Source organism: Mesoplodon bidens (assembly GCF_964165515.1).
Source record: "Mesoplodon bidens genome assembly, chromosome: 11".
In the NCBI taxonomy this organism is placed as follows: domain Eukaryota; kingdom Metazoa; phylum Chordata; class Mammalia; order Artiodactyla; family Ziphiidae; genus Mesoplodon; species Mesoplodon bidens.
The window spans coordinates 44,552,605-44,612,957 of NC_138167.1; the positions used below are offsets into that span (position 1 = coordinate 44,552,605).

Sequence of the window (60,353 nt, forward strand, 5' to 3'; positions counted from 1 at the left end):
GTCTTCCGATCCTGACGGGTTGGGTGGTGGAGAAAGGTCAGTTAATTTGGCAGGCACCCACTCAACCATGCTGCTTGGGGTGGGGTGGGGGAGAGCTCTGTGTGCTTTAGGCCCAGGGCATTGCAATGTCTGAGAATCCCTAGAAGTTTACCCTAAATCTCTCCTGTTGCAGCACCAGCCACTTCATCATGTTCTGATCAGGGCCTTTGGGAGAAACAGCTTCCCAAGACTTGAGGATCACTAAAACCATTCATTCATTCATCCATTCATTCAAATTCCTTGAGTTGTTCTTTTGTAGAGCAGTGCTTCCCCAGCTCAGCCCCAGGCAGGTGGGGCTGAGGCCAGCAGTGGAGCTAAATCTGTACACAGTGCTTGGGGCTCCCTCTACACAGGTTAAGAGAATAATAATCACTCACAGATAAAATCTCACGGAGGAGGGAGTTCTGTGTAACTTCAGTGGGCAGAGCTGTGTCTAGAAAGTTGGAAGGAGGTAGATTTCAGCCCAGTATAAGTAGAAATGATGTTCTAGTAATCAGAGTGCACCATGGGGGCACTATCTTAACGTCACTTACAGGCTATCTTTAAAAAATTTTTTTTTATTTCAAGTATAGTTGATTTACAATATTGTGTTAGTTTCAGGTATACAGCAAAGTGATTCAGTTATATATATATATATTTTTTTTCAGATACTTATAGGCTATCTTAAAGTCTTCATTCACACTGAAGCCAGATGTCAGGAGGGCTACAAAGAAGATTCCTACCCTGAGAGGCCAAATTTGAACATTCATTCATTCAAACATTTATTGGCCACCTATTATGTGCACTGTGCTAGGTGCTGGGGTTATTTCTGAGGACAAAGCAGATCAAAATCCCTAATCTCCTGGAGCTGACATGGCTGAGAGGTGGGAGGAGTAGGAAGTCAGGCACTGTGTGACCTGGCAGGCCTCCTATAATTCCAGGACTGTAGAATGTGTGGAACTGTATGGAACTCCATGACTCACTTCCACCTGTATCATTTCAGGTAATCCTCACAACAACCCTTAAAGTTGTTAGGGCAGGCCAGACCAGTGTCTACACCTAATAAATGTGTACTCAAAAAAGCAATATCGGGCTTCCCTGGTGGCGCAGTGGTTGAGAGTCCGCCTGCTGATGCAGGGGACATGGGTTCGTGCCCCCATCCGGGAAGATCCCACATGCCTCAGAGCGGCTGAGCCCGTGAGCCATGGCCGCTAAGCCTGTGCTCCGCAACGGGAGAGGCCACAACAGTGAGAGGCCCGTGTACCGCAAAAAAAAAAAAAAAAAAAAAAGCAATATCTTTATTCCACTCAGGAAAAAAAATCAGGCCCAGAGGGTGGCTGACTCAAGGTCATGGAGGTAATTTGGTTGGGACAAGGATTCAGATTTTAGAGCTTCCCAGCTTTTCACAGTCTGGTCCGTGATCCAGCCCAGGTGGGGCCCGAAAATCTCCCTCCTTACTCCCCTTCCCCAAGGAGAGCTGAGGCTTTCCCTAGGGTGGGGAGAGGGGAGAGGGACCTGGGCCAGGGTGAGGGGACTGACTGTGGGGATGTGTGTGTGTGAGGGCATCTGTGCACCACCCTTCTCATTCCTGGTGACAGCAGGCATAAGCAGATTGTGACAGGCCTTCCAGACAGGGAAAGGGCAGGGGCAATTATGGAACCTGAGGAGAGGACATGGGAATTCTGGTGCTCAACTACCTGTAATAATATCAAGCCTTACATAACGCTTACTGTGGGCTGGGCAGGGTCCTACAAGCTTTATACCTGTTGATTCATTTATTCCCACCACAACCCCAAGAAGCATGCACTATCCTTAGCCCTATTTTAGGAACAAGGAAACTAAGGCACTGACATAAGGAACCTGCCCAGGGTCACCCAGCGAGTGAGTGGTTCTCCTGGGGTTTGTAGCTGGGCAGCCTAACTGGAGGGCTAACCTGGGTCCGGAGCTGTCTTTCCTCCTGATCTCCGTCAGTGGGCACCTGGCCAACCCGCTGCCCTGGCACCCGCTGGCCCTGCTCAAATCAGACCACATCCAAGGCCTCCTCCAAGGTCGTAGTCCTCGTGGGCGGGGCTGAGGGGCAAAGAGGAACTGGGAGAACAAAAAGAAGCTTTGTGTCTGGGGTGAGGGATTCCCCTTAAAGCCACAGGCCTGGTGGGAACGGATGGGGATGCTGGGAGAGATGGAGAGGTGGCGCCAGAGCCCGGGACCGCGGGGAGCGCGGGGCGTGCGGACGGGCGGCGAGGGGTGGGAAGCGGGACCCTAACTCTCAAATTTCGCCCTAAAGGACTCTCTGGAGCTGGGAGAGCTGCTTCCCGGCTCTGCGCCGCCCGCTGTCTCTGGTCGTGTCCCGAGCAAACCGCGTGGGGAAGCCGCATTCCGGCCCGCGCCCTCCTTTCTCTCGCTCAGTCCCCACACCCTCGGGTCTGCCTCTCCCGCCCCCCTCGCGTCCCCCGTCCCCCGTCCCCAGTGGAGTCAGCGGGGGGCGCCTGGGTGTCTGCAGCCCCGAGAGCTCAGGGCAGTGCCGCCTGTCTCGTGGCCCTCGTGGGCTCTAGAATACAGGCTCAGTAGTTGTGACACACGGGCTTAGTTGCTCCGTGGCATGTGGGATCTTCCCGGACCAGAGCTCGAACCCGTGTCCCCTGCATTGGCAGGTGGATTCTCAACCACTGCGCCACCAGGAAAGCCCTTAAGTTCATTCTTTGTTGTTGGTTTTCCTGTACAGGTTCTTGTGTGAAGATAAAGTTTTTATTTCTCTAGAATAAATGCCCAAGAGTGCAAATGCTGGGTTGTGTGTTTAGATTTTTTTTTAAATTAATTTTATTTATTTATTTATTTTTGGCTGCTGGGTCTTCATTGCTGCGTGCGGGCTTTCTCTAGTTGTGGCGAGTGGAAGCTACTCTTTGTTGCGGTGCAGGCTTCTCATTGTGGTGGCTTGTCTTGTTGCAGAGCACGGACTCTAGGCGCATGGGCTTCAGTAGTTGTGGCATGCAGGCTCAGTAGTTGTGGCTCACGGGCTCTAGAGCACAGGCTCAGTAGTTGTGGCCCACGGGCTTAGATGCTCCGCGGCATGTGGGATCTTCCCGGACCAGGGCTCGAACCCGTGTCCCCTGCATTGGCAGGCGGATTCTTAACCACTGCTTCACCAGGGAAGCCCCCGTGTGTTTAGATTTTTAAGGAACTGCCAAACTGTATTTCAGAGCAGCTGTGCCATTTTACATTCCCACCAGCAATGTATGAGTGTTCCAGTTTCTCCACATCTGCTCCAGCTTTTGGTGTTGTCCATTTTTAAATTTTAGTCATTCTAATAGGTGTGTCGTGATATCTTGTTGTGATTTTAATTTGCATTTCCCTAATAGTGACATTGAACATCTTTTCATGAGCTTATTTGCCATCTGTATATCCTCTTCAAGGAACTGTTTCTTCTGGTCTTTAACCCGTTTTCTAAGTGGATTGTTTATTTTTCACTGTTGAGTTTTGAGAATTCTTTGTATGTTCTAGACACTGGTACCTGTAGGATGTATGGTTTGCAAATATTTTCTCCTAGTCTGTTTTTTCATCCTCTGAACAGCTTCTTTCACAGAGCAAACACTTTTAATTTTGATGAAGTCCAACTTAGCAATTTTTTCCTTTTATGGAGCATGCTGTTGATGTCAAGTCTATGAGCTCTGCCTAGCTCTGGATCTCAAATATTTTCTCGTATGTTTTTTTCCTTAGAGTTTTATAGTTTTATGTTTTACACTTAAGTTTTTGATCAACTTTGAGTTAATTTTTGTATAAGGTGTAAGACATGGGTCAAGACGGTTGTTGTTGTTTTTTGTTTGTAATTGTCCAGTTGCTCCAGTACTGCTTGTTGAAAAGGCTATTTTTTTCTCTATTGATTTATTTTTATGCTTTTGTCAAAAATTTGGGCATATTTGTGTGGATCTATTTCTGGGTTCTCTATGGTGTTCCATTGATCTATGTGTCTGTCCCTCCACCGATACCACACAATCGTGATTACTATAGTGATAATAATGTCTTCAAATCATGTAGACTGATTTTTCCCACTTTTATGTAATTGTTTTAGCTATTCTTGTTTCTTTGCCTTTCCATATAAATTTTAGAATAATCTTTTCTCTGTCTACAAAAAAAAATCCCATTTCATTGTTGATGCTGGCAATTTTGTTTCTTCTTTCTCTTTTAATTTGTCTGTCTTGCTAGAAGTTTGTAATTTTATTCATCTTTTCAAAGAAATAGTTCTTTGTTTCACTGATTTCTCCATTGCTTTTTTGTTTTCTGTGTCACTGTTTTCAAAATTTCTGCTCTCCTTATTATGTCCTTCTTTCTGCTTGCTAAGGGTTTATTTTGCTGTTCTTTTTCTAGGTTCTCGAAATGGAAGCTGAACATAAATTTCTCTCTCAACACTGGTTCATCTGTATCCTACCACTTTTAATTTAATTTTAATTTTTCGTCTGTATCCTACCATTTTTAAATTTTCATTCACTTCAATGTGTTTTTAGGTTTCCTTTGAGACTTCTTTGACCCATGGATTACTTAGAAGTGTGTTGTTTAGTTTCCAAGTGTTTGGAGATTTTCCTGTTATCTTTCTGCTGTTGATTTCTAGTTTGATTCCATTGTGGTCAGAGAAAACATTCTCTATTATTTAAATTCTTTTCAAATTTTTGAGGTTTGTTTTGTGGCCCAGGATATGGCCTGTCTCGGTATATGTCCAGTGGGCACTTAAAAAGAATGTGTATTCTGCTGTTGTTGGTGGAGTGTTTTATAAATGACAATGAGGTCTTGGTTGATGCTGTTTTTGAGCTCCTCTATAGCTTTGCTGATTTTCTGTCTAGTTGTTCTATTAGTTAATAAGAGAGGGGAGTTGAAGTGTCCAACTATAATTATGGATTTGTCTATTTCTCCTTTCAGTTCAATCAGTTTTTTTACTTCACATATTTTACAGCTCTGTTGTTTGGTGCATACACATTAGGATTGCTATATCTTCTTGGTGAATTGACTTTTCATCATTATGTAATGTCTGTTTCTATCTCTGGCAATTTTTCTTTGCTCTGAAGTCTAGTTTATCCGACATTTATATTGCCACTTCTGCTTTCTCTTGATTGATATTTCATGATATATCTTCTTTTTTCATTCTTTTACTTTTATATCCTTGATTTGAAGTGAATTTCTTATAGACACATTTATAAGAGAAAAACAAAAGATGACTTTAATAGACTGCCTACTTATTTTAGAACTAGAATCCTATGAGCAGGTAATTACTGTCAAAGATTCCCGTGGGTCAGACCATTCTGATTATTACGCTGACCCGGTTGCCTTTTAAGGTAACCAAACCTACCTTGCCTCTGGTGGTCAACTGCTGCCCCTGGCTGTTCCATGCTGGGATCCATCATTGCTATCGAAATCAGGAAGCCCATTTCCATAGCAGCCCATCCATCTCCATTCCTGAGTGCAGAGAAAATTCAGCACAGCCCTTTTTTTTTTTTTTTTTTTTCTTTTTGCGTTACACGGGCCTCTCACTGTTGTGGCCTCTCCCGTTGCAGAGCACAGGCTGTAGACGCGCAGGCTCGGCGGCCATGTCTCACCGGCCCAGCTGCTCCGCGGCATGTGGGATCTTCCCAGACCGGGGCACGAACCCGTGTCCCCTGCATCGGCAGGCGGACTCTCAACAACTGCGCCACCAGGGAAGCCCAGCACAGCCTTTTTTAAGAATGCTGGGCTTCTCTTACCAGTATATTTCTCAATGCCTCAGTGAAGGACTTTTCCCCTAGGCCCTCTTGGGGGAATTATTTAGGGGTGAGTGAGTGGATTGATAAATCAGCTTCAACATTCCTCTCTAAGTCTTTGGATTCCTTTCTCTGCATTATGCAATAGGATTTCTAACATTGCAGCTTCATTTGTTGTACACCACTCCTGAATCCAGATTTTAACAAATTAACTAAGGAAAGAGATAAAATCATTCCTAACTGCTGGAGTTAGCACACCGAGTTTGGAATCTCTGAACCCATATTAAAAAATTCAGCCCAGGGCCTCCCTGGTGGCGCAGTGGTTGAGAGTCCGCCTGCCGATGCAGGGGATACGGGTTCGTGCCCCGGTCTGGGAGGATCCCATATGCCGCGGAGCGGCTGGGCCCGTGAGCCGTGGCCGCTGGGCCTGCGCGTCCGGAGCCTGTGCTCCGCAACGGGAGAGGCCACGGCAGTGAGAGGCCCGCATACCACAAAAAAAAGAAAAAAAAAAAAAAAAAAAAAAAATTCAGCCCAGGGAATTCCCTGGTGGCCCAGTGGTTAGGACTCAGTGCTTTCACTGCCAAGGGCCCGGGTTCAATCCCTGGTCAGGGAACTAAGATCCCACAAACTGCGAGGCGAGGGCCCCCCTGCAAAAAAAAAAAAAAAATCAGCCCAATTCTAAAACTGTGTTCCTTCCTCTCTGGTTTAGCATCTTTAGAATCCCACCCCACCCATATTCCCCAAGTTTATGTTTAATAATATAGCAAAATCTTTGTTAATCTTGTGAGTCTTTTCCTCTAGGGTCAGATTTTGTACTTGTCCCCCTAGTTACATGTCTGAGGCACCCATTTCACATTTACCACCTCAGGTGAGGCTTTTACAGAGTCTTCAAGCAAGACAGGAGCAGCCTCGTTAGACAGAGAAGGAAGGGCTGCCTCTGCCAGACAGTGAGATTTAGTGGGGCCTGGGCATTCAGCATCCTCACATAGATCCCAAAGTCCCTTTGCCCATTCTTAGGATTCCTCCTTAATCTCTCGGCTTTTCCCATGAGACCTGGTAAGGTTTCAGCGGCATCAGCCCTGTGGCTATAGGAGTTAAGAGATTCATTTGAGAAGTCTTTCTTAGGAGCAGCCCGGTCCTATTCAGCCAAGAATTTAAAATTTAAAATTAAAAATTTAAAAAGAATTTAAAATGTCAAGCTTGCCACTTCCTTTTCTTAGGCTCATTAGTACAGCCAAAGCAGCCAGACCACACCAGAGTCCTTGATCTCCTTTTTCCTTTCTGGGAGGAAAGGAGGGAAGGCCATGGTGCTGACCCTCGGTACAACTTGGGTCTGACTCTCAACATTGCTTGCACATTGGAATCACCTAGGGGCTCTTTTAGCATTTGCTTGGAGGCCTGCACCCCAACCTCAGAACAACTGAGTCAGGATCTCTGGAGATGGGACCTGGCCTTGGTATAGTTTATAAATCTCGCCAGGTGATTCAAACGTACGTCCAGGGCTGAGAACCCCTGGGTTAAGTTGTAATCCACACAGGAAAGAGTTTGGGACTGGGAATCTGGAGATGTGTTTTCCTGTGTTAAGCTTCTCGCTCTGTAGCTTCGGACAAGTCACATGATCTCTGTGAACCTCTACACCCACCTCTCTGGGCCAGAGCCAGTAATAACCACTGCCTTGCATACCTCACAGGATTGTGATGAGGGTCAAATGCATAAGGGCCCTGGGAACTGTGAGACATTGTCCGATGGGAGGGCTAGTCATACCCAACGCATCATCTCGGGTTACTTTGATCAACTTAGTTGCCAACACTGCTCAGCCTCTGCCAGGGACTTTCTGCTTCATCCTCGGGCAGGTACACATCCCATAATGTTGGCTGGGGTCAGTCTAGTCTCAGGCCTGTCTGCTCACCGTACCACATCAGTCTCTCCTTTTTAGGGGCCCGAGGAAAGATAGATTCCTCCTGGCTAAATTCCAGTGATGACCAGCCAGGGCAGCGCAACCCTTTGTAGGGGCTCATCAGACTTCCGGGGCACCTATGTGGTCAGAGGGAGCACATACCATGTCATACTTACACATTTGGAAAATGGTAGGGCAGATGGGGCATGAATACTACCTCGATGGCTTTCCTAAAACAAATATCAGAAAGTAAAGCTCAACCATCTTGCCCCAAGGATTCATATCCTGTAGACTCCTGCAAAGATTGAGGTCGGGCGACAAAGTAGGGGTTGAAGAGAGATTGGGAAGGAGGAAGCAGGATAGGTGATTCTTATGTTTATTCAGGGAAGGTAGGTTTAAGAAGGGTGAGACGCACCTCACTAGGGTGCCTTGCTTTCAGGTAGGATGTTTTCCTCCAGGTAGTAGAACCCAGGCACCCAGAGGCAGTGGGGTTCCCTGCCTGCAGAAGCTCCCGGGTGACCTCTCGTGGGGCTCAGGAAGAGCGGCCCTTGCTCTGCTCACTTCGCAGCCTCTCTGACTCGTCTTCTCTTGGGGCCTGACAGTGATAAATACGCCCACCTCCTCCCTCTGGGGGCTTCCCTGCACCCTTAGGGGCTGCCTGTCCTGGCCTCATCCTCCTCTGGGCCTCTCAAGAACAAAGGGGCTTGAACAGTGCTGTCTTTAGCTTTTCTCCAAGGACCCTCATGTTTTTAGAGACTGCAGAATTAGACACACTGTATTTTTAAAGTAAAAACTCAGTTTTCCATTAGTTGAAGATTCATTATCCTGGGATCATCACCTTTTCACTTTCCTGACTACAATTCTCCCTGCCTCTCTATCTAGCTTATAACACTTGTCACCTGCTAACATGCTATATCACATTTATTATCTGTCTCCTGTCACCAAAATATAAACTCCATGAGGATAGGGATTTTGACTGTTTTGTTCACTGAAAATCCCTAGTGCCTAGAAGAGTGGCTGGTGCATAATAAGTAAGTTTTTGTGTGAGGAATGAATAAAAACGCAAATACTTTTGACCATTAGGCTGTGAGCTTCATGAGGTAGGGGCAATACCAATTTTCTTTACCACGTATATAATCACAGGGCCTGGCACAAAGTAGGCACTTCATAAATATTTGTTAATATGGCAGTCCAGCATACCATTTTAGGAATTTATAGATAAATTCCTAGATATGCTCACAGAGGGCATATTAATTAACATTAATTGCAGCATTTTTGCGAAAGCAAAACTACTAGAGACCAAGACGTGCATTACTAGAAGACCTTGGTTAAGTGAATTTGTACTCTACACACTAGAGTACCAGGCAGCTATTAAAAAGAATGAGGTATATGTGAAATTAAATATAATAGCTCCCTTCCCACCAAACAACGGTTTTCTTTTTGGTTATTGTTGCCGAGACCTGAGAGAAAATTATTGAAGTTCCTTCTAAAATAATGATCCTAGGGAATTCCTTGGCGGTCCAGTGGTTAGAATTCCATGCTCCCATTGCAGGGGGCCTGGGTTTGATCCCTGGTCTGGGACCTAAGATCCCGCATGCCACATGGCGCGGCCAAAAAAAAAAAATAATAACAACAAAAAAAATAAAATAGGGACTTCCCTGGTGGCGTAGTGGTTAAGAATCCTCCTGCCAATTCAGGGGACACAGGTTCGAGCCCTGGTCGGGGAAGATCCCACATGCGGCAGAGCAACTAAGCCCGTGCACCACAACTACTGAGCCTGTGCTCTAGAGCCCGCGTGCCACAACTACTGAAGCCTGCACACCTAGAGCCCGTGCTCCACAACAAGAGGAACCACCGCAGTGAGAAACCCGTGCACTGCAACGAAGAGTAGCCCCTGCTCGCCACGACTAGAGAAAGCCTGTGTGCAGCAACGAAGACCCAACACGGCCAAAACTAAACAAATAAGATAAATAAATTTTTAAAAAGTAATTATTAAAAATAAATAAATAAATAAATAAATAATGATCCCAACATCATTCCTATACAGATGCAGTAGAAATTTTATGTAAAATGATATCATATATATTTTAAAAATAAATTTATTTATTTACGTTTATTTTTGGCTGCATTGGGTCTTCCTTGCTGTGTGTGGGCTTTCTCTAGTTGCGGCGAGCGGGGGCTACTCTTCGTTGTGGTGCACGGGCTTCTCATTGCAGTGGCTTCTCTTGTTGTGGAGCAAGGGCCCTAGAGTGCATGGGTTTCAGTAATTGTGGCACGCGGTGTCAGTAGTTGTGGCTCGCGGGTTCTAGAACGCAGGCTCAGTAGTTGTGGCACACAGGCTTAGTTGCTCCGCGGCATGTGGGATCTTCCTGGACCAGGGCTCAAACCCATGTCTCCTGAGTTGGCAGGCGGATTCTTAACTGCTACGCCACCAGGGAAGCCGATATATTTTGTATGATGTTTCTCAAACTAGATGGATGACAAATTACTAAGGCGAGGGTCAGTAAAGACCTAGATATCATTTCTCAAATTGGTCTGTGGAGCATGATTGGACATTACACAGATCAAGGTTCTGATGTTTAGAAAGAATTTGTAGAGTGTAGTAGTTATTCTTTATTGCAGATTAAGAGCAGATTTATGTGGTATAAACATTCAACTGGACAATGGGTAGGAAAAAATTAATTGAAATTGGCATCAAAACGGGGGAGGTGACAGAATGCATAATCACTACAATTCTGCATTTTCCCCCCTCAATATTGGGCTAATAATTTCCTTATAGTAAATGGAATATGCATATGGATTCCAAATGAAGGTAGAAGAAATTCTAAATTCACTCATCTGGGTAAAAAAAAAAAAAGTCTACATATTTTGATTCAGAAAGGTGTCCAAATTATACTGTGAAATGAAGAAAGCAAAGTTTAAGAAATCAAGGTGAAGAACAGTGTGAGCCTACATACCTAAAATAAAATGTGTTTGTATGTCTAGTTTAGGAAATTATTTTACAGTGGTTACCTCTGGGGAGTGGAATGGGACATAGTTAATTTTCTTTCCTTCTTTCCTTTTGGATTTTGTGCTTGTTTTTTATACTTTTTAATTTAAAAAGATAAATGATCATTCCAATCAAAGCATATTAGTTTTAGACGTCCTTTGTTTTCACTACTAGATGACATACTTCCAATCAAAAGCACAGAACTGTGCAACTAGAGATTATCATACTAAGTGAAGTAAGTCAGAAAGAGAAAGGCAAATACCATATGATATCACTTATATGTGGAATCTAAAATATGACACAGATGAATCTATCTACAAAACAGAAACAGACTCACAGACATAGAGAACAGACTGTGGTTGCCAAGGCGGGGGTTGGGGGGTGGCGGGTGAGAGATGGATTGGGAGTGTGGGATTAGCAGATGTAAACTATTATATACAGGATGGATAAACAAGGTCTTACTGTATAGCACAGGGAACTATATTCAATATCCTGTGATAAACCATAATGTAAAAGAATATAAAAAGATGTCTATATGATGTAAAAAAAAAAAAAGGGATAATACCTACTCCATTGGGATGATCATGAGCATTACATGAAATAACCTGGCAAAGGACCAGCAAGAAGCAAACTTTCAATGCATAGTAGCAATTAACAGGATAATAATTATTATTGCAATTATTTACAAGAAAACCACTTACACACACACACACACACAAAAGCACAGAACTGGAAGTATTCATTATTACCCAAGTGGATGGTTACTTAAGGGCACCACTTACTTAGATGGGAACCACTGGTGTACACTAGTCCTTCACCTGCCATGATTGCATTTACTCCCAATTCTAGCCAGACCTCTAGTACTATAAAAATCATATCCCATTCTCACTTCAGTGAATGAGCAGAGCATAGGGGACCACTGATTTGGGGCTGAGTGTGGGAAGGGTGTGTGGGGAGAAGCACTGGGCCGTGGGTCATGGATGCAGGGTGGCAGGGATGGGGGGGCCAGTTGTGCTCTGGTCTCACCTCTTCCCCTTTCCTTTGCCCTCTGTCGTCGGCTCCACTTCCTTCTCAGGCTCAGATTTCTACTAAGGAGCACCTGTCAGGTGGGGGCTTTATGATCAGTTTTCTTTAAGGTTAAGATTCACAGTTCTATTGTAATTTTCCCCACTGCCGTTGGCCCATCCATCTACTAGCTCCCTTCTTTTTCTCTGAGAAGGTGTTTCCAAGAACCCAGACCCTTCCTCTGCCCACTCCCTAATCCATATGAAACCTCTGGGCTCAGAGGCGATTTCTGCCTGATCAGAGAGATAGGACTATGGAGTCAGGGCATTCGTACACTCGCAGTATGAAATCAGCCGCTCGCAGTATGAAATCAGCCACGGAAGACACAAAGTGATATGCAGTAACGTCTCAACTTTTATTGGCCTCCTGCTCCCCAGGGCACCCTGCTTCTGCTGACTCAATGCCTCAGAACTTTGGTGTCTGAGGTCTCAGACACCACTTTGCCGTCCATGAGCCTGAGGGTGGTGGTCTTCTGGATGGTTTGCATGGAGTTGCTGCTGTCCACAGCATCACCAAGACTGTAACAGAAGACAAAGCCCCAGTTATAAACAGCACCGCAAAGAAAAGAGAAACAAGGAAAGTGGAGAAAAGAAGCCTCCCGATCCCTGCCTGCATGTCCAAGTTCCCCTTTGCTGCTTCCTCCATAAGAGGAAAACTGAAGGCCAAATTCCACCTGTGCTCCAAGAACGGCTAGGAGCAATATTTAGTCTATTCTCTTCTCGGGGCACGCACAGAGCACCAGCCCAGTGCTCAGTGGGTACCAATGAACAGGCATATGGGGGGCTCACAAAAGCTCAGGCTTTGGGGAGAAGTGGTAGCTTGACCCCAGCTTATACAGGTAGGAGGAGAGCCCCACTCACTTGAAGTCCTCCCCATCTTCCAGGAGGCGGCGGTAGGTGTTGATCTCAGCCTCCAGCTTGATCTTGACATTCAGCAGGGCATCGTACTCCTGGGTCTGGCGTTGCCCCTCTGCCCGAGTCTGGGCCAGCTCTGACTCCAGGTGCAGGAGGACCCCATTGAGCTGCTCCATCTGCATGGCATAGCGGGCCTCCACTTCCCTCAGGCTGTTCTCCAGGCTGGCCTTCTGCAGGGGCATAGGGAGAGGGTCGGGTGAGACAGGGTGGAGGGAGAGTCTCTGCAGCTTTCAGCCCTCTTTGAAACTTTGAGCGCCTACTGTTTGCCAGGTACTAGGGTAGTGAGTAGTAGTAGTGGGAAATACAGCGAGAAACAACTCTTTCTGAGCGAAAGGCACGCACTGAGGGCTCTCACCAGATTTCTCATGGAGTCCAGGTCGATCTCCAGGGACTGGACGGTGCGTCTCAGCTCCGTGAGCGTCATCTCAGCAGCTCCTATCTCAGCGGTCTGCGAGGTGACCACTGTGGTGCTCTCCTCAATCTGCGGGGGGAATAGGGTCCTCAGGTCCCTCCTTCTCTGTCGGCTTCCCTCCTGCACCCTCGTGCCTCTTGTGCTTAGCCTGGCATCCATCCCTCTCCCTCGTGTACCTGCTGGGACCAGTACTTGTCCAGCTCCTCTCGGTTCTTCTGAGCCAGTTCGTCATACTGGGCCCGGATGTCCGCCATGATCTTGCTGAGGTCCTGAGCTTTGGGGGCATCCAACTCCACGGTCAACCCAGAGTTGGCAATCTGGTTTTGTAGACCCTTTACTTCCTAAAGGAGAAAGGGACAAAAGTGAAGAGGTGCTCAGGGTCAGAGCTCCAGGAAGCCTCTTCATCTGTGACTGCCTCTTCCAGAAGGCCTACAGGATCAGTTGGAGAACAGAACAGGGCAATCTCTTGACTTTGCTCTCTGGGCATTGCCAGTTCTGGGCCTTCTACTCCAGATGGGTGAAATGCCAGCTGTCAACATCATGCTTGTCACTCACAGGTGGTGGTTTCTCTCTCCTCCCTTCACCCTGTCCCTCCATCTACAAACCTGCTCCTTGTACCTTCCTCCCTCACCTCCTCCATCAGGTCTCACTTCTACTGCTAGCTGTTTCCACTGTGGTCCTCATCTCATCCTCTCACCCATGGCCTTTTGACCTCACCACGCTCTAATTCAGGTGACCCACCGAGCGTGGCAACAGTCTGATTAAGAAGCACTCAGGCTGGTAGTTCTAAACTCCCCTGCGAGGTGGCTTGCAGGTGGCCTGCTCTGTCTAGTCCCCGGCCCAGACTCATCTTGGTCCCTTGGTTCCTGGCTTGGCCAGGGTCCCCTGCTTGCCTCCTCGTGGTTCTTCTTCATGAACAGCAGCTCCTCCTTGAGAGCCTCGATCTCAGTCTCCAGCTGCAGCCGGGTGACATTGGTGTCGTCAATGACCTTGCGGAGCCCGTGGATGTCACTCTCCACAGACTGGCGCATGGCCAGCTCTGTCTCATACCTGTGGGAGTGGAGGTGATTGGAAGGGCCCCGTCTCTGATCCTGAACCTTCTCAACCCACGCCACCTACTAAGAGCAGCCCTATGCCCACTGCAAACCAGCCACCTGATTCAGGAATCAGGCAGTAATCCTCTGAGCACCGTTCCTGGCACTTGGGGAACAGTGTTCTTACACTGGGTTACGTGAAGAATAAATTGATGGAGCCTTACTCTCATCCACCCAGCTCTACCCACAGCTGAACAAGATCCCCCTAACGGACCCCAGCTTCCTAGCCCCCAGCCTTACTTGACTCTGAAGTCATCAGCAGCAAGACGGGCATTATCAATCTGCAGAACGATGTGGGCATTGTCCACAGAACTTGCAAAAATCTGGGGGGATTGTAGAGAGAGGTTGCTCCATGAATGGGAAATCAGTGATGGGGTGGGCCGAGTGTGTGGAGGGTGTTATGTGTCTCAGTGAAAAAACCTTCCTAGTCCCTGGAATAACCAGAGGCTTTCCTTGTATACCTATCCCCTTCTACCTGTGCCCCCTCATACTGTTCCCTCCTTTCCTGGAGTCTCAAATCCCAGCGTTCCCAGTCTCCTGCTGCCCTTCCTTCCAGGCCTCTGCTGGCTGGCCAGCCCGGAAGTGAGCAGTTACTAAAACGCCTCTCCCTGGCCCTCTCCCAGCAGTTTTCCTAGCGCACCTGCTCAGCATCCCCCCGCCCCACCGGTAGGCCTCCTGTTTACTCCCGGATGGCTCAGCCTTAGCCACATCCGCTTAACCCCTCCAGTGGTCCCCTCTCCACCAGAAGCCAGGGTCTGGACCCTCTTTATGAGCCTTGTTTCACCTCCCTCTATGCTGTCCACTCCTCTGCGAAGCTCCCCCGTCCTCTTCGCACTCTGTCCTGGGGAAGGGCCCTCCTGTGCCCATGCACCACCCTTGGGGTCCCTGTGACTAGGGGCGATGTCTATGGAAATTAGGGGCATTCTTAACCCTCTGCCGGTGGAGTTGGGGGCGGGGCGGGAGATAGACAAGGGGAAGGAGTGCATGCACCCCACCCTACTAAAATTCCTATCCTTGGGGGAGGGAGAGGAAGAGGGGAGTGGATAACTGGAGGGTCAGACGTGGCTGGGAGTTGGGGCTGCTCCCTCCATGCCCCCTTACCTGAGCCCTCAGGTCCTCGATGGTCTCCAAGTAGTGCCCCCAGTCTCTGACCTGGGGTCCCTTCTTCTCTAGGTGTTCCCGGATTTTGCTCTCCAGTCTCCTATTATCGGCCTCCAGGCTCCTCACCCTCTCCAGGTAGGAGGCCAGGCGGTCATTCAGGTCTTGCATGGTCTCCTTCTCGCCCTGGATGCCCCCTACACTCACCAGACCCCCGGCCATCCCGGCGCCCAGGTTCCCGGACCCCCAGCCGCCCCGGACGCTGGTGGAGCGGGACACGGAGATCCGGGAGCCCGAGCCCCCGGCGCCTGCATAGACGCTGGCAGCGCTGCTGACCGGTTGGACCCGGTGGCTAGGTGACTGCGCAGAGCCCAGGGACCGGTAGCTGGAGAAGGTGGACTGGGCGGTGAAGCTCATGTTTGTTCCGAGAAGAAAGAGCGAGACCAGGACTTAGGTGCTGGGCCGTGGAGTGTGTGAGGTCCGCAACTCTCAAGTTATAGCTCTCAGGGAGGGGGGTGGGTGGGGGTGGGTGGGGACCCGCCCCCCGACAGGCCCCGCCTCCGCCACCAGAGTCGCCGCGGAAGCGCGGAAGCCTGCGCCACAGGTGGACGGCCGGGTCTCCGCGCCTCCGGTTCCTGACCCTCCCCAGCCTTTCCCCGCCCCCTCAGCACCGCCCTGCCAAGGTCACCCTCCAGCACCCAGGGTGGCGGTGAGTGAATGGGGCCGGGACAGCCGTGGGCAGCAGGTAAAGTTGGCTCTGGCAGCTGGGACTTCAGGGCAGGAAATGACGTCATGGTACCCCCCTCCCCCAGGTAGGGGAGGTACAGGCTTGGTTGAGAATTTGGGGGATGAGTGTCGAGGTCGGGTGTGAGTCTCCGTCGTTGTCCTCAGCTGCAGCCCAAGTTCCCACCTGCAGGGGACATCTTGGGGAATCCCGGAGCCCTAGGAGTCCTGGGGAAGAAAAGTTGGGGGCTGCAGAAGAGGAAGGGAAACGCGATTCTGAGCCTCAAGTCTGCTGGTTTACACTCGACCTCCCCACACACTTGGTTCCCAATCATGCCCTGCTGCACTTGTTCCCTAGCACACACTTAGCCCCTATCCTATGCACGTGTATTGTCAATTACCCACAGACATGCTTACTCACCAATTATGTTCACTCTGAACCTTCCGGTCACCCCTCCCCATCCCTCAGCCCACTGCCACGGAGGCCTGGCCTTCCCGGAGCACTCTGTGGTTTGAACAGGACTCCTCACCTCTACACACCTGCGTATCAGCCTTACCCACACCCTTGGGTAAACAAATATTTCTGAGCACTTACAGTTCGACAAATATTTGTTGGGCACCTACTGTGCATCAGGCCCTGTTCTAGTTGCTGGGAGAGCAGCAGTGGAAAGAGACCAATAATCCCTCATGGAGACTGTCATGTGTCCCATTTGTTACGGGGCTTGAGAGGACAGACACGCACACCTCCAAACATTCTGGCTGAGACTCAGAAAGGGACCCTTTCTCCCTCCTTACTAGGACTGTTCTGCAGGCCCCCTCCTTCCCCTGCCTCTCCTCTAAAGACTCTCTGGATCCCAAGCCTGTCCCCAGGGGGCTGCCCCCTCCAGGAAGCTTATGTCAGGATATGGGTGAGAAGGATGGATGTAGGGAAGTTCCCCCTGCTCCCTTCACCCCTGAAGCTGGATGGTGACCCTCTGCTGAATGAGCTGGAGGGATCCTGAGGTACTGGGCCTTCAAGTCTGTTGCCACCAGCAGCTCATTTGTCTGGCAGGGCCTGGCATTACACACCTGTCTGCGCTCTTTGCTCTGGGGAGGACCTATCGATTCTTATCGAGCTGCTAGCTGAACTGAAGAGGCGAAGGCAGATGGGAGAGGAGGAATGGGAAGAGGAGGGGCCCCAGGAGTAGCTAGGTCAATGGACCAGAGGGGAGGCACTTGTGGACTTTGCCAGCTGCGTGACCTTGGGAAAGTCACTTAACTCTGCACTTCAGTTTCTTCCCTGGTAAAAGGAGAAGAAAGCCAGTCCAGTCTATCTCCTTGGGTGGCAATTGATATGAATGTTAATTATTACTCACTTATTCACTGAACAAATGCTAATTACTTACTGGGGAGTAAATCTCCAAGAGGGCAGCTGTGAGGGGGTCAGTGTAATTGTAAAGATGTCTCCATGATATAAGGACTCTTTCTAAGTCACTTAACACCCCTGGGGGACTTTGAATTCCAACAGGGATTAGGCCCAGATCTAAGGATTCTTATCTAAACTCCTTTCCAGGTCTTTCTCTGACTCCTGCCCCACTCCAACTGCTTGGGACATTTTGGGGCCTGGGGATGGAGGCACTGTCTGGGGCTGGAGGAGGAGAGCTGCCAGCCAGGTCTTATCTCCCATAGCTGGTTGTTAGTGGCCACATTCCTGACCTCTTGCAGCATCGGGGCAAATACCGACCTCAGGTTTCCAGCACCAGCCTGCCCTTTTCCACCACATCCAGATTCCTTTGTGGTTCAGGGCCTTTTCGCTCTTCTGAGAGCCTCTGGGAGAGCTGGGGAAGGGGGTGTGAGGGGGGAGTTTCGGGCCCCCAGGTTCCCAGCACTGGGGCTCTGGGGTGGTGGTGGGATGGGCGATGGTGAGGCCGGTCCCTGGAGTAGGAGGAACAGGAAGGGTCCCGGTGAGAGGCCGGAACAAAGGCAGATGAGTAAAGGAGCTCAGCAGAGGGGGGTCCTGAAGGAGGGGAAATGGTCCCCCACCCCCATCCTGCCCTGTGTTCCGGTGTCCTGCTGGGGGGGAGCTGGGAACCTGAGAGACAGGTTTAACTACTGAGTAAACTCCGAGATGACCCTGATAAGCGGGGGCGGGTCAGCTCTTTCCTCCCCCTTCCCTACACTCTCCCTTGGAGAGCTGGAGCCAAAGACCTGGAAGAACTAGATAGTGGGGAGATTAAGGGATTGGGGGATCATGGGGGCCTGGAGCCCTTTAGGCTTTGCTTTATCATTTAGTCTGTAAATTTTGTACCCAACCCTGAGGAGGGGGTTGTTTAGAATAGCAACTGAAGTGTGATGGTTGGGGTCTATAGACCAGACAGCAGGGGGCGGGGGAGCGGCGGGGGCGGGAGTTGGATTCTCATCACCGTCTCCAAGGACTGAAGGATTGAGAACGACTCCAGAAAGGACCTTCCAAACGTGTGAGTGTCTTGGGGGCAGTGATAGGTCTTTTTGGTGGGGACAGTAGGGGGCAGCAAGGCGGATGAGAGGTTGGCCTGGGAGGCTCCCCTCAGCTCCCCTCAGTGCAGGGCCCAGCGTGCCAGCGGGCCTCCCACAGGAGGACCCCAAGGGCTACTGAATTAGGGGCAGAGCCTCTGAGGACGAGAACACACAGAGGGAGGAACGGGGCGAGACCCGAGGAAAAGGAGTCTGGGGGCTGAGTGGGAATTCCTCTTGCTCAGCCCTGAGTCTGGCATGTAGCGGGAGCTCCATAAATGATTTTGATTTAAACAATTAATGAAAAAGGGGGCCGAGGAGTGTGGTTAGGTAAGCTGTGGAGGCAGGTGGGATGATGGGGGTGGCAGCTGGGTTGGGAGCAAGGCCCAGTCTGAATCCCTCAAGACTTTTGGGAATGTCTCTGGAAGTGTCCCTGCCCCATTTGGAGACCCTGGACCTGCCTGTCTAGCGTAGACCGGGGGAGGGGTTCTGAGGGTTCGGGCCAGGCCCTTTCCCCCAGCGTTGGGAAGGTCAAAGAATGCTCTGGTACTTTTATATCATTGCTTCAGCTGGGTTTGTATCCTGGGTTATTTTCCAGGGATAAAGGAAGGAAAGATCATGAAGAACATGTAGCTGCCCAGGAATCTCCAGCGATAAAGCTCAGAGAGGATTCCAGGAAATCTGGCCCTTCCAGAGTCCCCTCAGCTCCCTGGGTTCCCCTGCAGTCTCCTCTGGCAAAGCCAGCTCTCACCCACCAGGCGTGGCCTCTCCTATTCTTTTTTTTTTTTTATTTGCGGTACGCGGGCCTCTCACTGTTGTGGCCTCTCCCACTGCGGAGCACAGGCTCCGGACGCGCAGGCTCAGCGGCCATGGCTCACGGGCCCAGACACTCTGCGGCATGTGGGATCTTCCTGGACCGGGGCATGAACCCGCGTCCCCTGCATTGGCAGGCGGACTCTCAACCACTGCGCCACCAGGGAAGCCCTATTCTTATGACCCCTGCCCCTTCCCCCTTCTGACCCTGGTACTCCTGGTCCCTCCTCTGGTACAACCCCATTACCTCAATGCCATCCCCCAGCCCATCACCTCTTTCCAATCTGCCAAGAGGTGTGTGGCGCACAGGGATGAGTGTGGCATTTGGTGTCAAAAGACCTGGGTTCAAGGTCCCACTGCTGGCTGGGTGATCTTAGGCAACTTTACTTGCCTTGGTCTCCTCAGCTGTAGAATAAGGATAATAGTTACATATACTCCGAGAGCTTTCATGAGAATCAAATGAGACAATCTGCCTGGAAGGGCTTTGACAGCTGAAGAAGTCAGTTCATTTCCTCTCGTCTGGTTTGACCCCATCTCTTCTTCTTCCCAGATCCCTTGTTTTGCTCTCACTACCCTCTAGCCTTCTGCTCCCTCCTCATCACTATTTCTTTACTTTCAATTTGGGCACAGGGCAGGGGCAGCTAAAACTGAGTCTATGGAAAAGGGGGTGAAATGGAAAAGTAGAGTAGTTGAAAACCCATCTCAAAATCATCCCATTGGGCTTCCCTGGTGGCGCAGTGGTTGAGAGTCCGCCTGCTGATGCAGGGGACACGGGTTCGTGCCCTGGTCCGGGAAGATCCCACATGCCGTGGAGCGGCTGGGCCCGTGAGCCATGGCCGCTGAGCCTGCGTGTCCGAAGCCTGTGCTCCGCAACGGGAGAGGCCACAGCAGTGAGAGGCCCGCGTACCGCAAAAAAAAAAAAACAAAAAAAACCCATCCCATCAATGGTCACGTCTCTACCAGTCTCTCTCCTTTTGGCTTTGAACTAGGCAGATCTACTAGCAATGTCTGGGGAAACTGTCCTGTGAGCAGCTAGACAAGCAAGGCTACAGCTTGATAGAGGCACGGGGTATGGAATGCAGCTTGTGGAGCCAAGACTAGCCCTCAGGGCCTTTGCAAAAACTGGACAAAGTCAGCCTCCTCCTTGTCTCCTTGGCCTGTGCACTGACCGACCTGCACAGGCAGATGTGGTAGCCCTGTCTGGAGCCATCCCCCTAGAGGATCTGGGGGAAACCCTGGTGTGGATGAGATGGCCTAAGGAAAAAGATCAGACAAAAAAAGTGCGCAGAATCTGCATAGAGGGGCCCAAGGCAAGAAGAGGAGGAAGAGACTAAGGGAAAAGAGAGGAGAAAGGAGAGGAGGTCCAGACTCCTGCCAGCTCCCAAAAGAGACCAGGAGAGAGGGCTGTCATGAAAGCCAAGGAGAAAAAGTTTCAAGGAGGGGCAGATGCACACAGAGATCAAGGGGGCTGAGGACAAGCAGAACACTTCCAGTAAAGTGATGGAGACCAAAGCCAGACGCTGAAAGGCCAAGGAGTAAGTGGTTACTGCTAAGTGGAAACAGAATGTAAACTTTTCTTCTACGAAGTTTGGGGGAATGCCCTCGCAGTCCAGTGGTTAGGACTCTGCTCTCATGGCTGAGGGTTCAGGTTCAGTCCTTGCTAAGATCCCACAAGCCGTGTGTTGTGGCCAAAAAAAAAAAAAAAATTAAAAATTAAAAAAAAAGGTTTGTCAGGGAAGGAAAGGAGAAAATGGGGTGATACCCTGTTGTAGGTAGCAAGGTTGATGGAAGTTGTCCTCAGGATGGTACTGTTTAGCCAGGCTGATCAGTGATTAAACAAGCAATGACAATGGAGTGAGGTTGGTGCTGGGCCAGGGCAAGTCCAGGGCCCGATGGAAGCCTATAGCAGCAACTCCTAACCCAGCCTAAGAGCCTAGGGGAAGTGACATTTCAGTGGAAACCTGAAGAGTGCTAGTACTAGTAGGTGGCAGACCTGGGATTTGTCATACGTAACCTCTACATGCTTCTGCCTCTCTACCAATGGGAAGAGCAGGACAGGCAGAAGGAGCCTGCAGCACGTGTGATGAGGTAACATGGTCTCATAGTGCATGAGGCTATGTGAAGGGTTCTGAGGTCCCAGTGAAGGTCACACAGCATGGCTCCATGATGAGACCAACCACATGAGAATCTGTATCCTGGGGGAATCTCTTGCTGAGAGATGAGCGGGAGGGAGTGGTGGAAATTCAGAGGCAAAGGAATCTAGATTTACAACATTGTTGAAATAGACTCTTGGGGTGGGTTGAGTGGGAAAGCAAAGACAACCAGAAGACCTCAGAGGAAAAGGAGTCCAGGGCTTGGGAGCTGACATGATGGATGGCAACTGCAGTCTAGAAAACAAGGGAGCACGAGATGTGGCATGTCAGAGAGGGGATTGTCGGAGTTTGGGGTCAGAGCAGATGATATCATTTAAGGGTGGCTGAAAATCATGGAGTTAAGGATCTTAAGGAAAAGAAAGGATAGGAAAAGAGCATAGATTTTGGAGTCAGGCAGATCTGAGTTTGTGTTCTAGCTCTGTTGTTTGCCTGCTGAGTGACCTCGTTCAAGTTGGGTGCCCAAGTTAGTTAGTAAGCTTCTCTGAGCTACAGTTTCCTCATCTGTTGCTGCAGGAATTAAATGTGCATGATAGGGCCTGGAGCATAGCAGGTGCTCCCCTGCCTTCTTCTGCTGCAATAATCATCAGCACGGAAGTTCAAGTCTCTCAGTTTGGTTCAGTTCTACAGTGAGCTGGGTATACAGAGATAAATAAAAATAAATACTAATAATCAAGGAGATGATTATTAGAGGGGACAGATAACCGGACCAAAAAAATACAGTGTGATAGGTGCTATGAAAAGTTCTAAAGTAGTATCAGAGGAGGGAATAATTCATCCATTCATTAACAATTTGTAAGGCAGCTGCTATGTGCCAGCCATGTTCTAGGCTCTGGGGATACAGCAAAGAAAAGCCAGATAAGGTTGTTGTTCTTGCGGAGCTCACATTTTAGGTGGAAGGGTTGGGATCGTGGAGAACCTCAAGAAGGAGGGAATGCTCTGGCAGAGCTTCAAAAAAATGAACAAGAACTTGTTAGAGAGACAAGGGGGTCAAGGAGAAGTCTTTACAGATAGAACGGTATTGTGATCTGTTACAGTATCCAACAGAGTCCCCTTCTCTGAGTTTCAGATATGTATCTCCTGCCCGTCACTGGATATTGTCCCCAGTTGGAGCTTTCAAAGAAATGTTTTTTTATTTAAAAAATTATTTTGGCTGTGCCTTGCGGCTTGCGGGATCTTAGTTCCTAGACCAGGGGTTGAACCTGTACCCTTGGTGGTGAAAGAGTGGTCTCCTAACCACTGGACTGCTGGGGAATTCCCAAAGAAATCAAGCTTATTAGATGTAAGGCTGGATCTTCCTGCATCTTTTTTTTTTCTTTAAAAAAATTCAGCTTTATTGAGGTACAATTTGCATAGAGAAATATTCACTCTTTTCAGGGATACGGTTGAATGGGTTTGGACAGATGGATACAATTGTAGACCTGCCACCATAAATCAAGGTAGAAAACATTTAATCACCTCAGAAAGTCCTATTGCATTCCTTCCTAGTCAATCTCCCTCACCCACCCCCAGCTCTGGCAACCATCAATCTGCCCCAATGATTTTTCCTTTTTCAGAATGCCACATAGGTTGAATCATAGAGTATGTTACCTTTTGTCTCTGACTTCTTTCACTTAGCATAATGCTTTTGTGTTTCACCCATGTTATTGCATGTATCAGCAGTTTGTTCCTCTTTATTGCTGTATAGCAGTATCACAATTAGTTTATTCATTCACCAGTACGTGGATATTTGAGTTGTTTCCAGTTTTTAGTAATTATGAATAAAGGTGTTATAAATATTTGTGCACAGTTCTTTGTGTGGATATAAGTTTTCATTTTTCTTGGATAAAATAGCTAGGAATGGGATGGTGTGTTGTATGATAAGTATATGTTTAACTTTATAAGAAACTGCCAAACTTTTTTTCAATTGAAGTTTAGTTAATTTATAATATTGTGTTCAAACTATTTTCTAAAGTGACTGTATCATTTTGCATTCCCACCAGTAATGTATGAGGGTTCCAATTGCTCTTCACCCTACCAGCACTTTCTATTGTTTTTCTTTTTTTAAAATTATAGCTTTACTGGTGGGTGCATAGTAATATCTCATTGTGGTTTTAATTTGTATTTTCATAATGACTAATGATGTTGAGCATCTTTTTTATGTGCTTTTGTTGCCATCTGTATCTCTTCTTTGATGAAGTGTCAGTGCAAATCTTTTGCCCATTAAAAAAACATTGGGTTGTCCATAAAAAAATGAAAAGACAACCTACGGAATGGGAGAAAACATTTGCAAATGATAAGACAGAAAAGGGCTTAATCTCCAAAATATACAAACAGCTCATACAACTCAACAAAAAAACAAATAACCCAATCAAAAAATGGACAGAAGACCTTAATAGACGTTTCTCCAAAGAAGACATACAGATAGCCAGTAGGCACATGAAAAGATGCTCAACATCACTAATTATTAGAGAAATGCGAATCAAAACTACAATGAGGTACCACCTCACACTGGTCAGAATGGCCATCATTAAAAAGTCTACAAATAACAAATGCTGGAGAGGGTGTGGAGAAAAGGGAACCCTCCTGCACTGTTGGTGGGAATGTAAGTTGGTGCAGCCACAACGGAAAACAGTGTGGAGGTTCCTCAGAAAACTAAAAATAGAACTACCATATGATCCAGCAATCCCACTCCTGGGCATATAACCAGACAAAATTATAAGTCAAAAAGACATGCACCCCTATGTTCATAGCAGCACTGTTCACAATAGCCAAAACATGGAAACAACCTAAACGTCCATTAACAGATGAATGGATAAAGATGTGGTACATATGCACAAGGGAATATTACTCAGCCATAAAAAAGAATGAAATAATTGCCATTTGCAGCAACATGGATGAAACTAGAGATTATCATACTGAGTGAAGTAAGTCAGAAAGAGAAAGACAAATACTGTATGATATCACTTATATGTGGAATCTAAAATATGGCAAAATGAACCTATTTACAAAACAGAAACAGTTCACAGACATAGAGAACAGACTTGTGATTGCCAAGGGGGTAGGAGCTGGGGGAGGGAAGGACTGGGAATGTCGGATTAGCAGATATAAACTATTACATATAGGATGGATAAACAAGGTTCTAATGTATTACACAGGGAACTATTTTCAATCTCCTGTGATAAACCATGATGGAAAAGAATATATAAAAAAAGAATGTCTCTATGTATATAACTGAGTCACTTTGCTGTATAGCAGAGACTGGCACAACATTGTAAATATACTATACTTCAATAAAAAAATAAAATTAATTTAAAATATATTGGGTTGTCTTTTTTATTATTTATTTTTGAGAGTTTTAAAAAATATATCTAGATTTAAGTTTTTCATCATATATGTGATTTACAACTATTTTCTTCCAGTCTGTAGTTGTCTTTCCATTTTCTTAATGGTGTCTCTTGTGGAGAAGCTATTGATTTTGAAGAAGTCTATTTTATCAAGTTTTTACTTTAAGGATCATGCCCTGGTGCTGTATTTGAAAAATCTTTGCTTATGTGAAAGTCACAAAGATTTTTTTCTGTTTTCTTGCAGAAGATTTATGGTTTTAGATTTTTCTTTTGTTTTTTTGTTAATAGTTTATTTATCATGAGAAACTATTCCTTAGCCCAGATATTAGTAGTTCATAGTTCAGGAACATAGGTAAGTGACAAACCTCCATGGAACTCAACCCAAAGAAATTCTTTATATTCCAAAATCACTTTGCACTCTGAAAGATACCAGCCTTCTTCATCTCCTCAAAATCTTTTATGGAATCATAAGTTCTGTAGAAGTCTGCATATGCCTTCTTTCTTGGTTCAGCCACAGCAAACTTATAGAAAGCTGCAACTCCCAAGGAGACAACGAATGCTCCAACAATATGAAATCGCAGTCGCTTGGCCAGAAGGCCACGCATCTGAAGTTTTGTCAAAGAACTGGAAGCCATGGTAGTTTTTCTCCTTGACAGCGGACTATTTCAAGGTCACGCAATCAAGAACTAACACTCAGGAGGGACCCCAGCAGGTCCCACAGGGCCCACTTTGTAACTCAGGCCTGAAGGCCGTGGTGCACGGGCCGGCCTCCTGACCTTCGGCGAGCGCGGCCCGGGCAGGGGCCTATGGTTCTAGATTTTACATTTTGGCCTAAGAGTTAATGTGAGTTAACTCACATTTGAGTTAATGTGTTTGACAAATATTTTCTCCAAATCTGTGGCTTACTTTTGTATTTTCTTTTTTTTTTTTTAAATAAATTTATTTTTTGGCTGCGTTGGGTTTTCGTTGCTGGGTGTGGGCTTTCTCTAGTTGTGGCGAGTGGGTGCTACTCTTCGTTGTGGTATGTGGGCTTCTCATTGCGGTGGCTGCTCTTGTTGCGGAGCATGGGCTCTAGGCGCGCGGGCTTCAGTAGTTGTGGGTCTCGGGCTCTAGAGCGCAGGCTCAGTAGTTGTGGCGCACGGGCTTAGGTGCTCCATGGCATGTGGGATCTTCGTGGACAAGGGCTTGAACCTGTGTCCCCTGCATTGGCAGGTGGATTCTTAACCACTGTGCCACCAAGGAAGTCCCTACTTCTGTATTTTCTTAACAGTGTCATTAGAATAGATGACATTTTTAATTTTGGTAAAATTCCATTGTCAAATTTTTCTTTAATAGTTTATTTTTGTGTGTGTGTGTTCTAAGAAATCTTTACCTAACCTAAGATCACTAAGGTTTTTTTCTTATGTTTTCTTCTAGAAGTTGTATATTTTTAGGTTTTTTGTTTTGAGCTGATTCTTGTCAATAACTTGAAGTATGGGTTGAGGTTAATTTTTATTTTTATTTTTTTTGCATGCGGATGTCCAATTGTTCCAGCACTATTTGTTGAAAAGACTATCTTTTCTGCAATGATTTACCTTGGTACCACTGTGTGAGTCTATTTCTGGGCTCTTATGTTCCACTGATGTATATATCTATCCTTATGTTAATACCCCACTGTCTTGATTACTATAGCTTTATGGTAACTCTTGAAACCAGGGAGTGTGAGTTCTCCAACTTTCTTCCTCTTTTTCAAAATTGTTTTGGCTAGTCTAGGCCCTTTGTTTTTTTATATAAATTTTTAGAATCAGTTTGTCAATCTCTAAATAAAAGCTTACTGGAATTTTGATTGGGACTGCATTAAATCCATGAACTTTGTATATCTCACCATTCTAGATCTTTAATTTCTTTCATTAATGTTTTGTGGTTTTCAGCACACAAATCTTGCACATGTTTTGTTTGATTGGAAGGTATTTTATGTTTTAAATCTGATTGTTAATGATATTCTGTTTTCAATTTCCAATTGTTCATTACTAGTATATAGAAATATGATTGATTTTGTATATCGATCATTTAGCCTGCAGCTCTGCTAAACTCTCTTATACCAGTAGCTTTTTTGTAGATGGAAATTTTTTACATAGAATATCATTTCATTTGTGAATAAAGGCAGCTTTATTTCTTCTTTTCCAATCTGTATGCCTTATTTTCTTTTTCTTGACTTACTGTACTAGCTAACACCTCCATTACAATGTGAAATAGAAGTGGTGAGACAGTAAATACCTTTGCTTTGTTCCTGATCTTGTGGGGAGAACATTCATTCTTTCACTGTTAAAAATTATGTTAGCCATAAGTTTTTTGTAAATGTTCTTCATCAGGTCAAAGAAATTCCCTTCTATTCATAGTTTGCTGAGAGTTTTCCTTTTTTTTTTTTAGATTTTTTTAATGTGGACCATTTTTAAAGTCTTTATTGAGTTTGCTGCAATATTGTTTCTGTTTTATGTTTTTGTTTTTTTTGCCCCGAGGCATGTGGGATCTTAGCTTCCCAACCAGGGATTGAACCCACACGCCCTGCACAGGTGAAGTCTTAACCACTGGACCACCAGCGAAGTCCCAAGAGAGCTCTTAATCATAAATGGATGTTGAACTTTGTTAAATGTTTTATCTGCATCAGTTGAGATGGACATATGATTTTTCTTATTTAGTCTATGAATAAAATGAATTACATTAATTGATTTTAAATATTCAACCAATCTGCCATACCAGGGAGAAATCTTATTTGGTTATGATGTATTGTTCCTCTTATCGGTTGTTGGATTTGATTTGTTAATATTTTGGTAAGGGTTTTGAATGAATGTTCATGGAGGATATTGATCTATATTTTTCTTGTATTGTGTTTTTTTTTTTTTTTTTTTTTTTGCAGTACGCGGGCCTCTCACTGTTGTGGCCTCTCCCGTTGCGGAGAACAGGCTCCGGACGCGCAGGCTCAGTGGCCATGGCTCACAGGCCCAGCTGCTCCGCGGCATGTGGGATCCTCCCAGACCGGGGCACGAACCCATGTCCCCTGCATCGGCAGGCGGACTCTCAACCACTGCGCCACCAGGGAAGCCCTCCTTGTGAGTTCTTTTAACCATGGGTTATTTATAAGTATGTGGTTTAACTCCCAAATATTTGGAGATTTTCCAGATATCATTCTGTTATTAATTTCTATTTTAAGCCTCTTATGGTAAGAGAACATAGATTGTACGATTTCATTTCTTTTAAATTTGTTGAGATTTGTTTTTTTTGAGCCAGCATATGGCCTATCCTGATAAATGTTCCATGCACACTTGAAAACAATGTGTATTCTGCTGTAGTTGGGTGAAATTTTTTATGTATAATTAGATCACATTGGTTGATGGTGTTTTTCAGGTCTTTTATATCTTTACTGATTTTCTATTTGTCTTATTAATTATTGAGAAAGGAATATTGAGGCCTCCAAGCATAATTTTGGATTAATCTACTTCTCCTTTCAGTTCTTTTAATTTCTATTTTATGTTTTTTTTAAATTAATTAATTTATTTATTTGGCTGCGCCAGGTCTTAGCTGTGGTACGCGGGATTTTTGTTGCTGAGTGTGAGCTCTTAGTTGCGGCATGTAGGCTCTTAGTTGTGGCATGCGGGCTCTTAGTTGCAGCATGTGAGATCTAGTTCCCTGACTAGAGATCGAACCCAGGCACCCTGCACTAGGAGCTTGGAGTCTTAGCCACTGGACAACCAGGGAAGTCCCTCTATTTTATGTTTTTAAAAACTCTGTTGAGCTTCCCTGGTGGCGCAGTTGTGAGAGTCCACCTGCAAATGCAGGGGACACGGGTTCGTGCCCTGGTCTGGGAAGATCCCACATGCCGCAGAGCGGCTGGGCCCGTGAGCCATGGCCGCTGGGCCTGTGCGTCCAGAGCCTGTGCTCCGCAACGGGAGAGGCCACAACAGTGAGAGGCCCGCGTACCGCAAAAAAAAAAAACCCAAAAACCCCAAACAAACTCTGTTGTTGGGTGCATACACATTTAGGATTCTTACAGCTTCCTGATGAATTGGCCCCTTTGTCATTCTGCAATGTCCCTCCATATCCCAGATATATTCTTTGTTTTGAAGTCCATTTTGTCTGATATTCGTGTGACCTTCTTCTAATTTTCCCCTCCTCACGGAATGGCATCACCATCCAAAGAGGTGTCTAGGGCAAAAACTGAGTTGTCATCCTTGACACTTCCCACCCTCCACCACCATATCAGCCCATTATCAAATCTTGCTCATTTTACCTCCTAAATGACTCTTGAATCTTTCAGCTCCTCTCTAGCTCTATAATCATCACCCTAGTCTAAGTTATCATTGTATTATCTCTTGCTTAAACTACTCTCTTAGTTTTCTGATGTCCTTGAATCCACTTTGATCTAATGTGCTCTCCACATGGCAAGCAGGCACGATTAAAAAAACCACACACACAAATGAAGTCACCCCTCTAAATCTAATTAGATCTAACTAGGTCCAATTATTCTTAGGGTAAAGACCCCAAATCTTCAAGTGGCTGATGAAGCCCTGCATGGTCTGGCCCTCTCAACCTCTGCTGTCTCCCTCTGTACCTTTTCTACCTCTTAATATGGCTACACTGACCTTCTTTCTGTTTGTGGAACATGTACTCCTGCTTACCCGGGGCCTTTGCACGTGCAATTCTCTATAACTAGATCACTCTTCTCCTTATTCAGCCTTTTCTATTAATTTACTCATCTCTCATATCTCAGTTCAAGTATTGCTTCCTCAGGGAAGTTTCCCTAACTCCTTCAAATTTAGGTCAGGTTGCTCTACAATATACTCTCTTATGGTTGTGTTCCTCTCGTTAAAATAATGTATAGCAGTTTATATTTACATTTTCATTAGTGTGATTATTAGGTTACTATCATTCTTTCCAACTAGATTATAAGCTCCAGGGACCATGTCTATTTTGCTCACCCTTGTGTCCTTAGTGCCTGCACTTATTGGGTGCTCAATAAATACTTGTCAAATATGTAAAGAGTCAATGGGTAGCAGAGAAAAGGAAGAAGCAGAAGATGAAATGGGAAAGGTTGTTGAGGGCTGGGTCAAGGAGGACCTTGCAGGCCTTGTAGAGTTTTTCCTTCCTTGCTTCTCAATTTTATTTTGCACAAGATACATTAGGAAATGTGCTATGAACACATGTGCCAAGGTACCACCCACGTCTGCAGGGAGCTGGAGTCTGAGCCTCTATTTATAACAAGTTCCCTAGGGATGCACCAGCGGCTGTGGGCTACTGGGAAGACATTGAAGCTTGAAGTAGGGAAGTGTCATGGTCAGAATTGCATTTTGGCAAGACCATTCTAGCTGTATGTCTTGGAAAGACAGAAAGGGACAAGACTGGAGATTACTGTCATCATCTAGGCAAGTGACACGAATGCCTGGACTAGGGAGAATCAGTGGAAAAACAGGGAAGAAAATAGACTCAAGGGAAATTTAGAAGTTAGAAGTTAGGTCTTGGTGTCTAATTGGATATAAGGGGAAAGAACAAGGAAGAATAGCAACCACAATAATTAACAATTACTGAGTACCTATGATGTGCCAGGCACGATCCTATGTGCTTTACACATATCACGTTATTTAGGCTCATAACAACCACGTGAGGCAGGTTATAGTACCATCCCCGGGACTTCAGGTGACTCCTAGTTTTCTTGCTTTGGAGGCAGTGAGGCTGTCCACCAGATAATGATTATGAGAGGAAGGAAGGCCAGGAGGGTGGTGTTAGACAATGACTTCTGTTTGGAACCTACTGACTTTGTGACTTGGGTGAGACATCCAGGTGGCAATTGGAAACATGGGTCTGAAACTCTCCTGAGAGTTGGGAGATGTGGGTCCAGGAGCCATCATCCCTGGGAGTGGATGGGATTGTTCAGAAGAGGTTGAGGCACCGTCCCAGGGATACTAACTTTCAAGGCCGAGGCTCTTAATCTGGCCTCTGTGATGGTTTCCTGAGTACATGAATCCCTTGAGGTATATGAGAGATGCTGGCAATCTGTGATTGTGCCTTAGAGTCTCAAAAGTGTGCTTGGGGGCTTCCCTGGTGGCGCAGTGGTTGAGAGTCCGCCTGCCGATGCAGGGGACATGGGTTCGTGCCCCGGTCTGGGAAGATCCCACATGCCGCGGAGCAGCTGGGCCCGTGAGCCATGGCCGCTGAGCCTGCGCGTCCGGAGCCTGTGCTCCACAATGGGAGAGGCCGCAAAAAAAAAAAAAAAAAAAAAAAGTGTGCATTGCCCACCAAAAAGATTAAGGGCTATGGATACAAGTGGTGGGTAGATAAAGAGGATTCAGGAATGAATCAGTAGTATCCAGTCCAATACTGCAGGGAGGTCAGATAAGAGAAAGCTTGAAAAGGTCTACCAAATTCGGCTCTTAGTTGATCACGGGTGGTTTTAAATTTTCGTGGCTGGTAGCTGGGGTGGGAGTAGGTAGGATGAGGTGAAAATTGAGAACGAACAGTGTCTCTTTTTTTGGGAAGAGGAGAGAGGGGTCAAGGGTCAAGCATAATTTCCCTCCCTCCTTCCCTCCCTCCCTCCCTCCTTTCCCTCCTTTGTTTCTTGCTTTTTTTAAGTAGAAAAGCCCTTGAGCAGGGATACAGGTAGAGGGGAAAAGTCCCTCCAGGGATGGGGCTGGAGGGAGCAGGACCAGAGAGAGATGGTCCTTAATGCAGCGAGGTTCTGAGGGGTTAGAGTTCAGAGTGCAGGTAGCGGGCCTGGCTCTGAGCACAGTGAGGGACATCTCCATCTCCAAGAGGGAGGAAAGGGTGCAGATGGATACAGATAACGGGTGAGGGGGGCATTGTTAAGGATGGTGGAGGCAGCCATGAGGGCCCCTTTGGGTACCAAGAGTTTACGATTCTGGTGACTAGCAGAGGGGAAAGAGTGATGGTGCATCTGGTCTCACACTAGCTGAGGAGACACTGTCTTTTCCTTAGCCTAGACACCCTCCTCCTTATGTTTGGCCTTGTCCTCCTCCAGGAAGCCTTCCTTGACTGATAACTCCATTCTGCCCCTTCCCAGCAGCTGCCTCAGCTCCCCCTTCCCTCTTTGTCTCAGCACAGAGGTCAAGAGCTCCCCTTGGTTCAGTGTCTGCCTGTCTGTCTGTCTCTGGTCTCCAGAGAGAAGGCTCAAGGAAGGAGGTGAGGAGGGGATGGGAGCATTTGTGTATCTGTAAAATGGGTGGCTGCTTCCTCAGGACTGTCCCTCCCCAGCTTTCAGGACAGGCTGTGCCCACAAGGGGGTGTTCAGCCAGAGAAGGCCTGCCTCTCATGATCTGGGCAAACAGCCCAATTGGCAGGCTGGCAGCAGGGCCTTCACCTTTGCTCCCTGCTCAGATGGCCCTGGCCTCCGTTGCCATGGTTGCCCCTTAGTTTGGGGTAAACAGAGCTCTCCCTCTCCCTATCCAGACACCTAAATGTCTGTCTGGGGAGGGGTTGGAATTTCCAGCGTCCAGGTATCCCTCACCCTGCTTCCCAGAAGGCACAGGGATGGTGAGTCACAGCATTTAGGCCCCTTTCCACCCCCTCACTGCTCTCTGGCTGGCCCTGAGGCTCCCTTCTGCTCCACCTGTGTCCTGTGAGAATTGGGGAGGGATAGGGAGAGGGCTGGGACTCACTATCAAGCTGGGTGGTGGGTATAGGGAAGAGCCTTCCTGTCTTCCTTTGGGCTGTTTCTCCTGGGGCCTAGATCCAATCCCTGGAATCAGTGAGAACGATTACAGCTTCTTTCCTCCCTTCTCCTGGATCCTTAGGGCCTAGGGTGAGAGAGAGGAGAAGATAGAAAAATCAAATGTGGAGGAGAAGAATACGGATCAGAGTGGAGAACATGATTCATCTGGATAGAAGTGAATCTTAGAACCATCATGCATTCATTCATTCATTCTGTGAATCAAACAAATTCCCGTGCTGGGTGCTGAGGGAAACAGAAACATGTAAGACACAACGCTGCTTTAGAGGAGGTGCCTTGGTGCTGGTGTGAGGGCCCTGGATTTGGAATTTGGGGACCCTGGTATGAGCCCCGACTACCACTTGATGGACAAGTCACTTCTCTAAGCCTTGGGTTCCTCATCTGTAAATAAGGATAATGATACTGAACTCCCAAGGTTATTGTGCAGATCAAATGAGATGAATATGGACCACTGCCCCATTTGCTGGTGTTCAACACCTGTTGGATGCCTGTGGCTCAGGTTTGCAGTCAGGGTGGAGCGCTCAGACAAGTATGAACCAGCCCAGGGTGTAACGAGGCCAGTTCTTGGGGTCTCTGTGGGAGAGGCCACTTCTGACAGTGGTGACCGCGGCAGGGAGGTGCCGGCTGGGTGGTTTTCGTTCAGTAAATGTTTGCAGAGTGCACACGGTGCGCTGCAAGGGTAAGGGTTCATCAGGTGCAGGTTCCAGGGAAGGCTGTCGGCAGGATGGGCAGAGCCCCGGGGCTGGGGCAGGGAGGCAGCTAGTGCCAGGCAGGAGAGGCTCAGCTCAATTATCATCGATGAGGAGCTTGACCTTTACTCTGAAGGCAAAGGGAAGTTCTGGGCTGGGGAGTGACAGGATCCAAGTGGTGTTTATAGAAGATCAGTAGGCCTGGGCCCTGGGAGAAAACACTTTGGAACAAAGTAAAGCGAGTCCATCGTGGAGGTAGAGGGGGCGCTGCGCCAGAGGGAGAGAGCGTACGTGTCTAGGAGCCTCAGGCGGGCGGGCAGTGAGGTCACCTCCCCTGCAACTCTGCAGGGAGGGGGACATTCACAGCAGCACGTCTCTTTCTCTGGGGGCCCTTCTCACCTGCCTGCGAGAAGGAGGGAGGAAACATCGCAGGGAGGTGGAGAATTTCTCGGGAACACTGTCCCCTTCCGCCTCCTCCCTCTGCAGGACCCAGGGCCTGGCTCAGAGGTGGGAGGGGGAGAGGGGGACAGGGCTGGAACTAGGATCGGGGTCCCTTCTGGGTCCTGCTCCTGTCCTCTAAGAGAGAGGGTGAGTCAACTGCGGTTTTTAAAGCTGGAGAAGTAGTTCATGGTGGCAGAGAGATCGAAACCCCACAGGCCACAAGAACTTCACTGTCTTGAACCGCAGAGAGCTACCTGGAATACAGTGCTGTCCAGCCCCGGGACATAACTTTCTTTATGGGGGCCGGGGAAATTTCTGGCTGGGGAGCTGGTTGATAGGAATCGAGGCCCTCAGCCTTTGGTGGCACCAGTGATCCTGGCTCCCCTTCGCTCCCACCTCATTTCCGGATGGACCACCCACGCTGGGGTGACTCAGGTATGCGGCTCAGGCCCGAAATCCTCCCAACCCCCTGGGCTGACTCAGCCTGAGCTCCTGGGAATGGTGAGATAGTTCCCCCAGCTCTCCCGAGGTGGGGAGATAAGGTTTATGGCTCATTATCTGAGATGGTGGGCTGTGCAGACATACCTCTAATTGCATTCCTCCTGGGCCTGACCCTGCCTTACACAGTCTTTTCCAGGAATTTCAGGCGTCTGAGCACCATTTATTTTCAGAAACCTGCTTCTCGGCACCTCCTCCCCCAGAGGGGGTCTCCTCCCACCCAGGCCTTGCCTTGCTCTTGTCCCCCTGAGGCCGCTCCCACTCTCTTCTGGGCCTTGGCTTCTGGGCTGGCCTGCCCCACTCGAAGTCTGAGTGAAAAGAGACCCAGCACAGCTCCTTTTGCAAAGGAGCATCTCCCCTTCCCTTTTCCCTCATTTCTACTACTACTCCTTGCATTAGCCGGTCCTTCCTTCACTCTAGCCTTTTCTCCCTTTCAATTCTTAAATTAAACTTCCACTTAATTTAATACTTATTTTCATTTTATATCCAGGTCATATTTTCTACATTAAAATATAACCATATAATAACTGTAAATGGAGTATAACGTTTAAAAATCGTGACTCACTATATTGTACACCTGTAACATATGATATTGTACAACAACTATACTTCAATTAAAAGACTGTGGGGGGCTTCCCTGGTGGCGCAGTGGTTGAGAGTCCGCCTGCCGATGCAAGGGACGCGGGTTCGTGCCCCGGTCTGGGAAGATCCCACATGCCACGGAGCGGCTGGGCCCGTGAGCCATGGCCGCTGAGCCTGCGCGTCTGGAGCCTGTGCTCCGCAACGGGAGAGGCCACAACAGTGAGAGGCCCATGTACCGCAAAAACAAACAAACAAACAAACAAAAAAGACTGTGGATATTAAAATTTTGGATTTTGGGGAAAAAAAAATATATTCATGCTGACTTCCCCCACCCCCTACACCCTCAGAGAAAAAAGTGAACTTTACACACCTTGAAAGATGGGATGCACAGAGAAAGATGGAATTGCACCCAAGTAAGAAAGAACACAAAGAGACCCAACAGTAGACATGTCAGAAGCTCATAGGTGACAGCTCAGGGCTTGCAGCAGGACGGAGGAGGCATGAAAAGGCTAAAGTTTTGAAATGCTATTGCTGGTGCCACATTGAAAGGGAGAAAAGGCTAGACTGAAGGGAGGACTGGCTAATCCAAGGAACAGAATAATAGGAGTAGAGATGAATGAAGAGGGAAGGGGGAATGCTCCTTTGAAAGGAAAGCATTCCTTAAAGGAGCTGATGCTGTTTTGTTCATGGGTTGGTATCCAGTGAGGTAGACTCTGGAGAGCAGGTGAGGGTGGACTTATCATAGGAGCCCTTTAATGGAGGAGAGGGAGGTAAAAGACAGGGGGAAGGGTGAATTCTTGGAGAAGAGTTTATCGTTTTCACCCATCACAGCAATAGTCCTATATGGGGACTGCACAGGGGCAAAGAAAATCTCTTGCAAATATTATCATCATATAATTGATTTTATAGAGGAGAGAACAAAAGCTGAGCACTCAAATCAGTGTGATTTCAAGCTTAATGCTTTCTCCAAGACATTGCAATCACTTTGGGAAGTTCAAAGTTGTAAAAACTGAATGAATTTAAATGTCATTAATAATAAAATGTAATTTCAAGGAATTTTAGAAATAAATGGGACTGTTCCTTCACTGTACAGATGAGACAGCTGTAGCTCTGTGAGGGGAAGTGACCTGTCCAAGGTCACACAGCAATTTAGAGACTGAGTTGAGACGAGAGCACAGGTTATTTGATTCCCCAATTTATGTTTTCCTGCTAGTCCGTATTGTTCCAAGAATTGCTGAAAACAATTCTCAAAACGAAAATGAATTCTCACGACAAAACCTAGAGCATTTTGGAGGTGGTGATAGGAATTTGCAGAAGTGAAAGGGCTTGAGGGTGTGTTAACTCACAGGATTGTGGGAAGGGTGGGGTGCTAGGAAGTCAGCTGGCCAGTGAGCCAGCTTTCAGCTGTCCTGGGATTCCTAGGCCTCCCCAGATCAGCAGGGCAACTTCTGCAGGCCTTCTGGAAGTCATCTTCCTTTATCAGAGGTGCTGGCTGATGTGAGTCAAAGCTTTCATGCTGGCCTGGAGAATTTGCCTTCCTATCTCCAGCGTCTTTCAGTCTGTGTCTGGTTAGACTCAGGACTGGGAAACCCAGTGGGACTGGGAAATCTAACTGGGTTCTGGAGCTTGAAGAGTTGGGTTGAATTCTGTTCCTGACACTTAGGTGCTGTGTGACCTTACAAAATGGGTCGAAAGTTTCTAAACTTCCGCACCCTAATGTGTAAATAAGACTAAATGTACTTTCCTCATAGGTTTAATTGTGAGGATTAAATGGGGTTATAAAAGTCTATGGGGGGGGCTTCCCTGGTGGCGCAGTGGTTGAGAGTCCGCCTGCCGATGCAAGGGACACGGGTTCATGCCCCGGTCTGGGAAGATCCCACATGCCATGGAGCGGCCAGGCCCGTGAGCCATGGCCGCTGAGCCCGCGCATCCGGAACCTGTGCTCCGCAACGGGAGAGGCCACAACAGTGAGAGGCCCGCGTACCGCAAAAAAAAAAAAAAAAAAAAAAAGTCTATGGGGGCTTCTCTGGTGGCACAGTGGTTAAGAATCCGCCTGCCAATGCAGGAGACACGGGTTCGAGCCCTGGTCTGGGAAGATCTCACATGCCGTGGAGCAAATAAGCCCGTGCGCCACAACTACTGAAGCCTGCGTGCCTAGAGCCTGTGCTCTGCAACAAGAGAAGCCACCGCAATGAGAAGCCCACGCACCGCAAGGAAGAGTAGCCTCCGCTCACCACAACTAGAGAAAAGCCCGTGTGCAGCAACACAGACAAAAATAAATAACTAAATAAATTTATTAAGTGCCTGGCATTATGGTACTACCCTGAAGGGATACAGAGAGAGGGAGGTGTACCGCAGGGAGGCGAGACACGGCTTTGGAGGAAGACAGGACCCAATTCTACTGTTGGAACGCAAGCTATTCTTAACCTTGATGCTCAGTTTCCTCAGCTCTAAAATGGAGATACTGCTTATTTCATAGTTTCTGTAAAGATGAAAAGTTGTCATGACTGCCTTAAGGAAACTCCTAGATCATTCGGGGTACTTGGACCCATGCCCAACTCTGGGAGACCCGGTGAGAGTCCAGGCTGGGAGACTGGGGGAGAAGCCAGGAGGGAAAGTCTGGGAGGGCTTCCTGTAGGAGGTATTTGGAGTGGAGCCAGGCTGGAGTGACAGAGAGAGAGGAGGAGGGCCTGGTGAAGAAACCAGGTGGAGAAAGAGTGTGTGTAGGAGCTGGCTACCAAGTGAACAGGGTCAGGCCATGGGTGGGGAGGTGTAGGGTTCATGTGGGGGCCATGGCTCCCATGGCCCCATAGGTCTAGGAGGAGGTCTGGGGAGTTTGACTTCTGCAGCGGGATACTTCTGAACCAGAAGCTCTGGAGCTCTGGTCTGGTAGGGAAATGGCCCTCTCCTCTGCCTCCCATGTTCTGGAGGCTGCTTCTGCTGTTCAAGCTTTTCTTAGCTTCCCGAGATGACCACCTGGGAAACCTGGGGAGGCAAGGAAGGAGAGGGCAGCATTTGTGTGACACCTTGGGGAATCCTGGCCTCAGGCTGGAATCCTGTTGGGAATGCAGAAGCACACAGTGGGTTGTGTTGCCATGGGAGCTTGCCGAACACTTCCCTGAGGCTAAATTGGCTCCAGCTGGCCCAGACCAAGCCCAGTCCCACCTTCCAGGTCAGCAGCTTTGTCTAATTAGACCTATGATTGTGACAGTGTGTCCTGCTTTGGGGTCGTCTTAGCCCTTAGACACCAGGGAATCCCCGAAGAAATGTTGATTATTGGGTGGTTGGTAGCAGGGCTTTCCTTGACCTGAGCTGCTCTCCCATTCTCCCTTTTACCTCCTTTCTAATAGATACACACACACACACACACTCTAATAGATACACACACACACACACACACGATGGCGGAGGCTGAGTCAATCCTTAGTGAATTCATCATATGTTGGTGCGGTGCCTTCTAAGCACTTTTGGAAACAGCATGCCCAGGCTTTTGGGCTTACCCCAGACTTGAGGTCAAGTCTTGAAGGACTTTTAGTTTCCTTATCTGTAAAATGGGATAATGTTACCTTCCTCCTGGGTTATTTTATGATTATAAATATGTAAGAGATCTGACACTTTGACCTTTAGTGGGAACCCAGCAAATGAAAGCTGTCATCATCATCACCATCATTCATGCCCTACATCACCACCACCACCACCACCATCATGGTCGGTAGGGAAAGGAACCCTGGGTTGGGAGATGGGGAAGCAGAGGGTGTGTCAATAGGCAGAGCTCAGTTTACATGGCTGGCTCCCTGGGAATTGGATTTGCAAACTTCGCTTTTGCATAGTGGCAGAGTCTTGCATGTTATCCCTTTATTACTATCCCAGAGACTCCTTCTTATAGTCCCAATTGCCACCTCTCTCTAGTTAACCTCAGTCCTTCCGAACCAGCGCTCTCTCCCACCTGAGCATCTCCTGTGGGCTGAGTGGACACTGCAGAGGACACAGAGATGCATGAGACATGGTCCCATCCTGCAAGGACTTCAATTCTCACAAGGCAAAATGAGTCAAAGCAGGTGTGAACACAAGTTCCATGGGGCGATGATCTCAAAGACAGTGAAGGGATGGGGGAGGCTGCACAGGGGGGTTGTGTGGTGAGAGTCGAGCTAACATTGATTGAAAACCTACAACTGTCAAGCACTGTTGTTCCCTTACCTGATGTTCAGACCAGTCCTCTTAGGTAGTTGCATTTTCAGCTGAGGAAAAGGAACCTCAGAGAGATTAAGTAGAGTGTCCAGCTTCACACAGTTGGGAAGTGGCTCCAAAATTCTTTTGATTGCATTCACTATCCTTTGGCCTTCAGTCACACCTGGCTGCAGAGCTGATGAACATGCATTAACAGGCTTGGTGAGCCCCACGAGTGAGGAGTGAGGAGTCCATGGGGTTCAGATTCCAGTCCTCTTCACAGCTGTGTGGACCTTGGCACTTACCCATCCCTGCCTGGAGAGGTCTTTAAAAGCTTGCATGAGGTGACGTTTGCAGTGCACATAGTTGGCCTTAGGATGTGTGTCTGGGGCTCTGCCAACCCATCTATTGACCCTCTGCCACAACTTCCCAGATGACGATGCACATTGCACTTGTACAAAGCTTGAGCTTTGGGAGTTCCTTACTTACAGTGAGCAGAAGTCGCTCTCTGGGGGCTTCTTCCTGCTGGTGCTGGTCGCATCCCTTGTGCCACAGGGATGAATGTCCCTTCTTCTTCCCGGCAGTCCATGCCTCTTCTCCACGGAACATGCTCTCAGTGCCAGCTGAAAATGCAACTACTTAAGAGGTCTATGGAATGTGGTTTCCATTCATCTCCTTATCCCAGACATCTCCTTGCATCAGCTCCCATTTGTCCAGGTCCCTTGTAAGAGTCAGACAAGAGCCAAACCCTGTTCTCCAAGAATGGCATGATCAGAGGGGAGGATATGGGCTCTCCCATGCTTGGATCTGCTGCCGAGGACCACAGAGGGTTTCACAGTTGCCTTGTCATGCTGTTGCTGGCATGAAGGTGTGCATGTGCATGCGTGTGTGATGAACAAAGGTAAGGTGATGGGTGTAAACAGTGTGTTCAGGGGAGGGTCTACACCTTCCCTCTGTGGCATGTACTCTGGGCCAGCGCCCTGCCAGGCAGAGGCTGGCACAAGAGATGGGAACCATACTCAGACACTAGAGGATGCTGTCCTGTCTGTGAGAAGCTATGGTCTGATGTCACTGAGATGAATGTGATGGCAGGGGAAGGTCCAGCAGCTCATGACAAGTGTGTGCAGCAACGTGGCTGGAGCAGAAGGTGCTAGGGTTCAGAAGGGAGCTACGGGAAGTGCCTATGTTGGACTCGGCCATGCAATCAACTGCCGTATCGTGTAGGTTCTTTCTTCTTACCGTCTTCTCTCTGCATGGCTCTTGGCACCCCACAAGCCTTCTCACTTGTGTGCTGCAATAGCCCCGTTTCTAGTCTCCTGCCAGGTTTTGCCCCTACAATCTAACCTACACATCGCAGCCCCCTGGATCTCCTTAAAGCACCGCTTTAACCATGTCCCCTCCTGCCCCACACCTTCCTTGGCCCCTGTGACCACCTTCCTGTTCCATGGGAATCCTGTTCTCATCCAATAACTTATTGCATTTCCATATCTTTCTTTTCTAAGCTCAATTCCATCAAGCCCAAGCTCATTTATTTTTATTTTTTTGATACTTTAATTAATTAATTAATTTTTGGCCGCGTTGGGTCTTCATTGCTGCGTGCGGGCTTTCTCCAGCTGTGGTGAGCAGGGGCTGCTCTTCATTGCGGTGTGCAGGCTTCTCATTGCTGTGGCTTCTCTTGTTGTGGAGCACAGGCTCTAGGGCGTGGGCTTCAGTAGTTGTGGCACGTGGGCTCAGTAGTTGTGGCTCGCGGGCTCTAGAGTGCAGGCTCAGCAGTGGCGGCGAATAGACTTAGTTGCTCCACAGCATGTGGGATCTTCCCGGACCAGGGCTCGAACCCGTGTCCTCTGCATTGGCAGGTGGATTCTTAACCACTGTGCCACCAGGGCTTCTCTCCACGGTGGGCTGGGCCTTAGCTGTTTGCCTCCCATTCCTTCCTGTTTCAACCTCAGCTCTTCATTTCACCAGAACAGAATGGTCTCCCCAAACCAGAGCTTCCCCGCCAGCGTGGCTGGTCGCACCATTTGTGCCGAGAGTGGACTATATTTGTGTGATACATTGGGCCCACCAGCCCTCTGAGTGTCAGAGGGAGGCCTTGGGTGGCCAGAGCCTCTGGCCTGACCACAACTAGTCCCAAGCAGACCTTTTCATTTACCCCAGCTTACCATATACGAATGATCATTTCCTGTGAGTCACGACACTTGACGGTGGAGAAGGCTGGGAATGGCTTAAGCAGTGGCCGTTTCCCGGGGTGGGGTGGAATGAGATCCAGATACCCGGAGAACTCTCAGAGGACCACGCCTTGCCCATGATTTTTCATGACCCCACCAATGTTGTGCAACTTTCTCTTCTGTACTAGGTGTGGAAGGGTCACTGCTCCTGTATATCAGGAGAGCAAGAAAGGGCCCCTCCTCTTCACCCAGGGTTGGGAGGGGTGCCTGGGCTACTGTGTGAGAGTGGGCCCTACCCTGGGATCCTGGCAAGTACAGGGTATCAGGGCGTTCACAGGTTTTTTTTTTTTTTTTTAATTGAAATATGGTTGATTTACAGTGTTGTGTTAGTCTCAAGTGTACGGCAAAGTGATTCAGTTATACATACGTAAATATATGTATATTCTTTTTCAGATTCTTTTCCATTATAGGTTATTACAAGGTATTGAATACAGTTCCCTGTGCTATACAGTAGGTCCTTGTTGTTTATTTATTTTATATACAGTAGTATCTGTTAATTCCAAACTCCTAATTTATCCCTCCCCAAAGGTTCTTGTCCAACCACACTAGTTATGTTTTTAAAAAAATATTTATTTTAATTAATTAAATTAATTAATTAGGTTGTGCCTGGTCTTAGTTGCGACAGGCGTGCTCCTTAGTTGTGGCTTGTGGGCTCGTTAGTTGTGGCATGCAAGCTCTTAGTTGTGGCATGCAAACTCTTAGTTGCGGCATGTGGGATCTAGTTCCCTGACCAGGGATCGTACCCGGGCCCCCCGCATTGGGATTGTGGAGTCTTAACAACTGTGCCAACAGGGAAGTCCCCAGTTATGGGTTTTTAAGGGGGTGCCAGGCAGATGTTTTTCAGACCACAAAGAGCTCCCCTTTTCAAGCAGACCCCTAGATTTCTCTGAGGCTGAGGGGTGTGGGCTGAAAAACGGACAATCAGAAGTGCATCCCAGACAAGACCAACTTCAGGCAATGTGGCGGTAAGGGAGCTCACTTCAGTATGCTTCTCCACCTCACCAGTCCTCCTGCCTCCTTGGAGGACCGTTGGACCCAATGCTGACACTCTGCTCCTCTTCCCATCAAGGTATGGCCCACATCTCTCAAGCCCTGACCCTGATAGTGCCAGTTTGCTGATCTGACGACAGTCTCTGGGCTGCTAAACGCCCACACCATTCTTCTTGCTTCTCATCATTATACAGGAAGTGTGATAGAGTGGTTAGGGCCTTGGAGAAAGAGCCACACTGCTGTGTGAGTCTGGGTATGTTTCTTAGCCTCTCTGTGGCTCATCAGGTAAAAATGGTATTATAGCACTTACTTTATAGGGTTCTTATGTAGTGTAAATGAATTAATACTTGGAAGACATTTTTGTACCATATCAGTATTATTATTACCCTATTAGAATAAGTGGCATTATGTGTCTGTCTGTCTCTCCCTGCACACAGTGAAGACCATTGGGGACCCAATTCCCTCAGAGCCTTCCCAGCATGTGCCCAATGTATAGCCAGCCACCAATATACTGAATTAATGATTAAGGACTCCTAATATTCACCTTTCAACAAAAGCCTTCAGGCCACACCTTGCTTTGGTCATAGGAGGCTCCTACCTGTACTGAACTGGTGTGAAAGGAACCAAAAAACTATCTCACCACACTTTTTAGGCTACTGCCTGATAAGTAAATGAGTGGACAAGTGAATGAATGAGTGAACAAAAACAGGACGGAATAAAGGCCTGGGGTCCCTGCCCCTGACTCCCCACCTTGGTCCTCAGGTTGCTGGGCAGGAAATTCAGAACAAAAGACCTCTGGACAATAGCTCCATTGCCCAGCAGCCCAGGCCACGGGTAATTCTCAGTGCTGGAGGGGGTGGTGGGGTGTGTGTGTGTGTGGGGCTGTAGCTGAGGCCCAGGTCCTTGCTGTTCCTTTTTCCCTCCTGCGCTCCTGACACACCTTTAGGAAAGCTTTCTTGCAGTGGAGCTGTGTAGCGGGGCTGGGCTGTGTGACTACTTCCTTAGGGTCCCATCCTCCTGGAGAGCCTTCTTCAGTGACTCTCTGCTTCCCACTTCCCATCACTCAGGCCTCTTGCATGCTGTCCTCACCTCTATGAGTGGGACCCATTCGGGTCCTCTCTCCATCTCCGTCTATGTCCCTGGCCACCCCAGTGAAGTGTCAGGCTCTGGGGACTGGCCACTCTCTATTTTACCCCCTGAGGTGCAGGTGTATCATCCTTTCTGAGCAGGGACCCTGCAGTGCACTGGACTTGGGCTCTGACCTATTCTTCCAGGGGGAAGAGAAGAGTGTATTCCTGGAGGTCTTGGTGTGAAAGCAGAGCCAAAGCCAGGTGCTCAACCCTGGCTGCCCCAAGGAAGCTTTATAAAACATGCAGGTGCAGCCTGGGTGATTTTGGTGTGCATGCTCCAGACAGAGAATCAGAATTAAGGAGAAGGACTCTAACAGCTGAGCTAGGCTTGACTGCCCATCCAACGGATGGCCTCTTCTGGTTTGGTATCAGTGGAAGCGAGGGTGTGAGGATTGGAAGGTGAGTGGGAGACCTCATCATCTCCAGGCTGTCAGGCTCGTCTCCTTTCCTCCCTAAGAAGGTTTACCTCATGGGGAAGGGTCTCCCCATGCTTGTTCTATTAATTGCTAACCACATCTTCTATCAAAATCAAAATTTCGGTTCGGAGAACATTTGTGGATGCCTAATCAAAGCGTAAAGCTCTGTGATGGTAGAATATGGATCAAGGCTCTCAGAGTGGGGAGGATTGGGATGTTCTAGTCCAAACCCTTACCTGATTTAGGAATCCTCCTACAGTGAGCCCAGTGGACAGCTGGTTAGCACACCTTGGGCTCGAGACTTCTAGGGACAGGAGCTTGCTTCCTCTCTAGGCAGTCCATTCCCATCTGGGCTGGCTTTAATCATCAGAGCCATGTTTATCATGAAGACAAATAGTCACCATTTGCTGAGCATTGACTATGAACAATTTTGGCCTTGAGGCACATGGCACAAAAATCAACAATCAAATCAGCTTTATTATATTCATGATGTGGCTTACTGATGGGTGTTCCCACCATCTGTGGCTTCCCACTTAAATGAATTATTCTTGCTGCCTTGGTGCTAAACTCAGCTATTTCCATGCCAACAATAAGATTTTAAATTGCTCATCTTTTAAACTGATTTCAGTGCTTTGGAGATGCTGCCCTGGTTACTAATCTAGAGGCAGGGAATCTACCTTCAACATCTAAACAAAATCTATCCCCTGACCCGTCTGCTGGCCCACGAAGTCTGTACTTTATATACGTGGCTAATTTATGCTTTTGTGGATTTTCTTTTTTGTAACAGCTTTATTGAGCTATAATTCACATACCGTACAATTCAACCATTTAAAGTGTACAATTCGATGGTTTTTACTATTTTCACAGGCTTGTACAACGATCACCATAATTAAATTTAGAACATTTTCATCACTCCGAAAAGAAACCCCATACTTTTACCAATTACCTCCATTCTCCCCAGCCTGGAGGTGGTTTGGCAACCACAGATCTGTTTTCTGTCTCTACAGATTTACCTATTCTGGACGTTTCATATAAATAGAATCATGCAATATGAGATTTGCATTGTAGCATGTATCGGTGATTCATTCCTTTTTACTGAGAATGATATACCATCATATGGACATGTTGCATTTTGTTTCTCCATTCATCAGTTGGTGGACATTTGTGTTGTTTCCATTTTGGCTGCTGTGAATAGCACTGCTGCAAATGTGGTGTCTTTGTGTCACCATCCCTGATCACTGAGAAGAACGTGTTCAGACCATCTTTTCCGATGATTGTGAGTGATGTAGTGGTAAGAGCTACCCTGCTCACGCATCTATGCCCTCAGCCTTGACACAACTGCTCAGGGCTTCAGGGCCTCCTCGGTGTCATCCTGTGCCATCACCATCGGGGTGGAGGGGGCACACGTCTCCTCTTTCCCTCTTCTGATCTCCAGGAAAGGCAGTTTGGAGCAGAATCCTCTGGGTTGGGCAGTCACCAAAAACAATTTCCCTTTCATTGGGTAGGCAGCAGTGTGCAGACCACAGTGGCCAGAGACAGTCTTACAAGGAGTTGTCCCCACGGGCCACCTTAGTCCAGTTTTCTGTTCCCTCACCACTAGGCCCTCGTCCTGGGGCCTCCCCCTATTGCCTACACCCCGGAATCCCAGGCAGAGGCCACCGGAGAGGGCAGCTTTGGTCTCTTCTCTTGCACCAAGGCTGGGCTTGGGGCATGGGGGAGGGGTTGGCTGGGGTCTCTGGGCAATAGGGAGCTGACAAGTGAGATGTAAACACTTCTGGCCCTGCATTGTCCTGGGCTGTCCCAGCAAAGAGGGACTCCCCCTGGGTGAGATCTGGGCTGCCCTACAGCCTGAAAACCACAGCGTCCCTTGTAGCCGGCTTTGTCCTCACCTTAAACAAAAGGCACTCCTGGAACCAGGGAACCAAGTGAGTTGGGGTGGAGGGGCTGAGATTTCAGGGAGGGCTCTGGGCTGCAGTTCTGTGCTCAGGACTTCAGGTGAGGTCTCTCCCCTCCAAGTCTGCCCAGGTGTACTCTGTTGGGGAGAAGTGGGGAGCTGGTCGTCCTCCCTCCCCAGGGCTGCCATACCTGTCTGACGAGCCCCTCCCTCTCTCCTTCCGCCTTCTCTGTGCCTGATTTGGCACCGGGCCCGTACCCCTCCCTTTGGTCTCAGGAAGGTGAAGTCTCTCTGCCCTGCATGGTGTGGGGGTTTGTTGGGGAAGGGGTAGCTTGCATTCAAATCACTCCTTGGAAAATTAAGCATTGTTTAAAGGGGCCGAGAGAGGGCCTGGTACAAACAGGTACTGCCTGGTTCTGTGTGGCAGGAGGCCAGGGCTGGGGAGGGTGGGGAGGAGAAAAGAGGGGAGGGGAGAAAGGGATGTGGTCACTGTGTCCCCTCTAAGAGTCTTTGGCTTTGTCTTTCCGGAAGGGACTTCAAAGTGTGTCCTTTTGTGTGTACGTGTGTGTGATCTGGTGTGTGTGATCCGAGGGGAGCTTATCTGTGTGTCTGTCTTCCAAGGAGGGGGCTTCTGGTCTCGCTGTCCCTCTGTAGGGGTCTCTATGCCTGTCCTCTGGAACCCTGGGTGTCTTTACTGGAGAAGGATAGGGAGGCATCTGCACATCTGCTCCCTCGTGATAGGTGGTCAGGGTAGCAGTCACCCTCTCCCCTGGGTTGGGGGTTGGGGGCTGTGGGCGACCTGTCTCTCTACCCCCAGGGGACCTGTTGGTCTCTAGTTAACAGCCATCCAGTCCCCACTTTATGCCCTGCAGGATCTTTCAGAGAATCTAGCCCCAGCCATTAGAGAATCGAAGCTGGAATCTCTGCCTCCGGGACCCAAACCTCCTGTTTTCCACCCACAGCCTCCACACCCAGGCCTGGGGTGCCTTACTCAGCTCCCCATTCTCCAGCCTTCTGCAGGTGCATGCTGTGCCCCAACCCACTCTCCTGACTCATTCTCATAATGGGTTTGTGGAGACAGGTGCAGGGACTCTTCCCCTTCTCCTCTGGCCATCTGGGGGCCTGGGAAGAGACAGAGAAGGAGGGCCCAGGTGGCTGCAGGTTGACTCACCATCGGTGCCCCCGACTCCACAGTCCTGCCTCCTTTCCTGGGATTCACCCACTGGGAGCTATAGGAATGACTCCCCCAAGCAGCAAGGAGAGCGATGAGATGAAGTTCCCGATGACGTAGCTGTCTGCTCTCCTGAGCTCTCCCAGCCTGCCCTTTTGCTCTTGTTCATCCTTCTCTGTGCCTTTCAGCCCGGCCCGGGGAATCCTGTGATCTTTTTTTTTTTTTTTTGCCGTACGCGGGCTTCTCACCGTTGTGGCCTCTCCTGTTGCGGAGCACAGGCTCCGGACGCGCAGGCTCAGCAGTCATGGCTCAGGGGCCCAGCCGCTCCGTGGCATGTGGGATCTTCCCAGACCGGGGCACGAACCCGTGTCCCCTGCATCGGCAGGCGGACTCTCAAACACTGCGCCACCAGGGAAGCCCAATCCTGTGATCTTGGGAAGACAGAAAGACACGGGGTTGTGTCCAGGAAAAGTGCTGTGTTGGACCTCACGTTAACTTGCACGTACAGCCCCAGAGCGAGGACAGCCTGTGTGTGTGTGTGTTCATTCATTCATTTCACAAATGTTTACCCAGCCCCTCTTGGCATTGCACCAAGGGCTGAGGGCACAGCAGTAACTGAGGAGAGACTAGGCAAATGGTTGACCTCGAGTTCAAGGATTCGGAACCCAGCCCTGTCCTCCAACCCGGGCAGACCCTCGTAATCACTCGAAGTGGAGAGAACAACACGAAGGACACGGGGTGGTGCCTCTGGGGCGTCAGCTGCTCAGAGGAGACCCAAATGCCACAGATCCCTTTCCTGCTCTGCTTCCCAGTCTGTGCATTTATTTCCCACAGGAGGGAAGGAGATAAGACCCAGGATTCAGGGTTGCAGTGGCTGGGCCACCCCGCAAGGCTCTGTTAGGGAACAGGTAGAGGCTGGCAGCCCTTGCACTTCTCACATTCACTGAGTTACCCTTTCCTGGGCTCTGCGGTGGTGCAGGGGTCGGCTCCGGGGCGGGAGCAGCTCTCTGCTGCCCCCACCTGAGTCCGGCCTGTAGGTGGTAGGTATCAGGTGTCAGGTTAGGCCCTGCCCCCTCAGGGCCTAGCCACTCTGCTACAAGGCCGATCCCCTCCTCCTGGGCTGGGCTCTTTTTTATAAAAGGCCATCCGGGGAGCTGTACCCCACTTAGGAGCAGCTTCGCACCTCCTCGAGTCTCTCTGTGCTTCGGCCTCCTCGCCTCCTCTCCAGCCTCCACCATGTCCGTCAGGGTGACCCAGAAGTCCTACAAGGTGTCCACCTCCGGCCCCCGGTCCTTCAGCAGCCGCTCGTTCACCAGTGGGCCAGGCGCCCGAATCAGCTCCTCGGCCTTCTCCCGGGTGGGCAGCAGCAGCAGCTTCCGGGGCGGCCTGGGCAGCAGCATGAGTCTGGCTGCAGGTTACAGTGGGGCCCCGGGTCTAGGGGGCATCACAGCTGTCACGGTGAACCAGAGCCTGCTGAGCCCCCTCAAGCTGGAGGTGGACCCCGACATCCAGGCCGTGCGCACCCAGGAGAAGGAGCAGATCAAGACCCTGAACAACAAGTTCGCCTCCTTCATCGACAAGGTGAGGGCTCCCCCTGCGTGGCCCGCGGTGCCTGGGGCCGGACCAGGATCCCAGCCCTTTCTCTTGGTCACCCCACCCTCGGTGGGCACATCTCCAGCCCCTCCCTGGCGTCCTGCTGGCCCCACTCACTCTGGCAACACTCCCGCTTCCGACGGATGTCTCGGCGCCCTCCCCCGGGCCCCATGCACTTTGGTTTGGGCTGGGGAAGGGATAGAGAGCGGGTCTGGGCGGCTTCTGCCGCTAAATCTTGGGGCTCCCTCCCTCCCTCGCCCATCTCACCCCAACTCGAGGTCTGATCGTCTGTAAAGCTTTCAGCTCTGGAAGAGTCCCAGCTGTTCAGCTGGCGGGTGGGAGGGCAGTTCCTCCCTCAGGTTCACCCTTCTCCCTAGCATGGCCCCAAGGGCTTCTCAACAGCGCTCCTGTGCTTTAAATTTTTTTTTTTTAATAGGAGATTGATAGGATTCTGGGAGAAGGAAGCGGCTGTCTTGATTCAAACAGGCAAATATTGATCCAGGCCTTCGGCGTACCGGGGCCCGAGTGTTGGGGGCATCAATATGAGTCATAACTTGGCCAGGGCCCCGGGAGCCGGCCGTGTGGGCGGCGCCGGGCGGGGCCGAGACCCGCCCCCACCGAGGGCTGAGGGGCCGAGGCCCGAGGTACTGGGGACCCGCTTCTCTGCCTGCGGCGTGTATCGGGGGTGGGTGGACGCCAGGGCCTGGCTTCAGGAAAGCCCACCCAGGATTCAAAGTCTGCGGGCGTGCGACACCCCACCTGCGTTTCACATCCTGTTAAGCCCCACGATTTACGGCTTTAGATAAGGCGTCTGTCCGCCAGCGCCCCTCTCCCCGCTCGGCCCTTGTCCCTCTCACTCTTCCCTACTATCCCGGCTCCGCCTCAACGAACTGGCTTTGCTTTCCCAGGGAATGCGTCAGGCCTGGTTTTGCAGCCTCGGGGGTTTGCCTTTGCCCCCAGCGCGCCGGAGGATCAGCCCCTCCCTGCTGACTGGCTCCTGGGAGGCATTTTGGGAGCGGAAGGAGGGAAATCCTGGGGCAGATTGGCGCCTTTAGGAATTGGAGTCCCCCGGGAAACCGGCGCTCCCCTGATTTTGGGAAGTGCTTGCTGGTTCCTTGGCTTTAAGCAACCTTCACTTTACTTCTTGACTGCGTTTTGCTAGCTCTGGGGTCCTCCCAGTGAGTAGCTAAGCACAGGCCGAAGGTTCCCAGTGCTCCGCCCTTTCCTTTGATGGACTCCTTTGCTAAATCTGATTTCCTCATCTACAAAATGGGCACACTAATCCCTAAGTCAAAGAGGTTTTGCCTATTCAAGCATATAATGTATGTAAGAGCTTAGCAGTGTTTGGCCTACATTAAACAGTCTAATAAGGCTAAATGTTATTATCACTTAGTTTTTATAATTTTGGGGCAGAATGAGCTGGGGAAGAAAGAGATTTACAGAGAGGGATTTGCTGGATCTGGACCAGACCCTTAAGATAACCTTCTAAGTCCTCCCAATTTAAAAGAAGTCCAACTTTGGGTTGATTAAAAAAAAAAAAAAAGTCCTTCCTCTTCTTGGAACCAGTTTATTATTCTTTCTTTTTAAAAATTTCTCTTCTAAGATGCCTTAATTTCTTCCTAAAATCTGGATTCCTTGAGCCCCAAGGAACCTAGGACCTTTGTGTTTGGGACAGAAGGACAGGGTTGTGGATTTGGGGTGGGGTGGGATAGGGCGGGGTTGGATGTTGGAGAACTCAAAGGGAGGGCTGTGGGGAGGAGGGTCTTCAGTTTGCAGATGGATTTACCGTGTTTCTTGCCTCTTCCCTGGCTAAAAGTGACTTCTGCCCGGGGGGGTGGGGTGGGCTCTGGATAGGGCTCGCCAGAGTTCTTCTAAGCCATTGCAGGGCTGAGGAGACCCAGGCTCAGAGAGGGGAAGCAATTCAAGATCAGGTAGCAGTGTTTGGCTAAAACCTAGGTCTTCTGGCGAATGCTCTCCAGGCTGTAGGGCTAAAGTTTCCTATAGTCAATGAGTCCCTCAAAGCCACTCCAAATAATAATCATGATGATAATATTATTTGCTGTGAACAATCTACATTTTTTTCAATCATATATAAAGTGTTAATTAAAACTTGGCTACTTTTATTGACTGCAATGTACAATCGAAGTCAATAAGAACCATTTGTTTTGCAAATATAGCTTCAACATAACTGCTAGCAATCCTCTTACAACCATGTATCCCCTTCTTTCCCCCCCCAACTCAGCACTAATGGGGTTCCGGAGACCCCACTGCTTGGGGAGTGGATGAGGGGAAAAGACAGTGCTTGCTTTATGCCAGACTTTGAGCCCTGGCCTGATGTGCGATGTGGACCTTTCTGCCTCATCATGCAGGTACGGCACCTGGAGCAGCAGAACAAGATTTTGGAGACCAAATGGAACCTCCTGCAGCAGCAGAAGACAGCCCGGAGCAACATAGACAACATGTTTGAGAGCTACATCAACAACCTCCGGCGGCAGCTGGAAACCCTGGCCCAGGAGAAGCTGAAGCTGGAAGTGGAGCTTGGCAACATGCAGGGGCTGGTGGAGGACTTCAAGACCAAGTGAGCCTCTGTCCTCCCCAACTGAAGTCATCCCACCCTGCCCAGCCCCTTGGGACCAGAGGCCTAAGACACCAAGGCCCTCTGCTTGCTGGGCAGTTCAGTCTTATATAATCAGGGTGACCCCAGGACAAGGTTTTCTCAGGACAGTCTAGGTTTATGTCCATTGTTAATAGCACCTCCCTTCCCCCTTCAATCTCAGAGCTGTCCCAATTTGGACAACAAATTATCTGCTAATGTTTACACAGTAAACCTAAAATGGGAGACAAAGGTAGCCAACATGCGCTCTTGTATACTAATAGCCCTAGACTCTATTTCTTCCTTACCCCTGATTTCCAGCACATTCCAGAAAGTTCTGTCTGAGGTTTCATGTCAGTGCCTGTTGCTAATCCTCCTCACATGCCTAATCCAATGTGTATTCGTGGATCTGGAGAGAGATTTCCTGCTCCAGGCCCCCCACTGGCTGATGATAGCATGGAGTAAGGGTGGGGAAACAGTAGCTGGTTGGGGCAGAAGGACCAGACCAGCCATCTCATATCTTCTTGTATTTCCATTAACTGAATTTTCTAGCTATCCTTGTCCCCCTGGAAAGACCCACAGCAATCTCGCCTTTGCCTCCATCCTCTGATTATATCTCTTTCTCACCAGGTATGAGGAAGAGATCCAAAAGCGCACAGACATGGAGAATGAATTTGTCATCATGAAGAAGGTGAGGGAGTACCCATTCTCCCACCAGACACTGGAGGCTGGCGCTTAGAGACTCAGGCTAGAGGCTTTCTGTTCTTAAATGTTTCTAAGTAATGGGACAACATTTGGGTGCCTCCTAGGTATCTAGCATAGAAGGACAGAGAGGCAGTTAGGTGCATTTGGACAGAACTCTGGACATCAATGTTGGGACACGGTTAAGAAAACGGAGCAGTAGAATTTGAGGTCTAGCTATAGAAGGCTTCCTGGAGGAGGAGGAGGACAGAGGAGGAGAAGGAGGAGGGGAGGGGGAGGGGAGTGGGGGAGAGGGAAGGGTGTGTAGGAAGCAGAGGTAAAAGTGCTGGGGCTGGGGATGCAGGTGTGATGGGGCAGAGACTGGACTGGGTCAGGCCACACACAGTGAGGTGGGGAAGACAATTAGTTAGAAAGTTCTAAGTCCAGGCCATTGGGTGCCCCTGGCTTGGGGTCAGGAGTGGGCACTCAGCTCAGGCTCCCCTCCCCCTGCCCCGCAGGATGTGGATGAAGCTTACATGAACAAGGTAGAGCTGGAGTCCCGCCTGGAAGGGCTGACTGACGAAATCAACTTCTACAGGCAACTGTATGAAGAGGTACGTTCTTGGGCACTGGTGACTGAGGTTCCCCAACCCCATCAGAGGCCCTTCCCAGCCCCCAGCGCACCAACAGAAAAGGGCCCACCACTGAATAATTACAGCTGCCAATAGTAGCCCGGCATGGATGTTCTATCCCCCTACATGAGGGAGGGTTTATTATCCCACTTCACAGGTGAGAAAATGGGCTCAGAGAACTGAAATAGCCTGTCCAAGGTCATCATACACAGAGTGGTGACCCAGCTGCAGCTCAGGCCTGCTCTGTCCCCAGGGCCTTAGTTAGATTTTTGGGCCAAGTGAGAGCCCTCTGTGGGCACCATACTGGTAGCTGAGAGCGCGGAAGGGCTCTGCCCCTCTGGTTTCTCACCCAAAGCCAGATTTCCTTTTATCCCGGCCTCATTTCATCTTTACTTCCCTCCAAGTTCCAGGTCTTTGACCCATCTTCCTTCTTTAGGAACTTTGCCTTCCCACTGTCTTGTCCTTTATGGAAGGCCCTTCTGCAGAAGGGAACTCCTTGTGTGCGGGCCCAGGGCCTCACCACCTCCCCTCCCCACCACAGGAGATCCGCGAGATGCAGTCACAGATTTCTGACACCTCTGTGGTCCTGTCCATGGACAACAGCCGCTCCCTGGACCTGGATGGCATCATCACCGAGGTCAAGGGCCAGTATGAGGAGATCGCCAACCGCAGCCGGGCTGAGGCTGAGACCATGTACCAGACCAAGGTGAAGAGCAGGGTCACTATAGGCTGGTGTTCCCCTTCTGGCTAGTTCTGTGCCCTAGTCCTTGAGGAGGGAGCAGGATTTCAAACTTGACTCTGACTGCTGCGAGCTGGGCTGCCGAGTAGTGCTGGGGGACAGGGACGTCCCTGTGCCCAGAGGTGTAGAGGCGGGTAGGGGAGAGATGACCTGGGTTCTGGTGACTTGGCTGAGAGGGCATTCTCCCTCGGAGGGACCGGGGTGGTCCCCTCTCAACCTCACTCCTTGTCTCACATCTGCAGTACCAGGAGCTGCAGACCTTGGCTGGGAAGCACGGGGATGACCTCCGTCGCACGAAGACGGAGATTTCTGAGATGAACCGGAACATCAACCGACTGCAGGCTGAGATCGAGGGCCTCAAAGGCCAGGTATGTTCTGGGCTGGGGGTGGGAGAGGGTTTTGGGACACCTCCGGGTGAGAGGAGATAGTGCAGGAGGAGTGAGGGGTCTGGTGGTTGGGGAGGGAATCCTAGACCTGAGTCAGGAATTGGAGGGGCAGCTAGAGTCCAGACCGCTCCTGGGAGGCTGAGGGGTGCCAAGGAGGGCCCTGTGTGAGGGGCCGGGCAGGTAGGTTGGGGGTCCAGGATGGGTCCCCCAAGCCTGCTTTATTATATCTGTATTATATATCAGGGTAAGATTGGGCTCTGATGCTTTAAGGAAGTTTAGAAAGCAGAGATCTAGTCCAGCTGGGGGTGGGGATAATACCGCACAGCGTCCCCGGTGAGAAGTTTGTGCGGGGAAGTGCCTGGAAGCTGCTCATATTTCCCCGTTCCGCTTCGTTCCGCTTCCTGAATCTCACCCACCTGCAGCATTTTTTTTTTTTTTTTTTTGCGGTACGCGGGCCTCTCACTGCTGTGGCCTCTCCCATTGTGGAGCACAGGCTCCGGACGCGCAGGATCAGTGGCCATGGCTCACGGGCCCAGCCGCTCCGCGGCATGTGGGATCTTCCCGGACCGGGGCACAAACCTGCGTCCCCTGCATCAGCAGGTGGACTCCCAACCACTGTGCCACCAGGGAAGCCCTGTAGCATTTTCTTGGATTGAGCCAGGTGGAGTTGGTTAGTCCAGGTCAGGGAGAGGGGGTCCCTAAAGGATGGGAAAGGGAGAGCGGGTGCAGGGGGAGGAGGGGAGGAGGCAAGCAGACTCTGCTCTAACTGCTTACCTGTCCCCTCCCCGCCCAGAGGGCTTCCCTGGAGGCCGCCATCGCCGATGCTGAGCAGCGTGGAGAGCTGGCTGTCAAGGATGCTCAGGCCAAGCTGGCCGAGCTGGAGGCCGCTCTGAGAACCGCCAAGCAGGACATGGCGCGGCAGCTGCGCGAATACCAGGAGCTGATGAATGTCAAGCTGGCCCTGGACGTGGAGATCGCCACCTACCGCAAGCTGCTGGAGGGCGAGGAGAGCCGGTGGGTGTGGGCGTTCTCTGACCATCCCTGGTGCCCCATCCCTGGGACCTGGGGTGGGGAGGGGTGGGACTTGAGTCCTGTTGTCCTGGGATAGGGCCAGGGGTTGGTCCTGACATCCCATGTGTCCTCTGGGTACAGGCTGGAGTCTGGGATGCAGAACATGAGCATCCACACCAAGACCACCAGCGGGTACTCAGGTGAGTATCTTGGTGCTGGCGGGGCAGGGCAGGAGGGCAGCTCCTATACAGTTCCCTCCGGTATAGCTGAGGAACCTGGGGTCCAGTTAAATGTCTTGTCCAAGGTCATGGAGCTAATAGCAAAGCTCTTTCCCGCCTTGCTCCTGGTTTTCCCCAACCATCTTGGAGGAGTGAACCAGGGTGGTTCCCTATCCCTGGGGACCACGTCCGTCCGGAGTAGCAGGGAGAAGTGGGCGTGGCACCTGATGTGTGCATGGGCTCCTGTGCTCACATGGCTGCCTCTGTTCCTGACCAGGTGGGCTGACTTCAGCCTATGGGACCCCTGGCTTCAACTACAGCCTGAGCTCCTACCAGGCCAACTTGGGCTCTGGAGGGAGCTCTGGCTCCTTCAGCCGTACCAGTTCCAAGGCTGTGGTTGTGAAGAAGATTGAGACCCGTGATGGGAAGCTGGTGTCCGAGTCCTCTGACATCCTGCCTAAGTGAAAGGCTCCTGCGACCCCTCCCGGCCTCCCGGCTCACTTGCTCCTGCAAGAAGGAGTTATGCAAGGGAGTGTTGGAACCAAAGACCTGAGGCTCAGTCCCGTCCTTAGCCCACCCCTGGGGGAGTCAACTGCCTGGGGCTCCCTCTCTTGCCCACGCCCCCAACTTAAAAGCCAATCCAAGTGTCTTTTTCAGAATAAAGCTTCAGCTGGCTCTGCCAACACATTTTGCTGTGTGCAGCCCTTGTCTGTCAATGCGGGGGAGAGAGGTGGTCAAGAGGCCTCCCTCTGGGATCAGAAGGCTGGGGTTGGGGGACACGTGGAGGAAAGCCTGGCCTCCTCCACGCTGTTCCCAGAGAGACTTCTTTGCTGAAAAACTTTGTTGATGCCTTGGTTTCAAATACCCCATTTCATTTGGTCTGTGCAACAAACCCTGTTGGGGCGCAGAGCAGGTTTTAGATTGGAATATCAGGAGATTTCCTTTCCCATAGACCTCACAGGAGGTCGGCATCAGGAACAGGGCCAGAGAGACCAAGTAATTAGCCTAATTAAAAAGTGGCTGACTGGGATTTGAACCCAGGACCGTCCAGTTCTCAAGCCTGTCCTCCTCCTCAGCCAGGCACATGGCATTTCCTCAGTGGCCAGAGGTGTCTTTGTACATCTTCATTCCTTAGCAGCTGGGGACAAGGAATCCTGGTTTTCCCATCCCTTCAGAGGCCCAGAGTCCGTTTGCAGCAGCTGGGTGTGTCACACCCACAATTTCTAAAAGCCAAGATAGTATAGGATTTGGCATTGACAGATGGCCCCTTCCATGCTTCACTCACAGACACACCCACCCCCATGGCTCCTCACCACCCCTTTCCACACATTTACATGCAGTGTTTGTACCATATACAGCTGAGTATGTAAAGGGTGTGTGCGTTCTGTGTTTGCAGGTGGAGGGTGTGCTGTGTGTATTTGGGTGTGGGTGGGTCCTGTGAAGTGTGTAAAGGGGTTTTGCTTGTCTTGTTGGGGCAGGAGCGGGGCTGGGTGGAGCAGTGGCTCCACTGCCAGTACCCGTGGACTACCCGGCAGACACGCTGGCCCCTTAGTGCTGGACTAAGTGTGGAACATGCCCTTACTTAGAATGGCTGAGATGGGGGCATTTTCAGACTTTCCCAAACACTAAAGGAGAATGAACAAACCCATGCAGAGGGTCCAGTCGTTGGGACAGCCTGGCGCAGGAAGCTCAGGTTCTGGTCCTGCTGTGAGGTCTCCCAGGGCTCCTTTCCCTGGGCTCTAGGCTTCCCAGGCCCTGGGCTCCCACCCAAGGGCCCATCTCACTACCTCCCCTAGCTGCCCACCTCAATGGAGCTGCTTCCAGACCGAACCCAGGCATTCTACCTCCTCCACCCCCTCCACCCAGTCCTGGGACCAGGGCCAGGGTTCTGGGCTCTGTCACAATAAAGGACTTCACTATTCCATGAAAACACTTCACAGTACCATTATCTAGAGCAGTGACTCTATTGTGGTAGCAGCTCTCAGTACGAAAAATTCATCTTGATCACAACCTGCAAACATTTATATCCATGTAACGGAAAGAAAAATTTGATAAAACCGTACCAACCTTCTGCCCTCTGTTCATGTGTGACTGGCCGTCTTACCAGGTCCCCGGAGCCCAGAGGGTGGTGTTAGAGCCCAGAGCAGGCGCAGTGCCCAGTGAGAGAGATATCTTGCCCACTGAGGCCCCAAGTCAGTATTTTCAACTGTGGCCCACCCGATCCTCCTGGAAGCCAGCCACCTGTCTTATCGGGCCCTGCCCCTGGGCGGTGGGCACACGGCTGGGGAGGGGGTGGGCAGGCAGCCAAAGCCCCCACCAATGTTCTCCTGGAGTTTCCACACCCCCGACCTGACCTGCTGCTTGCTTAGGGAAAGGCAGGAAAGCTCCAGGGAGAATTCCCTTTCCCTCTCCCCCTCCTCCTTCCTTTCTTGGTTATTGTGCATCTACTATGTGATCAAGGACACTCAGCATTTAGGAGACGCCATCTCATCTACCTTTCAGTATTTAATGATGTAAAGGAGCTGGACCTCCAATTCTCATTTAGAGGAGACACCGAGGAAGGATGAACGCTAACATTTCTTTAATACCTATTTGGTGGTAGATCTTGTGCTTCAGCACGTTTCAACCTTCCAAGGATCCTGTGAGGCAGGTATTAAAATCTCTCCTTTCAGGAGCTGTTTTTCCAGCTCCAACCCTGTGGTTGGTAGGTGCAACCCTCACAGCACCTCTTCTCTGGGGCCACAAGGGTGGAGGGAGCCAGGCTTGGCCAGTCACAGCCCCCTTTGTTATTTTTTTGCTCAGGTATAATACAAAATGTAATAGAATGCAGAAAGTACTCCATGGATTTCTACTTACATTCACACTGTAATATAGAACATTTCCTGTGTCATAGAAGAGTCCCTTGGGCCTCTTGTCAGGGTGCTTTTTTTTTTTTTTTAAATTGAAGTATAGTTGACTTACAATGTTGTGTTAATTTCTGGGGTACAGCAAAGTGATTCCTCTCTCTCTCTTCTTTTCTAGATTCTTTTCCATTCTAGGTTATTACAAGATATTAAATCCAGTTCCCTGTGCTATACAGTGGAACCTGTTGTTTACCTGTTTTATATAGAGCAGTGTGTATTTGTTAATCCTCAGCTCCTAATTTACCCCTGGCCCCTCCCCCATATCCCCTTTGGTAACCATAAGTTTGTTTTCTATGTCTGCAAGGTGCACTTTTAAAAATGCAAATCAAAAGAAAATGCAGGGCTTCCTGGTGGTGCAGTGGTTGAGAGTCCGTCTGCCAATGCAGGGAACACGGGTTTGAGCCCTGGTCTGGGAAGATCCCACATGCCGCGGAGCAACAGGGCCCGTGAGTCACAGCTACTGAACCTGCGCTCTAGAGCCGTGGGCCACAACTACTGAAGCCCACGCACCACCAGGAAGAGTAGCTCCCACTCACCGCAACTAGAGAAAAGCCCACGTGCAGCAACAGAGACCCAACGCAGCCAAAAATAAATAAATAAACCATTCACTTTATTAAAAAAAAAAAAAGGAAAATGCAAATTGGATTCAGTTACTCCCCTACTTACCCCCCGCAATGTTGCCGCCAGGATAAAGCCCCAAGCCCTGCCTTGGCCCACAGCCTGGGCCTGCTCAGCACCCCCCCCCACCCCCCCACCCCCGACTCCTCAGCGCCGCACCACCGGCCCCCCGCCCCCTGTGCTCTCTCTGACTCAGTGGTGCGGCTTAGCGCTCACATCACATTCCTTCCTCACAGGGCCATTGCACATGCTATTGTCTGCTTGGAACACGACGGCTTTTCTCTGCGGTCTTCCGAACTTCCTAGGGATTCTGCAGAGTGCAGCCCAAATGCAGCTTCTGCAGGAAAGCCCCTGGACTCCACAGGCCAGGTGGGGTATTTCTAGAATAAGTTCTCAAAGGATTTCTTGTAGATTGCAGTCATTTATTCATCTGCAGTGGTATTTTACTAATGTCAACCTTATCTGATAGACTGTAAGCTCCATGGGGGCGAGGACCCCTTCACATATGCCTGGCTCTTCACTGATTCTTTATTTTTTTTTAATTGAAGTATAGTTAGTTTACAGTGTTGTGTTAATTTCTGCTGTACAGCAAAGCGATCCAGTTATACATGTATATATATATAGTCTTTTAAAAAACTTATTTATTTATTTTTGGCTGCGTTGGGTCTTTGTTGCTGTGTGCGGGCTTTCTCTCGTTGTGGCGAGCAGGGGCTACTCTTCGTGACGGTGAGTGTGCTTCTCATTTCGGTGGCTTCTCTTGCTGCTGAGCAGGAGCTCTAGGCACACGGGCTTCAGCAGTTGTGGCACATGGGCTCAGCAGTTGTGGCTCGCAGGCTCTAGGGCGTAGGCTCAGTAGTTGTGGCGTATGGGCTTAGTTGCTCCGCAGCATGTGGGATCTTCCAGGACCAGGGCTCGAACCTGTGTCCCCTGCACTGGTAGGCAGATTCTTAAGCACTGCGCCACCAGGGAAGTCCCTATATATTCTTTTAAAATATTCTTTTCTATTATGGTTTATCACAGGATATTGAATATAGTTCCCTGTGCTATACAGTAGGACCTTGTTTACCCATCCACTGATTCTTGGGTACCTAGCAGAGCATCAGGCGCATAGCAGGTGGTCAATAAAAAAATTATTAAATAAAAGAATGAAGGAACGGGTATTTCGCTGGCGGTCCAGTGGTTAGGACTCCACGCTCTCATTGCTGAGGGCCTGGGTTAGATCCCTCGTCGGGGAACTAAAAATCCCACAAGCAGTGCAGTGCAGCCAAAAAAAAAAAAAAAAAAGAGAATGAGGAAACTGTTTCCAGATTGATGGTCATCCATTATTTATTTATTTTCTGCCATTTTAATTTTTTAAAACTCCTTCCTTTTGGGGAAGATAGATCCATTTGCTCAGGCCTAGTCCAGGAGAAGATGATGTATTGGTCTTTTAAAGCGTCTCCCTGTCATGTGGTCTTAGCCACATGTTAGCAATAGACAGTCCTCTGTAAGGGCCTGGGAAGAGGTGGAAAGAGCAGAGTTAGGGCCGGGCTTGGCGTAAATGTGCCTAGCAGTGTGCCTGGCACCTGGATGCTGGGGAGGAGGTTGGCAGAGGTGAATACAAAAGAGCTAACATAGGGTCCTTGATCTCAAACTACTTCCAGCTTACCTGGAAAAACAATACACATCCCAGAAATGTCCAGGTGGTGTGTTCAGTCATGGAAACATTCATTGGTCATCTGGGGTGGACCAGACACTGGAAGAAGGTCTAGATGCTTGGCACGTGGCAAGGTGGGGAGCTGTTGTGCATGGTGGACTTTGCAGTGATTTAGTGCAGCATTGACTGCTAGTAGTCCCCCAATGCCTGTTCCCTCTCTTTTCCTCAGTAGGTAGAATCCCACTTTTTAGTTGGGCACCTGGCTACCCGGAAAAAAGACTACATTTTTCTGCCTTCTTTGCAGTTTGTTGTGGCCATGTGAGAAAGGGATAGAAGTGGAAGTGGAGGGTTCAACTTCTGGGAAGTGTTCTTTTTTTTTTTTTTCCTTAAGTGCCTACGTTATTCCAGACAATATTTGGGGCCTTTGGGATACAGCAGTGTCCTTGTCATCAAGAAGGCTTATTCTAGTAAAAAGCACATTTATCTCTCTTCTAGGACACGAAGAAAGTAACTTCCTTTTACAGAATTCTTCATTGTTAAGGTAGCACGGTAACTGCATTGATATCTTTGCATTATCCAATACCTTAGCCTAAACTTTACTTTTTTAAAAAACATCTTTATTGGGGTATAATTGCTTTACAATGGTGTGTTAGTTTCTGCTTTATAACAAAGTGAATCAGCCATACATATACATATATCCCCATATCTCCTCCCTCTTGCATCTCC

At 49.2% G+C, this 60,353-nt stretch overlaps 3 protein-coding genes across 3 annotated transcripts; 1 reads left to right on the forward strand and 2 right to left on the reverse strand.

Moving 5' to 3' along the window:
- Window positions 1–12,028: 12,028 nt before the first annotated feature.
- On the reverse strand, window positions 12,029–15,734 carry KRT18 (keratin 18). The gene is made up of 7 exons (XM_081248746.1): window positions 15,214–15,734; window positions 14,353–14,435; window positions 13,912–14,068; window positions 13,195–13,359; window positions 12,962–13,087; window positions 12,553–12,776; window positions 12,029–12,210 (listed from the first exon to the last, which is right to left on the reverse strand). The coding sequence occupies exons 1-7, from the start codon at window positions 15,625–15,627 to the stop codon at window positions 12,090–12,092; spliced, it is 1,290 nt and encodes a 429-aa protein (XP_081104872.1). The 5' UTR covers window positions 15,628–15,734; the 3' UTR covers window positions 12,029–12,089.
- Window positions 15,735–24,945: 9,211 nt separating this feature from the next.
- On the reverse strand, window positions 24,946–26,373 carry LOC308625194 (cytochrome c oxidase subunit 6C-like). Its single transcript, XM_081249131.1, has one exon. It carries the CDS (start codon window positions 25,327–25,329, stop codon window positions 25,102–25,104), a length of 228 nt encoding a protein of 75 aa, XP_081105257.1. The 5' UTR covers window positions 25,330–26,373; the 3' UTR covers window positions 24,946–25,101.
- A 21,403-nt stretch (window positions 26,374–47,776) lies between these two features.
- Window positions 47,777–55,157, forward strand: KRT8 (keratin 8). The gene is made up of 9 exons (XM_081248610.1): window positions 47,777–48,198; window positions 50,580–50,788; window positions 51,434–51,494; window positions 52,003–52,098; window positions 52,658–52,822; window positions 53,098–53,223; window positions 54,035–54,255; window positions 54,394–54,452; window positions 54,748–55,157. Exons 1-9 carry the CDS (start codon window positions 47,854–47,856, stop codon window positions 54,933–54,935), a joined length of 1,470 nt encoding a protein of 489 aa, XP_081104736.1. The 5' UTR covers window positions 47,777–47,853; the 3' UTR covers window positions 54,936–55,157.
- The last annotated feature ends 5,196 nt before the right edge of the window (window positions 55,158–60,353 follow it).

Excerpts from the sequence above, each read along its gene's own strand:
- LOC308625194 (XM_081249131.1), bottom strand. The coding sequence starts at position 25,329 with ATGGCTTCCAGTTCTTTGACAAAACTTCAGATGCGTGGCCTTCTGGCC.
- KRT8 (XM_081248610.1), top strand. The coding sequence starts at position 47,854 with ATGTCCGTCAGGGTGACCCAGAAGTCCTACAAGGTGTCCACCTCCGGC. Across the intron at positions 48,199-50,579 it reads TCGCCTCCTTCATCGACAAG|GTACGGCACCTGGAGCAGCA; the intron begins GTGAGGGCTCCC and ends CTCATCATGCAG. Across the intron at positions 51,495-52,002 it reads AATTTGTCATCATGAAGAAG|GATGTGGATGAAGCTTACAT; the intron begins GTGAGGGAGTAC and ends CCTGCCCCGCAG.
- KRT18 (XM_081248746.1), bottom strand. The coding sequence starts at position 15,627 with ATGAGCTTCACCGCCCAGTCCACCTTCTCCAGCTACCGGTCCCTGGGC. Across the intron at positions 13,088-13,194 it reads ACAAGTACTGGTCCCAGCAG|ATTGAGGAGAGCACCACAGT; the intron begins GTACACGAGGGA and ends TTCCCCCCGCAG. Across the intron at positions 12,777-12,961 it reads TGGACTCCATGAGAAATCTG|AAGGCCAGCCTGGAGAACAG; the intron begins GTGAGAGCCCTC and ends ATGCCCCTGCAG.